Source organism: Chelonia mydas, chromosome 1 (genome assembly GCF_015237465.2).
Source record: "Chelonia mydas isolate rCheMyd1 chromosome 1, rCheMyd1.pri.v2, whole genome shotgun sequence".
In the NCBI taxonomy this organism is placed as follows: Eukaryota; Metazoa; Chordata; order Testudines; family Cheloniidae; genus Chelonia; species Chelonia mydas.
The window spans coordinates 291,005,358-291,077,446 of record NC_057849.1 but is presented as its reverse complement, the minus strand read 5'-3'; the positions used below and the strand labels follow the sequence as shown (position 1 = coordinate 291,077,446).

The window sequence follows — 72,089 nt, the reverse complement described above, 5'->3', positions numbered from 1 at the left end:
ATTGCCATCTTGCCCTAGGGGGTTCCAGTCCCATGCCTGTCTTATGATGTTCGGGTCCTTCCCCCCTGTATATCCTAACCATCTCCATTTTTGTTCCATGATGTCCTGTTTCACCCTCCTCCAGAGTTCTTTGTTCTTTGTTTTTTCTGGCTATCTGATATTGCAGAATTGTCTGAGGCACCTGTTTAGGAAAGTGTGGAGTTTATTGACGTCTTAATAAATCCCCACATTTCAGCACCATATAGTAAGACTGATTTTACAATGGTGTTAAATAGGCAAAGTTTCATTTGAAGGGCAAAATTTCTGTTTCTCCAGATTGGCTTTAGAGTTATGAAGGTACGCTTGGCTTTTGCTATTCTGACTTTAATGTCTTTGTCTGTTCCACCTGTCATACTTACAATGCTGCCAAAATATGTGAAATATCAGACCACTTCTATGTCAGCCCCAGAAAGTGTTATTGGTGGTGTCCTCCAAGTAATTGGAGAAATGAATGCTAAAGTAGGGAGCAACAACACTGGCAGGGAAGTAATTATGGGGAAACAAGGCACAGTGAAATGTTTGCTGATTTTTGTGGAATGATGTGCTGGGAATTGATGTCAGGCTGACCTGCCTCTAGTTACCTGGGTCATCCTGCTTGACCTTTTAGAACATTAGCACTCTTGCCGTCTTCTAGAATGTCCTCAGTATTCCAAGATTTATTGAAACTTAGCATCTTAAGAGAGATCAGGAATGTGGGGAAGGTGAGCTGGTAACAGAAAATGATAGGAAGGCAGAGCTGCTCAATGCCTAGTTTGCTTTAGTCTTCACACAAAAAATAACATGTGACAGGACAACTAATGAAGTTATCATAGACAATAAAGGGGACAGATTAGGATAAGTAAAGAACACATCAGAGATCTTCTGACTAATTTGAATGAATTTAAGTCAATGTGGTCTGATGCCATTCATCCCAGAGTGCTTAAGGAATTAGTTGAAGAAATCTTGGAGCCACTAGCAATAATAATTGCAAACTCATGGATGACAGGAGAGGTTCCACAAGACTAGAGAAGGACTAATGTAGTGCCCATCTTTAAAAAGGGGGGGAAGGAGGAGCTGGGAAACTATAGACCAGTGAGCCTGACCTCGATACCTGGGAAGCTACTGGAGTAATGTATAAAACATTCAATTTGCAAATACCTGGAGGCTGAAGGGGTGATCACTAGCAAGCTGCATGAATTTACTAAGAACAAATCATGCCAAATCAGCTTGATTTCCTTCTTTGTCAAGGTAATTGGTTTGGTGAATAGTGGGAATGTGGTAGACATAATATAGCTGGACTTTAGCAAGGCTTTTGACACAGTGCCACAAAACATTCTGATAAGTAGCGGGAGAAATGTGGGCTTAGTAGAATTATCATTAAGTGGATACATAATTGGTTAAAGAACCGCAAACAAAGAGTAACTATTAATGGAATGATGTCAGATTGGAAGGAGGTCTTAAGTGGGGTTCCACAGGGATCTGTTTGGGGTCCTGTTTAACATCTTTATTAATGACCTGGATATAGGACTAGAGAGCATATTGATCAAATTTGCAGATGACACAAAGCTGGGGATGGAGGATAGAGCTAAAATTCAAAGGGATCTTGATAAATTGGAGAACTGGACTATAGACCACAAAATGAAATTCAACAAAGACAAATGTAAGGTGCCACATTTAGGGGAAAAAAAGCCAAATGCACAAATACAGAATGGGGAATAGATAACTGGCTTGGCAGCAGCACTGCTGAGAAGGATCTTGGAGTTGTGCTGGGTCACAACCACAATATAAGTCAACAATGAGATGCTGTTGCAAAAAAAGCAAATGCAATTTTGTGCTGCATTAACAAAGGCATAACATGCAGATCATGGGAAGTGATAGTACCACTCTATTTGGCACTGGTTAGGCCTCAGCTGGAGTACTGTGTCCAGTTTTGGTCATCACTGTATAGAAAGTATGTAGAGAAACTGGAAAGGATTCAGAGGTGAGTGACAAAGATGATCAAAGGGATGGAATGCAAGTCATATGAGCAAAGGCTGAAGGACCTGGGTATGTTTAGTTTGGAAAGGAGGTGATTAAGGGGGGGCATGATAGTGGTCTTCAAATACTTGAAAGGCTGCCATAAAAAAGTTGCAGAAAAATTGTTCTCTCTTGCCACACAGGCAGGACAAGAGGCATTGGGTTCAAACTACAGCATAGCAGATTTAGATTAAATCAAAGGAAAACTTCCTAAATGTGAGAACAGTAGGATAATGGAACAAACTGCTTAGGGAAGTTGTGAAGCTCCTTCACTGGACATTTTGAAAAAGAGGCTGGATAGCCATCTGTCTTGGATGGTTTAGACACAATAAATCCTGCATCTTGACAGGATGACCCTTGCCGTCCCTTCTAACCCATGATTCTATGATCAGTGAGACAGAGATCTCCTCAGTCGGCTCTTTTAGGACTCTTTGGTGCAAGAAATCTGGGTCTGCTGATTTTAAAATGTTTATCCCAAGTAAACATTATTTAACAACCTCCTTGGTTATTAAAGGACTGGAAAGTACTTCATCACCTTCATATGCTATGAGTACATCATCCTGCTTCCTTCCAAATACGGAACAGAAACATTTATTGAACACTTCTGCCTTTTCTGCATCAGTATTAACATTTTTACCATCTCCGTCTACTAATGGTCCTGTACCATTGCTGAGATTTCTTTGGTTCCTAATATACTTAAACTCCTCATTGTCCTTAGTCCTGCCAGACATGGATTTTTCCCTGATGACTAGCTTCCATTATCAATCTGCTGCGCTTCAGAACTTACAATTTCTAAAGTAAGACACTTTCTTTGCCCCAAGGAATTTACATCATAAGAAGCACCAAGCCAGGACAGAACTTCAGGTGAGGGAGAGTATGTGGTCACTGGTCAGGAGAACAAGCCTGGGAAAATTTCTGCATGAAGTGTGAGGGAGGAATTTGAAAGAGGATGATGCCAGAAGACTTAAAAGGGAGAGTGTCATAAACATACAGCTAAGGGTAGCCTAGAATTCCTCCTTACCAGTAAGGGGTTAAGAAGCTCAAATAGCTTGGTTGGCACCTGACCAACAGGACCAATGAAGAAAGAAGATACTTTCAAATCTTGGGAAGGGGGAAGGTTTTGTTTGTGCTCTTTGTTTTGTGTGGGGGTTCTCTCCTGGGACTGAGAGAGGCCAGACGGAAATCCATCTTTTCCAACCCATCCCAATCCAATATTACAACCAGTACAGGTAAACCAGGCAAGGTGGATTAGTTTATCTTTTGCTTTTCTTGTGCATTTTCCCTGTGCTAAGAGGGAGGTTTATTCCTGTTTTCTGTAACTTTAAGGTTTTGCCCAGAGGGGAATTCTCTGTGTTTTGAATCTGAATACCCTGTAAAGTATTTTCCATCCTGATTTTACAGAGATGATTTTTACCATTTTTTTAAAAATAAAATCCTTCTTTTAAGAATCTGACTGATTTTTCCATTGTTGCAAGACCCAGGGGTTTGGGTCTTTGATCATTTTGTAACCAATTGGTTAGGATATTATTCTCAAGCCTCCCCAGGAGAGGGGTTGTAAGGGCTTGGGGGGATTGCTGGGGGAAGAGGAACTCCAAGTGGTCCTTTTCCCTGGTTCTTTGTTAAATCACTTGGTGGTGGCAACGTTACTTAAACCAAAGGTACAAGGGAGAATTTGTGCCTGGGGAGTTTTTAACCTAAGCTGGTAGAAATAAACTTTGGGGGGTCTTTCATGTGGGTCCCCACGTCTGTACCCTAGAGTTCAGGGTGGGGAGAAAACCCTGACAGAGAGGATTTTTCATATGGCTTTAATCACACGTGTTTTCTTTTCATTGAATTGAAACTCAATATTTGCTTTACCTAAGTGGCAGATCACAGTGGGCTACTTATTTTTCTTATGTGTATAACTATTTATGGCCCTAATCCATGGGTACTCTACATGCCAGAAAGAGGCCCAAAAAGCTGTGAGTAGTTTCAGTTGTGTATGGCACCAGAGATGTGGAGCTCTGTACTGTGTGTGGAGGATTAGGGGCGATCTGAAGATGAGGAGAATTGATGTTTGCACTAGGTGAGTCCACTGTGGGTTTTTGTTTGTTTGTTTGTTTGTTTGTTTTGACAAGCAGACTGGTGTCCAGATAAAACCTTTATTGTGAACAGGAACTATGTATAGAAATGAGGTAACAGAACTTTCTACTATTCTGTGTAGCTACACCCTCCAATTGCCCTGTCCTGGACTTTATTTTTTCCTACTTCAAGCAGGAAGTGTCACAGGAAACCAAAGAGTGCATAAACAGTATACAGGAAATGTGGCATCTCCATGCTTTCTAGAGGACTTACTTGATAGCATATCTTTTCTGTTTAAGATCCCTTTACTGCATTAAAAAACTATTAAATTAAAGTAATACAAACATTAACAAATAGACTAGAATAACTGAATTACCAGCCCTCCAGGTTGCTTTAACACAACTTTGAATGTGTCTCCATCAGTCTCTTAGGGCATTCCGAAACTGCTTTATTGCAGACCCCCATGAGAAAAGTCCTTGTTGTGACAGACTCTTCAGTCTCATGGTTAATAACAGGTTCAGTTTGTGAATTGTTTTCACCTTGTAAGTCTGCTTTCATTTCACTTATGTTGGCCAAGTTGCCAGGTATCTAGAGCAGATGCCTTTGATTTCTTCATAAGATTTTTGCCTTTGTCTGTGATAACCTAGTATGAGCAAAGAGATTCTTCTTTGATCACTGTAGCTTTGATGGGCCAGTTCCCATCTTGCCAAATTCTCAGTCTGCTTTTAAGTGCAAAAGAGGTCTTGCTCCCTTCTTATGATGTAAGCAGGATCTGAATGAATTCCTCCCTGACAGATAGCTGGGAGGTGGAGAGACTTTAGGTGTTTTCATGTAAATACAGTTTGCTCCTGCTGTGCTTAGAGTGACGTTTTGCTCAAAGTAATCAACTTTGGCTGGTGTTGGGTTACAAATCATTTTAGTACTGAATGCAGGGGTAGTGAAATGCTGTTACCAATGTTGTAATTATGGTATGAATAAAAGGGAGCAGAACTGTGCTTAACCTGTCCCAAATGAGGGAGTCACCCTCAGCTGAAAGGACCTCTTTAAGCCAGGGGCTCGAATGCCAGAGTCCTGTGAAAGTAAGAGGGGTGGGGACAGGTGTCCCAGCCAGGAGATGTGTGGACCCTCCCCAGGCTGGTTTAACCAGTTCCTCCCCACTGTTCAAAGAAAGAGCTAAGTAGGCTTCATTAGGAGCCTCTTTGTTACTTTAAATGTTCAATCAGAACTGAAATCAGTTGTCGTGGGGTAGTGTTTCTGCCCTTCCTGCTAAGAGGTAAAAATCACTGAGAACTGAAATCACTTGAGATGGGGGCAGTGTTTCTGTCCAGCCTGCAAAGAGCTGAAAATTACTAAGAGGCTGATGTGCAGAGGTCACGACAGAGAGGCAGGTGGCAGCAGAATGTGACTGACAGTCAGCTGGTGAACGAGTGGCTGGTGAGGCGGTGAGCAGAATGAGCAGCTGGCGAGGCAGCGAGGAGCCGTGGCTGGTGGGACAGCCAGCGGAGAGGAGCAGCAGCTGGTGGGGTGGCCAGGTGGCGAGGAGCAGCGGCGGGTGGGGCGGCCAGCCAAAGCTAGTGCTCAGATGCTGGAGCAAGCAAGGTGCCTTCTTCCCTCGGTGGGAGGTGAACTCACAGAGATGCGCCTCTGAACCCTGGGTCCTCGCTGACCAAGGACAATCACTGTGAGTGGGATATGGTGAGGGAGTAGAGAGGGGCACAGAAAAGGAATTTTAGGTTGTAGAACTTAAGAACATGAGGTGGATAACACTGCCTCACACACTCTGGGGTGGGCGTCCTGCTCACCGTTTTATGATTATGAATCCCGCTTGTGGCATTTTCCTTAATTAATCAGCCTCAAGTGTCCATTCCTTCCTCCACAAGGAAACCCCACTGAAATGGCTCAGATTGTTCCCACACCCCCAAATCCTCTTTCATCTCTTTATAACTGTTTTATAAAATGGTGAGGCCTAGATATTCCTGTGGTGGCCTGTGAAAACTGGGTGCAAAATGCCCCCCCTACAAGCAAAGTTAAGATGACCTATAATAGATTGCAGCTCATGAAATGTAACTTTCTCGGCCTTTACACAGCTGCTAATCAAGCCCAGTAGCTCTGAAGGCTTATCCTGAGGGAGTTAAGATATACTCATTAGTGTGTCTAGCTGAATGCCCAGGTAGGTCAGCTTATAGGACGGCCCCTCTGTCTTTTCCCCTGCTAGAGGTATGCCCAATTTATCCAACAAAGACTGGAAGGAGTCCATCAGTCTCTCGCGCTCGTCCGAATCCACCCTGCCTGTGAACAAAAACTAATCTAAATAGTGCATTAGCTGCCATAAACCAGATTCCCAAACCACTGCCCAGTGTAGCACTGAACAGAATTTTTTAAATGCTGAATAAGCTATTGAACATCCCCTGGGCTTACAGTTATCGCAATAATGCAGTCCTTAAAAAGAAACCCAAAAGGTTAAAGTCAAAAAGGTGCATCGGCAGCAATCAAAAAGCAGACTTGATATCACATTTCACCAGCGGAACTCTGGGCCACAAGATCAAACCATGTGCACAGCCTCATCAAAGGAGGAATAGCAAATGGAACACAGTGATGGAAAAGACCCAGCTTTAACTGAGCTGCCCCATGGTAATTGTAGGTGGTCCATCAATACTTGCCTGGGACTGCCTTAGGACCCAAGCCTAGGGGTGAACCCCAAGTTCTCTATAAATACATGATTAGGGCACTACCAATTTCACGGCTGTGAAAAACATGTCATGGACCATGAAATAAGCCCTTCCCCATGAAATCTGATATCTCCGAAATCAGCCAGCTGGGGAGGGACCACCTCACTTCTGCTGTGCAACAGCCCCAGAGCTGGGCTCTGGGCTTCTGCCCCCTCCCCCACAGGTCTTTTTTGGGGCTCGGGGGTCCCAGGCTGGGGGCTGCCACCTCCCCCACCCTCACAGCTCCTGCCAGTGCTTGGGGCACCAGGCTCAGGGCACCTGGGCTGGGGCCTGCTTCTGCCACCTGCAGCTCCTGCCGCGGCTCAGTGCTGCTGCTCTCCCCACCCCACCCATGGCTCCTGCCAGGCCTAGGGGCCACCCAGGCAACAGGCAGGGCTTGGGGCTTCCAACCCCTGCGGCTCCTACCCAGGCTGAGAGACCTGGGTTGGGGGCTGCCACACCCCATAGCTCCAGCCCCTGCAGCTCTTTGGGGCTGCCCCCTCCGGTGACTCCTGCCTGGGCTGCCCTAGCTCCGGGGTTGCCACCGTTGCCCCCACTCCCTTCCTCCACCACCCACTGCTCCTGCAGCTCCTGCTGCTGCTGCCCCACACCAGCGGCTCCTGCTCGAGCTGGGGGAACCTGGGCTCCAGCCAGGACTCAGGGCTTCCACCCGCTGCAGCTCCTGCCTGGGCTCAGGGGCCTGGGCTGGCGTTTGTCAACCCCCACAGCTCCAGCCCCTGCAGCTCCTGCCAGGCTCAGGGCTTCCCCCACCCCTGCCGTGGCTCCTGCCCAGATCTGGGGACCTGGGCTGCGGGTTGCCACCCCCTGTGGCTCCACCAAGGACTCTGGGCTTTCGCCCCCCACAGCTCCTGTCTGCGCTCCAGGCTTCTGCCTCCACTCCCCACGGCTCCTGCCCAGGCTCAGGGCTGCTGCCCCCCTTCCTGGCACCTGCTCAGACTTGGGGCTTCAGCCCCAGCAGCTCCTGCTGGGGCTCAGGGTGCCCAAGCTCGGGGCTTCAGCCACTGCAGTGCCTGTTGGGACTCAGGGCTTCCACCCCTTGGCTCCTGCCAGGGCTGGGGCACCCATTTTTTCAAATTGTCCAGGGCTCCTGGGCACAGACCCCATGTATTAATCCACCACTGGCCCTGACTAGCAGCTAGGAGCCCCTGGTTGGGGCACTCCCAGCAGCACTGCGGAGATTGGACCCACCTCCACCTCTGGGAGCCTCCTCTAGCTGCAGGAAACTTCTGAAGGCAGCACAGAAGTGAGTATGGCAATCCTGCAACCCCTCTACAACAGCTCTGAGACCCCCCCCTACAATCCCCTTTTTAGATTAGAACTGTCACCGTTACAACACTGTGAAATTTCAGATGTAAATGTCTGAAATTGTGAAATTGACCCATTTTAAGACCCCATAGCTGTGAAATCGACCAAAGTGAACCCCCTGGATTTGATAGGGCCCTATACATGACTGAACGGTTCTGATATTCTACTAGCCTTTCCCCTTCATTCCGTGTTCTCACCCTGCACATCTCTCATAAAAAAACATATTTTCCCCTAGGGACACACTGTTCTGCAAACTTTGATTATTTCTGCAAAGCTTTCCTCTCTCTCCCCACCGCCATCTGCACGGAATGCACTGTGTACATCGAGGGCTTCTGTGCCCAACATTGTTAGGAGCAGAGCAATCTTTTGCTCATCCCCCAATTTATTTGCCCCAGCATCGTTCATATACAGCTCGAATTGGAGAACTCACTCTACAGCACACACTGCAGCACAACGACAGGAAGTTGGGGAAGCGGGGAGCTGTGCCTGCTATTCCTTGCTAGCGCTGCATTAAAAGGCTGACTACATAAACATTTTGCTTGGTTGAGTCTGAAGATTTGGTGCGTCTGTCCCAATTTGTATGGAGAAACATATTTTGGGCTATGTTCTTCTTCAGACAAACATGCATGGTCAAAAAGAAAAGGCTAGCAGCAAATTACATTTTAAAACTCCATCTCTAACTTAAAAGGTTTTAAACAGAACATTACTATCTGCTATCCACTCCCAATAGCTACTGTATTTAGGATATCCCAGTAAATGTCCTGGATGACTCTACCATCGAATGCACAACACATGTCATATACATGCATATAGCCACACAGCCTATTCTAGGTGCTAACTTCTCTTTGCAGTGTAGAAACTGCACAGATCTATGAACAGATGCAAAAGTGGGGACTGTGAAGAAGCTATTTAATGAAGGAGGTGGCACTGTTTGCTGCCTTTATGGTTTGTAATCTGTGGAGATATAAATCTCCCGGGAGAGGGCTGAATTTTTAAAGTTTTAGTGATGCTCCAATGTGCAAATCCTTCTGAGCACCAGAGTTTGTAATGCATGCTGGGAAATACTGCAGATATGGAAGCAAGCCTGGCTGATTTTTGTCCGCTAGAGTAATCTTTATTTAATATGAACTTTTAAAAACGTCTTTTATTCAAGCCTTGATTATCTGAATTTAGATGCTCTGTAAGCTTCATTTTATTCAAAAAGAAGCAATATCACTCAATGTTATTAATCACATGAAATCATCTGTCTATTTGAATAAGCGGCAAAGAGTCCTGTGGCACCTTATAGACTAACAGACGTATTGGAGCATGAGCTTTCGTGGGCAAATACCCACTTTGTCGGATGCATGTAGTGGAAATTTCCAGAGGCAGGTATAAATATGCAAGCAAGAATCAGGCTAGGGATAACGAGGTTAGTTCAATCAGGGAGGATGAGGCCCTCTTCTAGCAGTGGAGGTGTGAACACCAAGGGAGGAGAAACCGCTTTTGTAGTTGGCTAGCCATTCACAGTCTCTGTTTAATCCTAAACTGATGGTGTCAAATTTGCAAATGAACTGAAGCTCAGCAGTTTCTCTTTGAAGTCTGGTCCTGAAGTTTTTTTGCTGCAGGATGGCTACCTTTAAATCTGCTGTTGTGTGTCCAGCGAGGTTGAAGTGTTCTCCTACAGGTTTTTGTATATTGCCATTCCTAATATCGGATTTGTGTCCATTTATCCTTTTACATAGGGACAGTTCAGTTTGGCCGATGTACATAGCAGGGGGCCATTGCTGGCACATGATGGTGTATATTACTTTAGTGGACATGCAGGTGAATGAACCGGGGATGGTGTGGCCGATCTGGTTAGGTCCTGTGATACTGTCGCTGGTGTAGATATGTGGGCAGAATTGGCATCGAGATTTGTTGCATGGATTGGTTCCTGGGTTAGAGTTACTATGGTGCGGTGTGTAGTTGCTGGTGAGAATATGCTCAGGTTGGCAGTGCGTGAGGACTGGCCTGCCTTCCAAGGCCTGTGAAAGTGAGGGATTGTTGTCCAGGATGGGTTGTCCGGGATGATGCGTTGGAGAGGTTTTAGCTGAGGACTGTATGTGATGGCCAGTGGAGTTCTGTCGGTTTCTTTCTTGGGCTTGTCTTGTAGCAGGAGGCTTCTGGGTACACGTCTGGCTCTGTGGATCTGTTTCTTTATTTCCTCATGTGGGTATCGTAGTTTTGAGAAAGGTTGGTGAAGATCTTGTAGGTGTTGGTCTCTGTCCGAAGGGTTGGAGCAAATGCGGTTGTACCTCAGCGCTTGGCTGTAGACAATGGATCGTGTGACCAGACTTCAAAGAGAAACTGCTGAGCTTCAGTTCATTTGCAAATTTGACACCATTAGCTCAGGATTAAACAGAGACTGTGAATGGCTAGACAACTACAAAAGCAGTTTCTCCTCCCTTGGTGTTCACACCTCAACTGCTAGAAGAGGGCCTCATCCTCCCTGATTGAACTAACCTCGTTATTCCTAGCCTGATTCTTGCTTGCAAATTTATACCTGCCTCTGGAAATTTCCACTACATGCATCCGACAAAGTGGGTATTTGCCCACGAAAGCTCATGCTCCAATATGTCTGTTAGTCTATAAGGTGCCACAGGACTCTTTGCTGCTTTTACAGATCCAGACTAACACGGCTGCCCCTCTGATGCTATTTGAATAAGTTCAGCATTCCTGATTCCATCTGGATAATCAAAGTCTGACTTTTATTTTTGAGCTCTGTGAGCACTTAAGAGAGATGGCTAAATAAAGCTTGCACAAGAAGCAAAATCAGCAGTCAGAGCAATTTCCCTGGGGTGGCTCAGTGGTGAAGGTAGACAACATCTATAGCTGAGTGACACATACTCCCACCTTGATATTAATGTATAATGACAGAGTGATCCACTAGGCAAGGCAGTAATATTCTCTATGGGGGATGCAGAGGAAGGAAAGGGCAGTAGCAGCCAGAGTGCTGCAAACAGGTAGAAGGCAGAATTTTCCCAAAGCCTGATATAAAATAAGACGAATACAGGCTTTTAATGTGAGTAGGGTATTTTAATTATTATTTATTATTGGATAACAGCTTGAGCTGGTAGTTCAAGGAAAAATTATTTAGTTTCAGTCTCCATACGTTCCACAAGGGGACAAGTCACGGTAGGCAGCATGGTTATGCTACTGCAGTGGATGTTCAGTCACACAATCCATTGGGTTAACTAAGCAGAGAAAGTAAATACATGATCAACCTTGTATGTGCATCCCAAAGGCCAATAAAGTCATAAATATTTTTGTATACTATTAGCGGCACAAAGATTAGGTTAAACATATGCCCAAGATTTTAAAAAATGTTTAGTGATTTGGGGTACCCAACGTGAGACACGTGAAAGAAGCCTCATTTTCAGAAAGTGTTAAGCTCCCCCAAATCAGGCCCCTTTAAGGAATCTCAATTGGGCACCCAAAATCATTAGTCAAAAACACGAGTCTTTTTTGAAAAGCATGGCCTGTGACTTTGATAAACTAATACTGTACACTTATATGGTGCCTTTCATCCAAATATCTCAAAGCACTTACCAACAGTTGCTAAGTATTATCCTTATTTTACATATGGAGGAAACTGATAAATAGAGACGTTAAATGACTTCCCCAAGGTCACCTGGCAGCACAGTGGAAGAATTAGGAATAGAACCCAAGTTTCCTGACTTCCAGGCTGCTGCTCTAACCACTAGACAGTGCTGCTTCTAGCCTCATTTAAAAAAAACCAAACCAGATCATACCAACTTAAAAACAAAGTCAGCAGGCTTTTTGAAAAGTTAATTTATTATGCATCAGTATACATTTTTGTAATAAAAATCCTCCCAAGGCCTAAATATTACAAAATGGACAAGAAAATTCAACTTCAGCCATCCCCAAGAGGTGCTAAATAAATTAGTGTATAATACTATGCCTATCCCACAATATGTGTGGCAGCTAATTCTGCATATAGTGGGAATATGCTGTAGCTTTAATGTTTGACATTTTATCATGAATTTGAAAACTGTTTCTGAACACAGTTATGGCAGGTTCAAGTTAACCACTCATTTTTCATGTGAAACCAAATACTGTCATGCAGTGAAAAGGCAGTAGATTGCACTATTTCCCTATAGTTTTTCTGGTTGTATCTTTACTGCAGTTCTATTTTAGGAGAGTTAGATTAAATACTTATCAAATATCTGAATGTATTTCCAAGTCCTCGATTAGCAGCCCCTCCAAAACCAAACCACAATTATAATTCAATGCTGCAGTCCTTTTACATGCACGATTTTGACTGATGTCAATGGGAATTTTGTGTGTGTGAAAGGATTACAGCATCAGACACTGATGTTAAAGATGTTCTGTATCAGTACAATCACTGCCTTGTTTGTGTTAATCCCCTTAAAGATCCTAACCAAAATAATATTGCAGTTTTTTCTTAATAATGAATACATACATAGAAATGTGCTCCAGGATACCAAGGTTACAGTACTTTTATACAAGAATAAAATAGTACACAGAAAGATATAACTCAATTGGGACCATTTCTTTGAGACATTAAAGCTCTGTCTGTGTGTACACACACACACACACAGACACAGTCAATTCTATATCAAACTAAACAGATTAGTCAGACAAACCATAACTCTGCATGGCTTTACTAATTAATACACGGCTGAATACACCAAAGTTTTTAATTTTCAAATTTAAACAGTTGGCTGAATTTTACCTTGATTCTTCACTCAGTCACATTTTGTGTAGAGCTAATCTGATTCCATTGACTTTTGATTTACACTGGTGAGAATGGAGAGCGCGTGTGGTCTAAATTAGGTCAGAATTTACCCCACATGTCATAAAGTAAACAGCCAGAGCCCCTAGGATAGTGAGTGCTAACTAACCACCCACGTAATACATAACCTCTCTTTGTTTTGCTCAACTGCCTAGAATGATAAACTTGCTCTTGAATTAATCTTTTCCTTTGTATTAAATTATATAGCTTAATTGTATATGCTGACTTAATGCTAATGCATACATATGCAAGCTAAAATATATTAACAGAAGCTACCTAGTTTTGTAATCTAGGGCAAAAATACAGAATTGTACAGCATATATTGACAATTCTTAGGAGAAGAGGGGCCTGTATTGTTGCCATTTTTTTATAAGATGATATTGTAGTAAACATCAGAGTTTCTTGTTACACAGGTAACAGCTTGGGCTTTCACAAGTATTTGTCAAGCACTGATACATAAAAATGAACTTTTTACAGACCCAACAACCCAATCTGTTTTCTTCAAAATAGTATAAAGTTTGTGGCTATAAAAACAAAGAACTACCCATATAAAAAATCAAAAATAATGTACCATACATTAACATTCTGATAGTTAGAGAAAAAGAATATATACATAAATATATATATAGTAAATCACAGTTTCCTGCACTGAACACATCAAATAAAAATGTATCAAACAATACTGGGTGGTGTGCTTTCACATGCCTTGTGGTCTCCTTAAATCTCTGAGTTATAATGGAAGACGAGTTTATAGACAGATTACAAGTTGTTCAGTCACCTAAATTCACACATGTTTACAAGAATTAAAAAAAAACAACCAAACCCCACACCAGAACCACCTGCTGCTCCCAGCACAGATATATATAATAACAGAACAATAGTTATGTAGAAGTCTTATTTAAATATAGGCCCCAGCCCTGCAACTTGATCCAGGCAGGTGGAACCCTGCTTCATATGGCAGTCACATCCATGCAGGAGTCCACTCACTCAGATCTGACTGTAGGACTGGGGCCCATGTTAGAATGTTTTCTTGTTTTATTTTGAATGAGGGTTTAACAGCTCTAACACACCTGATGACTGACAGTACAGGTAACAACAAATTTAACATTCAGCTTTGTTGACTGGTTGGTCAAAGTTGTCATCTTCCTGACTTGAAAGATCAATGATACTTAGATTTCAGACCACCTAGGTAGCTCCTGCCTTTTCTCTTACATTCTGCCCTGCTTTTAAGCCATGTCCATGTATTTCAGTTATAAAAAGGCACTAGCTGATCTTTTGGACACTGCATTGTTTTCCTAGGAACTGCAGTTATCAAAATAATGGGGAAAAATGGATTTTTGAAGACTATATGGACAGTTACCCTTATTGTGCTTTTGGGAAAAAATTCGCAACACACATTTTATTATAACCCAGCTAGAAAAGTTCAGCACAGGTTTTTAATGTATAAATAACTATCCCTTGTAAGAAGGATGATTTAGTATTCCATAGGGTTCTAGTGGCATTACTAGTCACAGTCTTTGGAATCTTGCAATTATTAGCTAGGAATAACACTCCCATCTAGGTGTCAAGAGTCTTTTGGAGCATGTATATCCAAGCATTTTCTGTCTGAGACATACTTTCACGACTGCACAGGTTAGTGATGTTTGGAACTTGAAGAGTGGTAAATCCAGTCCAGTGCAATTAGAGTCATGCTTCCGAGCATAAAGATTATGCCAACTATGAGAAATATCAGCGCCTGCAATTGGGGAAAAGACCATATTAATATTGAAAATATGTTAGGTGACAGAATAATTCTACTGGAATCACATTCTATATCTGTCATCTACTAGGGGCCTGAACCTATGAAGTTCCACTTGCATGAGCAATCTTTGATAGTCCCTCAGTGAACCTATCTGGGTGAAAGTTACTCCTGTGCAGAGGGCCAGCATGAAGCCAGTTCACAATTTAAGTGCCTCTGCACAGGGGTGAATGTCACCACATGTGAGCAAGGCTTTGCCGAATGGGCCCTAAGCAACCACTTGGTAGTATTTACTTGCTTCATTAATATGAACACTAATATGATTTATGTATCTTCTGGTTTTGTTTTACCTTTAAATATGGCCAAACATGGTCTGATAGCAAGAACAGCTTCTAGTATTAAGCCCTTATGCCTTGACTAAGGAAAGCACTTACGAATGTGCTTCAGTCCATCCCTCTTCAGGACAGCACTTAAGTACCTGCTTACATTTAATTATGTGGTTAAGTCCCAGTGACTTCAATGGGACTTTCATTCTCAGATTCTGAACTGGGACCTTTAATGAGCATGATCTTAGGACATTCCGACTCCTGCCACAAAAATGAACGTATTCAATCTCAGTGCAGGATGATAAATTCTGAATGTTTCAGTCGCAAAGAGAAACACCAGTGAATAGACACCAACTGTGCTCCAAAAATTTGCAAAAATATATCTTACGTAGTAATGTAGTTATTGAAAAGTTTATTCTTTTTATCTCTTTATTATGTATAAATGAAACTTTTTCCATGTTAAATATTTCAAATAATTATATTTATGTATATATTTTATCAAAATCTTTTCTGGTTAATTTTCAATCTATACTTTCCCAAAAGATATTTGCTTAAAGAAATTATAGATCTTAGTGTTCAGGAAAAGAAGATATTAATATCACTCGCTAGAGCCTAGCATGATATGGATGCATGCTGTGGATATGTGATATGCCTCCTGTATGTTTACTAACCTACCTCAATCAGGATCTTAAATACCTCTATTAATCAGTGTTACAATATCCCTGTTAACTGTGATGTGCAATCTCCCTCCTAATCCACTGCTGACTACTTCTGTGAGAGACAGCCACTTGTTCTAAAGTTATGTGGCAGTTGTGTGTTATGTCTAGATGTTAACTAGGGACTGCTTTGAAATGAGTAAATGCCTTTTACATGTGGTTTAAAACAAATGTTAATTCAGCCACGCATTGCCATTTAGCCCATCACAAAACGATTGTCCATTTATTGTTTCTCAAACAGGTACCTGTACCAGGTAACTTCCACTATGCCATGAACTGACAGATGCAGCTTTAACACAAGTAGCATTGGTACAGGGTCCCATGTACTGTCCTACCAATCCTCCTTATGCCTACACTGATCATTTCTTCTAGCATAAAAGAACAGAGACAGACTCATGCATAAACAGATTATAATCTAGTCAAGTTTGTGTGCTTAATTATTGGCCACTCTGGAGCAGATGCTGTAGTGACAAATCTTGTTCTGTTCTAATTTTATGATGCTCATCTAAAGCCAAACTAAAGTAATGTCATTTATAATTGCTAGTTCTACCCTGTCCCAGCCAGGATTCCAGCAGCCAAAGGCTGCTTCTTCACTAACCATGTTTCAGGTATTTGCATTGCAATGTGGGTAACATTGTGGGCTGCACATTGCCTTCAGCCTGTGCATTAGACTCTCAAAAATATGAATAGAAGCACTATGCCCAGATTGGGAGAAATACATGAGCCCTCTATTTTTAAAATAATACAGGGTAGGCAAACACTGCAAAAAAAAAAGTGTTTTTAACTAAGGTTAAAATAGCAGTGATGACAAGACAACTTGGCTTTTAACTCGGATTCGCAGCTCGAGGTAAAGCCTCTAGAGAAGCCTGGAGTTGCTAACCTGAGCTAAAAGTTGCCATGTTTTCACTGCCATTTTAACCCAAGTTAAGACTACATCTTTTTTTTTTTCCCTGCAATGTAGGCATACCTTAAGGGTGAAATCTCAGCCCCATTGAAGTCAATGGGAATTTTGCCATTGACTTTGGTAGGGTTAGGATTTCATCTTTTGTTCATATATTTTGTACATTCTCCTGAGATTTTCTGTATTGTGTTTTGTGTGTGTGTATGGTGAAACTGATGTTTACTGGCATTTACCAATTAAGAATCTAATCCTTCCAAGCCTAGCTATAATGAAGTGTGTCTTGTGTACACAAGCATTTTCAAACTGGATTAATTTTTCTTAATCTGGTTTAACCCCCCCTGTGTAGCCAAGCCCAGCATTTCTCAAGAGCACTAATGTACTGAACACAACTAGTCAAGGACCATAGGATTCTACTGCTCTTTTGAGGGACTTTAGAACCATCTACTGGTCAGCTCCGTCCCTTGTGTAAGACCCAGTGTTGCAGCTCATATATAGGGCAAAATCCCACAGACCGTATACAGGTTATTAATTCTAATGAAGCCAGTTTGAGCTCATAATTGTAACATCCAATGTGAAACAACAGCTAATTGTACCTAATTTGTACATAATTGTAACAAAATAAAACAAAAAACCCTCCTCTTGTAATTCCCCCTACTTTACTCACCCCAATCTTCTGGGGTGACCTCAAAGGTTCTTTCTTAACAAGCCGTAGATAGAAGGCAGCAGGAAGAATGAAAATCAACATTGTGGCAGCCGATGCACCTGGAACAGAAACCATAATTGAGTTCTGGTTAATATGTAAATATACAGCATTTTACAGAAAAGAAAGTATACCTGGAGTGGTAGCTACAGTTCAGGTTGTGCAAGGGTTTTCATTATAACATCGTGTTTTCAGTTAGTCATAACTTTTTTACATGTTCACCCTTCAGACTGAAAAAAGTATCTCTCATTGGGAGCAAAGGCTAAGGTATACCAGTGTTGTTATTTCCTTGGAAGGCATAATCTGCTTTTTTCCTATAACTATCTGACTTCAAAAATGAGCTGCATATCAGAGAGAGGCCAGTCACTTTGGACTGTCATGTTTTCCTCCTTTGTTTTTTAGAACAACTAAAAGACACTCTCTTTATCCTAATGAATTATCAACAATATGGCAGTTTTGTGGTATTTCCCTAAGTCTACATATTTCTGCCTTTATAACTTTTTGTAATTTTCAATCTTTTAAAAAGGTTACAGTAAACTGTGGGCTTGTGCTATGAATTCCATCTGATAGTTCAATTCAGATTATTTTAGTGAGCAACAGTTCCCATACTCTGGACAGGAAAGCTGTTCTTTTAATCACTGGCAAGGTTCTGTCCACTGTGGTTTAACTTACTATACAATTATTCATATTTATTTTCATAGTAAGATTCATTCAGAGTAGAAAGTTTTCTAACCAATAATATAATGAAAAAGAGACTACAAACTATATTGGCAATTCTGCTGAGTGACATAGACCTTCTTTACAGACCAGGAGTGGGTAAAAAACATAAAAAATGAAAAGGAGGCCAGTACTATAAATGCAGAGGAAACTTCCTCCAGGAGTATTTGGATCTCCTGATTCCTGAATCAACACTTTCAAACTGACAGAAAACAAGTGTGTGTGTGTTGGGGGATCAGGGGAAGAAATCTTTTTCATGATTCTTTTTTTTAATCCAATTTTGGAAATTCAATACATCTTGACCAGTTCTATAGATGGTGGAGTTTCTTAACTCTCAAAATTTGAAAAGAAACTTATTGACATTTTTTTGTTCTCTGTGACTTATATAGGCTGCCAACTAAAGTCTGGTACCATTTAGCTTGGATGAGTCATTTTCAGTCTCTTTTTTTTTTTTCTTTTAACCCTTACAGTGCAAAATCAGGAATAAGTGCACTGAAGCTACTGCATTGTAAATGAGACAAAATTCACTTCCAATATATGAACGTAAGGCATTCTGTTTTGATACAGATTAACATAATAAACTGAAAATATTCATGAAACCTACCAATGAATCCAAAGATGTCTTTAATAGCAGGCACAAAAATTACAAGTGTGTTAGTAAATGCAAGAATTACTGCTGCGATCAGGAAATGCCTTATCCAACTGAATGGCCTTTTGGGAAACAACAATGCGGTGACTGATGAGCGGATCTGTAACAGGAAAAATAAAAGCAGAAGATAGTGGATTTTGGAACTCCTTGTTCCTTTAAGATCTGTGCTAGTATTCCAGTGAGAAATTTTAAACAAAGAAATATATTTTAATTCATTTTCTTCCCTTAATGCAAACTCTTTTACCACCTGGATGTAGTTTTGAGGCTTGGGTTCACAGTTTATTGCAGAAGCCCAAATATTTACTGGGTAGAAGACAAGTAAATAGGGTGTAAAAATCAGGGAGAAAAAAGTCTCTTCCACTAAAAGGTGCTGCTATCAGGAAATTTCAAAGAACCCCGTAACTAATACTAACTAGCAGAGGAAAAATGTATGTATCTATGAAATATAATCAGATGAGTTATTTGAGACCTGAACCTGATTCCACTGAAGTCTGTGGGAGCTTTACCACTTACTTCAGTGGTAGCAAGATCAAGCTGTAATTTATTTCCATTTTAAAATATGTAACAAAATAAAAAATAAACAGATATGAAGATTATAATATTCAAAATTGTATTTATAAGACGTATAGAGAGCGGATTCTCTTTGCTCATTGTGACTTCATCACAGATTTGAACATAGTTTCTTTGCTTTTATACAAGCAGAGATAAGTAGGTAAAAGGTCAACAGCAAATCCATTTGGCAGCAGCAGATAGTGTTACACTGCACTATTGCACAGCGGAGAAGAGATCCTCAGGGTGGAAGTAGAACAGTATTCTGTTCATATACTTTTAAAAAACATATGCTCCAAATCATTCCCATCTTTTAAAATAATAGCTGATTCTGAACTAGTTGGGTAATTCAATAGGAGTATGAATTTCTGTCAAAGTTGGGAGTCTTTACATTTTAAAAAATATTGAGAGATCTGCATTTTAGAGTTTCAGGTCAGGTCTTGTGAAGAGATGAGTGGATTTAAAATAATAGATTTTGAATTTAATATTGAACAGCTTTAAAAATTCTAGGCCAGGCCCTCATGCTGATTTATACCAGCTAACGCACTAATCTCTTTCTCTCTACTCAGTTATGTGACACTTTCAGTATGTTATATCTGGCATGTGGTTCCACTTGAAATTAAACCCGTATTTAAGTTTCATTGGTGATTAATGCCATACAAAGGTAAATTTAAAAACTCTGATAGGCGAAGTATATTTTTTTGTAAAAGAATAAAAATGCCGAATACTTCAAATAATTAAAGGTCATCATACAGCAGTAGCCTGAGAAACCCAGAACTGCTGACAGGATCAGTCAGTTGCACGGGAGCTGCTGGAGCATGTGATGCAGATAGTTGAAGCTCTATCAATAACAGGATTTGGATTTGGTTCTGTACGGCTGGCTGCGCTTATGTCCCAGAAGCTAGTACATCCATTACTTCAAATATGAGCATAAAGAGCAGGGCTGTCAATTAATCGCAGTTAACTCGAGGAATTAACTAAAAAAAAATTAACTCGATTAAAAAAATGAATTGTGATCACTCACACTTTTAATTGCACTGTTAAACACTTATAGAATACTAATTTAAATTTATTATAAATATTTTTGGATTTTTTTCTATGTTTTCAAATATATTTATTTCAATTACAACACAGAATAAAAAGTCTACAGTGCTCACTTTATATTGTTATTTTTTATTACGAATATTTGTCCCAAGAAGGTGTTCAGGATCACTAACACTCCAGCCTAATTTTGCTAATCTTGTTAAATACAGTACACAGGAGCCCACAGATACACTTGGCAATAATCCTTTGGCTTTGATATGCTTCAGTTTTTAAATGTTCAGTATTCCGAGTTACCCAAAAGTGCAGCTGTTTGTCTCAGGTGAAATATAAATGAGAAAACAGAAAATGTCATAAAATCCCAGAACTTAGTTCTCTTAAATGTTAAAGTATGACAAAATTAATGTAAAGATAGATAATTACAGTCCATGTGTATACGCTGCTCAGATTTAATCTTCAGAAGCTGTATTTACTTACAGGGAAAAGGACTATGGGCACAGTTAAGGTGACAGCCACAAGCACTGCCAGGCGAACCAGCAGAAGAGGGGTGTCGAAGGTGTACACTTTGGTGTATGTATGAAGTAATTCATCTTCAACTTCTCCTACAAAAGAAAACGAAAACAGGCTAAGCTCATTCAGGCACGATCTATACTTTCAAAACTAAGATTTTATAACGTAGCAAGATGAAAGAGGGTGTGTCCCTGCAGTTGTCGTCAGACAGATGCTACTGATTAGATACAAGTTTTCCTCAACATCAGTCCCTCTGTGGTAGAAATGTTGGTGGTAATAACATTCAGCATTTATATAATGTGCCTCATCCAAGGATCTCAAATTACTTTATAAAATGTGCTATATAAGCCTCAGATGGGGAAACTGAGGCACGGAGAGGCAAACTGACTTCTCCAAAGTATGTAGAACTCCTGGCTTTCAGTCTGGCATCCTAACCACTGGACTAAACTGCTTCTCTAAAAGGGACAGTGGACACTTGTTTTGAAAATATTCCACATGCAGTTATTATGTGCAGCACTAACTGTTCTGTGCCATATGCTTCCATGTCATAATGGAGGAATTAATAAAGTAAAAAGCAGTGCAAGTTTAAGCTGAGGGCAGCAGCAGTAACATATGGTCTACTATGTCTACAGACTAAGTTATACCAGGTAATCCGTCCCTATGGCCTTTTGTACACTAGGATGTATTGCACGTGTTTTCAGGAAAGGTGAAGCTGTAACAGTGGTGTAGCAGTGGTGTAACAGCTAGAGATAGAAGTGCTCCATTGTATTGCAAAAACCTGCTGAGTATCGCCAGCTTTGCTTCCTTTGGCCATGTGGAAAGTGTGACATCTTGTTCTCTGAATTCATGCAGTCATGACCCACACAGCTGTTCATTCTCACCACTACTGATAACCTCTAAAAGAAGAGAGAAACCTCTACAGAGAATATGGCTCTGACTCACCGTAGAAGGTAAGATAACCAAAGAGAGCAGCAAGCAGATACATGATCAGCATTCCAGCAATGGAGATGTTTGAAACATTCTGCATCCTCTTTCGTGACCGGCTGGGTAGGAAGGGAAGAATAACAGTGTAAATAGTTTATAAAGTCTATATTTGTACATACCTTCTAGTGAACTAAGAGTCCAAGCTGTATTCTGCTAACATTGTCACTAGTTAGTGAATTCAATGCAACTAACCCTAAATCAATGTTATAACAAACTCAAGTGAGTTTTAAAGCCCTTTGTTTCAAACTCCAGCGTCACACCGTACAGAAAAGCTCAGAATGATTTGTATATATAAAAGTTTTACATTGCTAACCTGATAGTGTTAAAATTAACTATTTACATATTTATAGAACATCAACTTCAGACTGAAGTTTAAGTAAAAATGTAGGTGCTGAAATCTAAAAGCATTGTTTCTAACTCTAGGCCCCAATCCTACCATCCGATTTGCATGAATGCACACTTGTATCAGTGCAGAGCTTCACTGAGGATCAGGGACCGACAGAAGAATAGGTAAGATCAATTCTTCTTTAACGTATACATTGGTTAAATATTTTTACAAGAAAGTCCTGAATTAGGATTGGCTGGATATGGGCATTAAGCATCCGTAAGTTTACTTCCTCAGAGCTCAAAAATGCTAAGATATAGAGTAATGTAAACTGGCTAGTGTGGATGTGTGTGATAAATTACCTCACCTGATTGGCTGTAGCATAAATTTGGAAGAAATAATTACTGACTAATGAGAATTCAATCAGACTGCATGAGAAAATCTTTGCTACATGATACAGTCCTTATTCCTGCAGCGCAGATCTTTGCACCCACCTAGAGTCAATGGGACTCTGGGAGATGTAAACGTGAGCACTGACAGATACAGGTGCAGGACTGGAGTCTCACTCATCAAAATATTTTTGGTGTTGTGCAACGCTTGAATTCATGACCATAACAGAAATGTTTCCAAATATTTCTGGTAATTGATATTTCATAAAATTTCAGTTCATTTCAAGGAATACCAAGATTTATTGTCTCTTATGAGGTAAACCTCAGGTCAGTAATCTGATGTATGTTTTAGCATCAATATCTGCTTATTATGGAATGCAACAAACCATTAGTGGGAGAATTTGTACATCATTGATTAAAGCTGGACACTAAAAAGTGATCTGATAATTGCTACCGGGTTAACTATGGAAGTGTGTGACAATTGTTTTTAAAAGTAAAGTTAAGAGCCTTACTCTTTAAGTTCACTGTATATTGGTAGCACCTCAGGGTGGCATACGAATGCAAATGCCAGGATGGGTATTGTATAGGCAGTCTGAAAAACAAAGGTGTTTAATATGAGTATTCACTACTGAATCATCTGAATGTACTGTGTTTGGCAGCAGTTTAGGTGTGGAGTTAATGGCTATAGATAGATTCTGCGGAATCTCCCTTACCTGAGAGTTAAACACAAAATATTTGGGTTGGCACATGTCATCACTATCACTGTGGGCTTCATATTCCACTCCACTTGTGTGTAGGGTGTCTTTTGCCTCCTCAAAACCTGTGGTGTGCCCAGGTGTATTGTCCATCATGAAATTCACTTTAGAATTAACAGACTCATTTGGTAACATCACTAAGTGCATCGGAACTGAGTTGTTGTTGTAGGTCCAGTTTCCAACACTGTTTTCCAGGACAGGGAGAGGGCAAGGTATTTGGGATTTCTTGTAGATTACCTACAATAAGAATAGAAAATGTCAACACAAGTCTATAGTTTTGAAAAGGTGGCTTCTATTTACACCCTTGACTGAAAACATCAGTAGCTGAACATTTAATGTTTTAAGGTAGCAAATTATGATTATTGCCCCTGCTTGGCTAGGAATTGAGCATATCCTATTAGTTTTGTTACTCTGCCTCCACCTTGCTTTTTGTCTCATCTCCCTGTTATGTTTTGCTTTTTAGATTGTAAGCTCTTTGGGATAGCGACTGTCATGTACAGTGCCTAGCACTATAGGGTCTTGACCAGGCTAGCCTCTAAACGCTAGTAATAATAAATAAGTACAGAGAAGACAGCTAAAGTTTCTTAATTATTTAAAGATTCTGTATTTCCTACTTTTGGTTATAGCTAGTGATATATTTCATATAGTCACATACCACAGTGAGAAAGAAAACCATGCAGGTAAGTGAAAATCCACTCGTATAACCAAGGTAACCTTCAAAGAAAGAATAAAAAAAAACACATGCAGTTAAACCACACATAAATTCAGATGACTAATCAAGATAAGAAACAAAATAATATATTTTAAGTGAGGAAATAGTTTTACCTAAATTTTTTAGAAGGGAAAGTGGAAGAATAATTCCAACTGACACAAATATAACGAGGTAGTTACCATTCAGGTACCATTCTCTAAAGAGGAAAAGAACCAAATCAAACCAATATTAATCATTTCTGCCAAGGTTAACTAGAATATTTTCACTGAAGTCATAGGTCGTGCAAAACAAACATACCCAGAATTCTCTTCAAGATGCAGAAATGCTCGGATTACTTCAGGAAGTTCATATTTAATAATAAAGAGGTAGCTTGACATTGCTGAAAAAACAAACACATCAGCTAAGTAAAGTAGAATAATATGGTTCCAATGCAGGTATGCATTTTTTAAAGAATGCTCATTACTGTCAGCATTCTTTAAAAAAAAAAAAAGAGAAATGATAAACTACGTATTATTTTGAAAATGCAATATATACATTGATTTTAGTCAAACTTGCTTAATATATGAACATGTAGATGAAATGAACTACATCGTCCAGTTTTTAGAATTAGGTATCTAAGTTATGGTACCTAGACAGTTCTGTATTTTGGTGCTCAAATCACCATTTACGTACCATAATTGGCAGTGTGAATAAACAGATGATAACTTGACCGTGCTCCCTATTAATAAGGTAAGAGCCATATTCTGAACTAAAAGTAACTTTCCGTCTTTGAATATGATATAGTTATTATTGAATTAACAGAGCACTCGAGTTGTTGTTATGCTGAAACACACATTTTTACCCCGTCTCTTGGCTTTGCTATTGCAAATCCTGCTGCTCTAATGGACTGTTTTCCTCAGAACTGTCCATCCATTACTCATAATAAACTTGGCTGCCTCAACTTCTGACCCCTCTTCCCAAACTGTCAACCTATTTAACCTTTGTTTTCCCTGTGTTATATTCCTTTCTCATCAACTAAGTATAATTCCTTGCCTAGTTAAACTGTATTTGATATCTGGGCTTCAGTAAGGAAGGACAGAAGCTGAGACACGCATGTTTGTTACGCACTCATAGATGGGGTCTTTGAAAAGTCATAGTAGCCAATCAAAAGAGAAGGCCTGATTGTGAAACTCTCTCTATTGCGAATGGCTACTATTTTAGTATAGTTATTATGAAATTGCTATACGATTGACAAGTTTCTTTTGCTCTGGATGGCTGATTGTGTTTGGCAGCCAGATAATAGAGATTTCCAAACAGTACCAAGTTTTAAAACACTGAGCCCATACACATTTCCATTTCATTTCCAGTGAGCTAAGACCCAATCCTGCAACTTTTACTTATGTGGGAAATAACTTAGGACTGGTATGCATGTAATGGGGATGTCTCATGTGAGTAAAGTCTACTTGTGTGAATGATGGTGGCAGGATCAAGCTCTTGGGGAATGGGAGCCGAGGGTGCTCAACATCTCACAGGATCAGGCCCAAAATAAAATATGGTGTCAAGAGATAACTGATCTGGCAAATCAGTTGCTGAGCACCTTTCTCCAGTTTTCTCCTGTTACTGTGAAAAGCAGTGTGTCTGCCTTTTTTTGCTATGCACATCACTGGGGACCATTTACCCCACTGTGCTCAGTCCGTGATGGCATCCACATCAGCCTGAGGACATGTGCTACCAAGGGAGACCAGTGTTTATTTTTAAAATATTTGTTTAGAAGAACATTTTGCCCTTACCACCAATATTCTGCATTATAATCGAAACAAAAGCACCATATTTTCCAGGCCATCCAAATGCCTTTTCACCTAGTTTTTCATATATTAGGGAGCCTAGAGGCAAAAAGAAAACATGGTGGGCTGTAAAAAGGCACATTATTAAACATATTTAAAGGAGAAATATGTGCATGCAACATGAACATTCAGTTAACCAAGAGTGTCCTCATACCTCCTTCTTTTGAGGTCTTCAGTAAAAGGTGAACTGAATAGAGTGATAATATTGCTATGCTGAGCAGTAGGATTCTGTAAGGAATAACAGAAATTAGAATCTTGAAGCTGACAATAGAGATAATAAATTGACTTAACAGAACATATATTGAGTTGCTCTCCATCACTTTAACATGTACATTGTCCCAAAACCAGTTTGAGTACTGGCGTCATTGGCCAAAAGGCAGAGGTAAGCTTTGGCTGTAATTTATTTATACATCCTCTGGCAACCTGAACATGCATGTTACACCATCTTAGTTTGCCTCTAGAGACTTACTTAGACTCACTGAGGCACTAATTCTGCACTGTCCTGCAAAGGCAGATTCCTGCACCCACGCAGAGGCCCAGTGAAGTCAACTGGATTCCACATGAGTGGGCCTTCCAGGATCCGGGGCCTTAGACTCCCACCCATTTACTGACATTGTAACTTAACCCTCTCTCCTTACCTAGCACCTCTGAACCACCTGAAAACCATAACAACTTCAATGGGAGCTGTTGGCTACCCCCTATGTTTGAAAATCAGAGCATTTGGCTGCCTATGAACTGTGGAGCCTGAGCTTAGGAGCTCATTTTTGACACTATGGATATATAGAGAGATCTCATGTAATGATCAGGGATAGCAAAGAGCACTGTATGACACTGGAAATCTTGCTTTCTGAAAGCATACAGCACTAGCTTCTAATCCTGGCTGGCAGGCTGTGAGATACTGATTCTTGAATTCATATAATTCTGACTACCCTCAAGCTTCCTCCACATACTATTTCAATTCTACATGATTTCAATGGCTGGTATTTTGAGAACTACTGATGCAAGAAACTAATGCTTTATGTGACTTTTTCAGGGCAAACATCTACCAGCAAATATTTCCAACAGCTGGTGATGGGACACTAGATGGGGAGGGCTCTGAGTTACTACAGAGAATTCCTTTTCAGGTATCTGCCTGGTGGGTCTTGCCCACATGCTCAGGGTCTAACTGATCACCATATTTGGGGTCTGGAAGGAATTTCCCCTGGGTCTGATTGGAGGAGATCCTGGGGTTTTTCATTTTCCTCTGCACTATGGGGCACAGGTCACTTGCAGGTTTAAACTAGTGTAAATGGTGGATTCTCTTGAAATGATTATTTGAGAACTTCAGTAACTCAGCCAAGGTTATGGGTCTATTACGGGAGTGGGTGGGTGAGTTGGTAGCCTGCAATGTGCAGGAGGTCAGACTAGATGATCATGATGGTCCCTTCTGGCCTTAAAGTCTATGAGTCACTATATTCTGGGCAGCATACTGCTCACCACCTTGCCTTCAGCCTGTGAAAAGCTCCTATAAACACTGCATGACTGAGTTGTACATAGTTTGGGGAGATATTCTGGGGTGCTCTATGTAGCCTACTCCCTTATTAACCAGAAGATTTGTGTGAAAAATCCACATGGGAGTTAATGCTGATCATTCTACCCCATTAAGAAAGGTACGTAAGGAATCGAACGGTAGCAATGCTCCTGAATTAGCTATAGTACAAGAGGAAAGAGGAACTGGGGTCGGTGTAAAGGTGCTGGTCCACCATGCAGATCCTTAGGATCCGTGTGGGGTTGGGACCTGAGTTCCTTGTGGATTTTGTAGAGCTGTGGAATTTCAAAGCCACATCCCCTGTCCCCTCCAAGCAGCTGCAAACCATTCCCCCATGTGGGGAGAATGCAGGGAGGGTGCTACAGGATTAAACTTTCTGAACTTTAGAAACCTTTCTCCCCTCCTGTGTAAAATCTCACTGAAAGGGAGCATTCGGGCCATCTCTGAACAATACATTAATGACCGTAAATATAACCTGAATTAGGATTAGTACAGTAGTTTTCATTTGGCAAATGGAATTTTTCAATCCTTTTGAAAGCTAAAGTCAGAATCTATAAGTACAGGATTATGTATAGCAAGTATATGTCTGACACTGAAGTAATGATATCCTCCACAAACTTGTCTGCTTTTAAATTAGACTCTCCACCACAAGAAGGGAGATTGTTCTCATTCCCAAAGTATGAAACTATGATAGGACAGAAAGTGAGCTGCTGGGTGGAGAAAGGGGTTTGTTTGTTTTTTATTAGATGGCACTATTTAAACATTATCCCAGTCTAAAGGTGACAATTTTTACTTCTGCCAAAGTTAACATGACTAGGCTCATGATAGTGTTTATGTTAAATTTAAGATTTGTTAGGGTTCCGCACGTTGAAAACTGTGGCTAACAGTTAGGATTTAGAAGATGTAGTAGAATTTTTTTAGCCAGTGCTAATATACAATGGAATAGAGATACTTCATAGCTGGGTTGGTTATTATTGAACACCCTGAGGAAGAAGAGTTTTTGAACTCTAAAGAGTTTTTTAAAAAGCCTTTCAAAGTTTCTTCGCTCTAGAGCACTCCCTTTTAAAACCAGTTTCCATTTCTGTGAGAGCAAATGCTCCCACTAAGACATTTAACTACCTGATTTGCAGGTGCTGTCAGCTAGTTAGCCATCCAAGTGGTAGCATCTGCACTCATAATTAATTTCAGGCAAAAACTCTGCATCCAAAAATAGGAGATGCCATTCTCTCTTGGGATCTAAGTATACAGTTTCAGAACCTGCTGCAGAGTTTTTGTTACACAACTTCCAAAAGTCAAGAGGAATCACACAGAGAAAACTCTGCAAGCTGATCTGAAGGTTTACTATTTTTCCTGTAATGTAAAGCAATCACCCACACTGCATTCTAGGCTTCCTACTAAACAAAGGAGGATTAACATTAAGGCCCACATAAACAACCAGATTATAAAACTAAAGCCACTTACTGAAGTGGGACAACTTTTAAATGTTCTCTCTCAACCTGATAGGGGTAGCCAGGGATGTCTGCACATAGATGTCTGTTGGTGTCCATCAAAGCATATGCTGTGTACATACTGTATGTCAGTGACATGCCATTTCTGTCTTCAGTGGTACAGACAGACTTTAGAGAGAGTGGCTGACATTAAATATTGGTAAATCTGTAGCTATATTTGCATTCAGCCCCTACTTTCTGTTTTCAGGGCTAGAGTTATATGGGCATGAAGTATTTTTCCTCGGTCTCGACAAAGTTATAATTATAAACATATAAATAAATATACTTTACTGCTTGTGTGGAATTGCCTGTGCTGAAATAGTGGGAATGCTGTTGTTATTTTAGGAGAAAGAAGTACACTGTCCTTCCAATTTTGGTTTTTGACTGGACAATATAAATTCCCAGCAATGAATCTAATACAAAACACAGCTGAAATTAGGGTGGTTTATCATCATTAGACAGAGTCTTACAATGCTGTTAAAATGTTTTCATTACTGGAGACCTTAAAAATCTCTTTATCTATAAAATGTGGTTCTTCACGTAAGCATTTTTCTCTAATCACAGAAACACTGATAGCTCGCTAATTATATTCTCCCCACTTTTCTGAGCCACTTTTTGAATACTTACACAAAAAGTATAATTCCTGTGTTGGCCATGGCATATGACAGCCCTAAGATGCCACTCCCCATGATGGCATTGCTCAGGTTAAACGCTGACATTCCAAAGGAAGTAGTTCCTGGATGCTATAGAAAATAACAAAAATGGTAGGTAAGTTGTGCCTTAATGAGTGCAGTGTAAAACTGTGCTTTTTCAAGTTGCTGGCTTTCCCTTCCTCTGTTCTGTTGAGTACTATGGATGTTGTCTTACCACGCTGCCTGATCTTACCAACATTTTTTACTACAGAACTAGTACTTACCATTTAATACTTGGTTTCAGAGTAGCAGCCACGTTAGTCTGTATCTGCAAAAAGAAAAGGAGGACTTGTGGCACCTTAGAGACTAACAAATTTATTTGAGCATAAGCTTTCGTGAACTACAGCTCACTTCATCAGATGCTTATGCTCAAATAAATTTGTTAGTCTCTAAGGTGCCACAAGTACTCCTGTTCTTTTTTCATTTAATACTTCTATTACCAGAGTGCCTAGGAGCCCCAGCTACCTCAGAGGGCTTACAATCTAAGTATAGTACTATTATGAGAACTCCCTTCACTTCAAGTACTGTCACGGTAGTATGTGTTTGCAGCATCAACACCATAGCTTTTCTTTTGTCCAAATGGGATGTAGAGTTATGTCCATACTAACAGCCCTTCAAAATGCAACTGCCAGCAATGACTACAGTTACCCAGCGTCACTAAGAACCATAAATGTCATCTTTTTTGGTCATAACAGGCCTGAATAAAGAAAAACACCAATATATAAAAATGAAAAAACCTAGCTCTTTGGGCTGTATTCTCATTTACACCAGTAGAGTAACTTCACTGTGCAGTGAATGACTTGGAATTTTTATTAAATATTTATACTATAGTAGGGTTCAGGTTGTTTTATAGACCACAAACCCACACGAAGAAACAATCCTCCCTCAAAAAGTTTACAATATAAGGTCCTGATCCTGTAAAAACTTAGACCTAGATTCACAAAAGTATTTATGTGGCTAAACCGCAGATTTAGGCACCTAAGTCTGGGTTTAGCCACCTAAAAGCCAGTTTTAGGCTCCACAGTGATTCACAAAGCTCCTGCTGAACTCCCTTGGCACCCATGTTGCTCCAGTAAAAGTTCCTGAGTCACCTGTGTTTCTGTCTTTGGGCATTTGCACTGCTGCCTCCCTCTAGGTGTCTAGTGCCTGTCTCCCAGAATGATCCACAAAGCAGGGGAAGGATAAGCATTGCCTGGATAAGTCATGTTCAGAGATTGATCTGGATCAGGCCCCTCAAATGAGTTCACACAAGCAGCTGGGACCTTCCTCTCATAGCTTTTAGACCAGTAATTAGGGTATTCACCTAGGATGTGGGAGACTCCAGAGGGGGAGAAGGGATTTGCCACCTTTCAGGTGAGTGCTCTAACCACTGGGCTGTAGGATGCCCTGATGTAGGGCTCCCTCAGTCTCTCCTGTTGAATCTGTTCCACTCTGAATAAATGATTAGAGTCAGTGGAGCAGGGGACTGGATCCAGGGTCTCTCACATCATGGGTGAGTACTCTGCCCACCAGGCTACAGAGTCATTCTCACTCACTTGCTGTCTCTCTGCTCTGCCTCCACCCCAATGACTCTTTAATTTTTGATCCACAATGGAACAGGTTCAACAGGAGAGACTGAGGGTCTCCCACATCAGGATAGCCTGATGAGAGTGCTCCATCCTCCGCCCTCTAGCTTCTTACAAAAACAGCACGGGCACCTGACTCCAAAGCGGGTTCCCCAGCTCTGAATCACTAGCAGAGGGGGCCTCCCTGCAGTCTGGATTTAGGCACCTATCTCTGAGAGAGAGGCAGGACTTAGCGCACACCTTTCCGTTCAGCATCTCCCATTGGCTAGCTTAGACGGCTTCCTGTCTAGCATGCTGGCTTTTGTGAATCACAGTCAAAGAGCCTAACTCAGGCTTTCTGGATTGCAGTGTGTTCCTGTGATTTTCTAAATGCCTAAAATATAGGTGCTGTGTTGTTCAGCATCCCAATGCTTAATTCCCTTTGTGCATCCAGGCCTTAGACACATTCCTAACTTTGCCCATGGGAGAAGTCCTTTAGAGTTCAGTGGGACTACTTGTGTGTAAAGCTAAGCAGGTATACACTTGCATGATTGGGGCCTAAGACTGGTGTAAATAAGACCACATCTGGCCCCACTGTTTTAAACTGATCACATTAAAGTCTGGCTGTAAACTGAAATGTGACTAAAACTGGAACTGCTGGGTGCGTGTTTATTTGCTCCATTTACAGGTTACAAGATTTCTTTCTAATTACCTGAAAGCTTGAACATGAGATTTAAAATTCAAGCTTCTCTATCGTTAGCAGTAATAGATATTCTGTGGGCCAAACATTACCCTCAGTAACACCTGTGTAAGTCAATTTAAAGCTAATAGTTGTTACTGGACCTTCTGGGCCAATGGGCTGGCACAGAGTTATTGAGGGCAGCATTTAGTCAAAGGAACCTTTACTATTGGGGTTGGCAGGGAAGAAAGAAAGACCCCAGCTCAATTATCAGATGCTAGAGTGAGTTTTCAGGGCTGTTAGTTGGAAAGAAAATGCCTGTGTACATGTAAACAGAGCATATTTTATCTAGAAATCACTGAGACACAATCCATGTAGAAGCTTGTGATGCCATGTTTATAGGCAGAGTAGAGCCACGATTTAATACTTTAAACGATCCAGGCAGCCAAATCGTAACCACTCGACTAAGGCAGAAATAAACAGAATATGCTGGTAAGATTCTTTGGTGAGCTTTGCAGTAATGCTGTTTACATTTGCAAAGAGACTCATGTAGATTGTCCCTACTTTCCTATATTCCTGTTTCTATTACTTAAAAACTAATAATAAACTTACATATTCCTCCTGATAGTCTGCCAATTTCTTTTTGCCCAGAAATCCATTTGGAAGGAACTTCTGACTTTCTGCATCATTGTTAGCAAATTGACTGAACACAAAAAAAGAGCAAAATAAGAAAACAATAAAGTAAGTTTACTACGCACAAGAGACTAAGGGTCCAATTCAGTGCTCACTGGAATCAATGGAAAGACTCCAACTGCAGCAGTCAGGCCCTGTATTCAAAAGTCCTTACTCAGTTTTATTCAGTGTTTCCTCTAGCAAAACTCCCACAGATGTCAATGGGAGTTTTATTGAAGGAAGCACTGAATTAAAACTGAACGAGACACTCAGGATTGGGCCTACGAACTTTGTTTAGTTTTAAAAGAGTCTAAACCACACAGGGCAGATTCGTAGCTTTGAATGCACTTCCCAACTTCTGTCAACAGTGCTGTCTTCCTTAGCAGCATTTTCCTTCCCAATATCATATGTCCTGTTCATTTTATTTACATTCTTACGGGCTACCCTTTATCTCAGAAGCCCTGTATAGCCAAGTATCCACCTCTCCATGTCTAATCCCTCCTCAAAACACATTTCTGTGAACCCTATTACTGTTAACCCCGCCCTGGAAGAATTGCTATTATTTACTGATATAAAACAAAACCACTTCCCACCAACAAAATGTATGTACCATATCTAAACTCTTATGTATTATTTGTCTTTAGATCTCGATCCTATACTCAGATCTGCTAGCATAGAACCCCTAGAACATTCTAGAGGTGCAGGGATCAGCACTAGCAGATTTAATTGCAAGACCAGGGCCTTAAAATAGAAGATACTGATATGAACCTAAATGGAACTACAGGATCCAAACACACCTGGGGAATATTTGAGTGGACTTTCCAGGTAAACCTTATCTTTACAGAGGATCAGTGTGAAATCCTAGATCTCCCCTATTTGCCAAAGTTTGGATCCAGACTTGAACTTTGGCTCATGGCTGTGTTTAGGGGCAATGAAGAAATATCATATTATTTAAGAGTTAAATTGAATTCTGGAGCTGTGTGTGTCATCTAAGAACAATGGCCAGGATTTTCAAATGTGGGTTCCCAAAGTTATGCTCCTACCTCCCTATTAGAGCGGCCGCGTGGCCTAATGGATAAGGCGTCTGACTTCGGATCAGAAGACTGCAGGTTCGAGTCCTGCCGCGGTCGCAGGAATTGGCTTGAAAAAGTAGCTTTTGGGGGGGAGGGATAGCTCAGTGGTTTGAGCATTGGCCTGCTAAACCCAGGGTTGTGAGTTCAATCCTTGAGGGGGCCATTTAGGGATCTGGGGCAAACATTGGGGATTGGTCCTGCTTTGAGCAGGGGGTTGGACTAGATGACCTCCTGAGGTCCCTTCCAACTATGATATTCTATGGTTCTATGATTTAGGCACTTAATGATGCGACCTGATTTTCAGTGTTGCTCAGAACCCTCCTGTTCCTACTGATTTTTACTGACGTTTTGCCTCAGTAAAGCAGGACTTAAAATTGTGATGTTTCTTAACACTCAATATTAACTTTAGCTCAGAGAATCATTGGATTTCTATTTGATTTCTTGGTCTTAACGGAGATATTCTCCAGAAATTTTTCTATTAATAAGGAGTAAAGTAAAAGAAGAAATAAACTGCTTCTCTGTGTAAAACTTTCACATTGAAATTGCATATTTAATAGGCCATTGCTTTGTCTTGAAATTAGTTTGAAGACTACCTGTTTTAAAACTAAGAGACCTCTGATCATATAAATTGCAAACAAACAATTTTGAGTGAAAACAATGTGCTAAAACTCAGTAATTATATGAATCTAGGTGTCAAAGAACCCTGTAATTGCCTTTATAAATATACAGGTATTATGAGAACTGAGTGTTTATGATATTGGACAGCTTGTGTTCAGAGTCATGAACTGGACAGTCAGTGTTGGCAAATCTCAGCACAGATTTTTACCAACGCATCTCACTATTGACCTTGAATATCTCAGCTATTCTACCCACAACGATAATCATGTCAAAGAGTACAGTGATTTTGTGATTTGGGGAATAGCCACTAAACAATCAAACCAGTTTTAATTTGTGACCTAATCTGAATTTAATTTCAGGATGCCATAAGTGAAATCCTGGTGCATCGCATGTGTTAGTCTTTGATTACCCCTTTTTAGTCTGAACAGAAACCCCTTTTTATTGAAGTACATACCTGCTAATAGTAGCTTTTTCTGGATCTATTATATCCGTGTAGCTGTCTTCAATGCTTTCTCCGCTATTGCTCTCCTCATCAAGTTTGATGTTGACATTTTGCAGTTCCATGCGATCCATTTGAGTGGTCAGCGCTTTCTAGCTTCTACAGTGTAAACAATACTGTACCTTCTGCTTACAGGTTCTCTCCACCATGTGTTAACTTTCAGAACACTCTGTTCTGCAAACAGATCACAAAATAACTCATTAGAATTTTCCTCAAATTAGATAAATGAGTGTGATTCCCTCTGTTTGTGTTTGTTCTTTGTAATAACATTAAGGGAGGCAACTGCTGCAGCTTGGGAAAATTCTGGATAAATACAAGCAAAATATTCTTTTCTTCTTTTTTTTTTTATACAGCATCTTTCCACTCGGTCTTTCTCAAAATGTAAGACGACAGACCTACACAATAGGTTTCCAACCTCTCCTAGAATAATAATAAAACACAGGTATATATAGTCTATCTATAAAAAAACTATCACTGTAAACAGATTTAATGTAAAATCTGGGAAAATTATTTTGTTTTTTAATTGATATTGTGGATAATCATTAAGATGCACCCTTAACCTGAGATTAACTATATCAGGGTTGGGTTGTTGATAGGGAAATGCTATATATAAACTTTACTGACCATCGTATGAAGACATTACAGTCAAATTATTTTTCTGAAGGAAACACTTGGTGTCTTGAAACATATATTGCTAGATAAGTATGGCTACATGTTAAAAATAATCAAGCTGCTGCTGGCTGCACAATGCACTTCACCCTATCACATCTCAGTTTAATACTTGTCCATCAAAACTTTTAGATAGTTTTAAATTATATAAACTATCTCTCAAACAGAATTATTACATATTTACACAATTTAATATGCCTTTAGTCTCATGAGAGGGTCTGGATAAATAATAATAATCATCTGGATAAATAATCATCTTTTTATATGGCCCAATATAAACCATATATTCTATAATATAAATAGTATGATGATTTGTCTTTGGCATTAACATGAGTTTATACTTACAATCTCAGTTTACAGATACACTTTTACAGTTGTTTATTCATTCCCAAGTTTCATAATATACACTAATATTATCCAGTTGTACAGCATTTTTTTTCTTCTGAAAGTGCTTTACCAAAATGACTTAATAATAGTATCCCCATTTCACAGATGGGGAAACAAAGGCATAGAGAGATGAAGGGACTGGCCGCAAGTCATATAGCTGGTTACTGAACTATGGACCCCTGACTCTTTATCCTTGTGCCTCCCAGTATAACACATTAAAAGAATCCACCATATATTTCCTGAGTTGTGTATCAGAAAATAAAATACTGTATTCTTAATGCTATAACTAAATGCCTAGAAACACTACAGAATACAAATTAGTATTAAAAAACCCAGCACAAGCAGCATTCTATTTTTGCTTTACTCTAGCCCTAAGCATGCAATTACTTATTAAAAATTCTCCAGTTTTTGCATTCATGGATGTTTAGTTCCTCACTTAATTACCAAACCTTCACTAGTCTATATAGCCATTAATATGCCATTCCTAACATCTGCAGTCTCAAACTTATTTTTAGCAGCACAACATTAAAATGTGTGTGTAAAATGTAAATGTAAACTTTAAACACCAACACTGAGCTAAAATTGACCTTGTGTCAAAAACTACAATAAATTACCTTACTCTAGTAACATTTATTTTTATCTAATAATTGAAAAGCAAAAGAATATCAAGGTGTTTTTGCCAATTTCCTACCAGAGATAGCTGCTCTGTTTATTCCTTTCTGCTGCCACTCCAGCACTTAGACTGAGACTGATTACTGAATCTGGCATTAGGTCAGAGATAGCTAGGCATGCTTACATTCCAAGGGTCTGATTTTGCCCACTGAGGACATGAATAACTCCAGCTGAAGTAAAGAAAAGAACTGGGTCCTTGCTGAGACAATGGTAAACTCATTCATAACAGTACCTCTAAAACCAAACTTTTTTGCGTTCCAAGAAGCAGATTCATATAGTATCCAGATGCTTATTTTAAATCTATATCTAAGAAAATCAGGCAATCGAACACAACCTGCCAGTGATGAAGAAAATCTCTGTTGTGAACACTAACAAATGCTCGCTTTAGCAATATTCTTCCAATTGTATCACCCCTGCTATACTGACTATTTTAGTGTTGAGGAACAAAGAGAACAGTGTAGCAGAAACATTACCATGGATTAATTAACACAGAGATTAGGTTAAGAGAGAAATTCTGTATTGCACAGTCTGTACTATATTTGGAAAGGAAAGAAGAATATGACAGAAAATATGTATTAGGGTGTAGGTTCTATTTTAAAGGCTGATCCTTCAAACACTTACTTAAGTGAGTCATTTTACTTATTGTCTCAAAGGACTATAAAATTACTTATGTTTTCAGGCGCTTGGTACTGAATCATCATCAATTTTAGGTCCCAATCCTGTAAACACTTACTAATGAGTGTAGTGCTTATTACCACAAGTAGTTCCCTTAATCTTCATCAGTGTTTGGGGGATTGGGCCCTTAATTTGTTGAAATCCTTCTCTCCAGGTCACCAGTCTTGCAAACTCTTGCGTACACACGAGTAACTTTGGGCATGTGAGTAGTTCCAGACTCCATGGGAATACGCACATGCCCAGAGCTACTCTCATGCATAAGGGCTTGCACGATCAGGCCTAATTGAAGACTAGCACATTGCTACACCTCAATTCCATGGGCATTTATTTTGAAAAATTTTAATCGGTCACTCTGTCAAGATAGCGTTCCTTACTCTGAACACTTCTCATACCTAATGAAATCTTAAATTGTAGTTTGCAGTACTGTTGTAGCTGTGTTGGACCTGGGATAGGAGAGAGACAAGGCGTGTGAGGTAATATCTTTTATTGGACCAGCTTCTGTGGATGGAAGAGACAAGCTTTACAGCTGAACAGAGCTGAAGAAGAGTTTTGTGTAGCTTGACAACTTGTCTCTTTCCCCAACAGAAGTTGGTCTAATAAAATATATTACCTCACCCAACTTTTCTCTCTGAAATTGTATACATCTTTATTTAATTAAAAAGACTACTAATTAATACGTGTATATATATTTTGTTGCTACCATGTATGTTGCAGATTACAGACTTTTTACAGTCCAATCCTTAGGTCCCAGTCCTGCAAATATGTATATGTAACTTTTTACTCATATGAGAAATTTTGTTGAAATCACTGGGACTACTCATGTAAGTAAACTTGGGCACTTGCATAAGTATTTGCAGAATCTAAGTTATTTATTCACATAATTGGAAGGTCAATTTTTTTCAGAAATTTATAAATATTTCCAAGGCATGTTTTATGCAAGGCAGTGAATGCATTGAAATGTTAGTTAATCTTACCCAAATCTGTGTGGAATCAGTTATTTATTGTGCAAACTTCAGAAATATGATCACCTCAGACAAGTAACTACAGGCAAACCTATTTTTAACTTGTATCTAGGGTGGAAAAAAATCCTGCATGTTCAAAATCTCTGATGCACTTCACTTCAAAAGAATCTATTCACATAAAATCCACTGTTCACATAAAATCCCAATCTTCCAATAGCTGGCCTATATGTCAAAGATGTAAACCAGATTTCACATACTCGGCTGCCAGCCACCACTGTATATTGCTGTTGCTACCTTAAGAAGTACAAGCTACAATGTTTAGAAACAATGTCTTTTCCCCCACAAAGCACTTCTAAAGGCACAGGCATAAGAAAAGGGAAGAACTGCAAATGCTACGCTAAGCGGCAGTATTATACACCAGCTCTTTTTCTATTTTAGACCACTACTATTTTTTTCCCTTAGGTATAGATGTCAGAAAAGTCTACTAGCTTAACTATGTTCCTTAAATCCAGCTATAACATGCCTAGGCTTTTGCTGCTTCTTGTGGAACAAGAAGGCAGACTGAAACAAAAGGATGATTTTTTTCTTTTAAGGTATTACATTAAAATGAAAATATTGGACGCACAAAGCATTACCCCTCTAAAGCAATGTTTCTCTCAAAACCTCGTGTCAAGTTCATCTGCTTTGCTTTAGAATAGAACATAATTTTTAAAAGGTATTCAGAAAATGTGTTCAAATTGCTTTTTAATATGTAATGAAACAATTAAGAAAAACATGAACTTGTTTTTCCATTTTATTTCATAGCAATTTTGATTTACTTTCTGTGTTGCATCTAGGATTCTGAATAAGTTGAGGTTTATCAATTAGGTTTATCTGTGACCTTGCCTTATTTGCCTAACAATTGCATTTTCAAGCATTTTGCAATGGCTAGTACTTTTATGTCCTATCACTGTATATGAATCAGTGGATTTTCCTGACTCTTAGTCTCAACGACAATGCATTTAAAGAACTAATGTTGTTTCTAAAGCAATTTGAAGAAGAAAAGTGCCATAATTGCTACCTTAAAGTAAACACACAATTAAAATGAACAATTTATTTTCCTATTCATTTACTTACTTGAATATTAGCCAGGTAAACCAAGAGTCTTGATAAAAATTCTCAGTAGTTAACCAGAGGCCCTAAAAGAACACGAGCATATCATTCCTAATTAACTGGTCAACTTTAGAAACCTCCTGCTGTTTCATTTCTTTCTTAGATTTGATTTTCTGTCCAAAAAAGGGGACTGAATTTCATGCCTGATGTAAAAACAAATACACCTGCTAATGCCAATTACAACTACAGTATAGCAAATCTTAACTGCCAGTTCTTCACTCTTCATTTAAATTTACAAATGAATTACATTTGCACAAAGTTTTCGCAAATTCTTCAGCTTAAAATGTGTTAAGTGGAAGAAGTATACAATAAAATGAATAGACATTGTAAAGGTACATTTTTAGGTTTACCTCCAAATCAAATACGTTATCTTGCTTGCTTGCTTGCTTGCTTTCTAAGCAAGTGATATCTTAACTTGCACCTGTAATAGAAAGTTGGCTCATCTGAGTCCTTGTGCAGCTGGACAATCATTTAAAGACAAATGGGAGTGTATCAGATGAACCAATCAGCAACAACGATACCCCAACACCTCCCATTGTCAAACTTGCGTCAGCTCTTTTAAAAAAAAAAAAAAGGTAAATCAATTTACTGGTGCAATCTGGTGCAATCAGTCATCAGAGGTATTTGCTCTCTGAGCTTGGCATTCTAACAAAACGCATATCTGCAGAAAGTTTTACCTAGACTTGTGTCATAGTCAGGATGATGTAGATTACCTTGTTATTTTAGTCTGCTAATCTCGATGCTCAAGGAAGAGATACAATATTTTTAAACTAATTTTTCATCAGCATCAAAGTTACAGTAACACAATTTAGTTATGAAAGTGAGTGACAGTATGGTTTAGGACCTATAGCCAGGGCGTCTGCGTTCTCATTCCCAGTCTACCACTGAATTAGGTCCAGATCCTTAACTGAGTTCTCCCTAGGCAGGATTGGGGCTATAGGGTGTGGTCTTTGACATATTGTTTGGCCTGTGTTTGTGGTAGTTTCCCCATCTGGAAAATGGTGACTATTTACTGTAATTATTTACCTCCTAGGGCTGCTGCAAGGATTCATTCTAATATATGTAGTGCACTATATATGGGAAGTATTTAATATTATTTATTTATTTGAAACACATACTTGAGGAGAAGCTACGTTTCAATATATCAATTACACAGTTTAGGATTTGTGCTCCATTATCTAACTGAATAATAATTATAATAATTCTTAATAAACTATATGGGCATAGTGATCAAACCACTGATTGTATGTTAGAGAAGATGCAAGTTGGGATGGTTTTTCATTATTTTAATTTTATGGAAAGGATTACACTCACTCGATTAAAATTGGCTTTGTAAATACACACACAGACTCTCTCTTAGTCATTTTTTAATGGGGGAGAGCTAAGTCATACAAATAAAAAACATTATTGAAAACCTGTCCAAAAGAGCTTGTGTCATTTAAAAATTTAATAGGCCTCAGTCAACTTAAAAATCACAGTTCTGCCCCAAAATGCTGTAACTACTGTTGTTACAAGTAAACCCTAATATTACTGTAACTGAAAGAGATTAGAGGAAAAAAGTATTGATTTTCAGTTTGTTTACTTTGTAAACTGGGTGTAGTCAGTTTTACCATTTCCCCCTATTGTTTATATGGTGTTTTGTGCAGCAACAGGGGAGAGAAAAACATTTCTTTAAACAAATGAAAATGTGATTGCAAACCACAAAACCTGGCAGGGGAATTCAGCAATAAATGTAGTATCAACTCAGGAGCAGCTGTAAAAATTACTTTTAATTATTTTTTGACCTAATGGAAAAAAATATATATCAAGATTAGCTTTCATTTATTTTTTAAATACCAAGAACATGAGTTCTACCATTTAGTAATTTGCCATGACCTTCTATTTATAGCCAAGTTAGGAGGACTCAAAAGAGTGACTTTCTTTTCTTTCTCCCACAATCATAGCGATGCTAGCCTGCCCTTATTAATGGTGCATTACCATTGGATGGAGCCCCTAGGACAGCATCTGGTCACTTAACTCCAGGACCAACTCCCAGACCTACCCCTGAAAAGATGAGACAAGGTGGGTGAGGTAATACCCTTTATTGGACCAACTTCTGCTGGTGAGAGAGACAAGCTTTCGAACTTACACAGAGCTCTTCTTCAGGTTTGTCTCTCTAATATCCTGGGACCAACACAGCTACAACAACACTGCATACAACCCTGAAAAGATGTCCTTTCAGAGAAAGCTTGTCTGGTGGTCCTCGCATCAACAGTCCAAATATCCATTACAGCTCTTATCTGTTCAGGAGGTTTGAAGTGGGCCCTCAAACATAGAAAGGCTAGAAGATGGAGGCATCAGCTCAACTATCTTCTGTACTTGCAAGGTTTTGTATGCGGAAGAGCTCTGTTTCTCTGTTTGAAAACCGAGTTAGTGCTAGTGGTGGTAACCAGTGCCAGTTCGTAAGCCTTAACACTTGACAGCATGTACAGTCTTCAGCTGGGTGAAGGATCAGGTGGGTCCTCTCAGCCGATATTAGCAGTAGTTGAAATGAGGAATGGCCTGCAAGTGCAAACAAAATGCCTCCCACACATTCACAACTACCAGGACTTTCAGTTTATGTAGGCCAAACCTCATTAAAGGACCTCACAACAAAACCTAACAGCCATGTTTAATAAGATAAGAATTTGTGCCATCATTTGAATGAACCATTGGCCAATCAAAACTTGCTTTGATGACAGATGATGATATATAATATTGATGGGATAAACCACATTATAGTTTGAGCTTGTGGGGGTCCTAATGGTGCAGGAGATGTTTTCACCAAAATACAAACAGTTTGTCCTTGTTTCCAGAACGTTGCATTTTGTTAAATGTTTTAACTATTATTTCATTAGCATTTTCACAGGACAATCCACTCTCACCTGTAATTTCTTTTTCTTTTTAAATTCAGTTACAATATGCCCATTTTGGGCCAATGTTGCACTTTTGACTCGCATGAGTAGTCCCATTGCTAAACAGCACTGCTTGTGTGTGCAAGGCAAGCAGCATTTGACCCAGAATGAAAATGAGTCATTAGTTACTTTAAGTAAGGTACCATTTTGATAAAGACTTGGGTCCCAAGTCTGTGGTTCTTTGCACTAGCAATATTCCCACTGAAGTCACCAGGAGGTTTCACTGGCCAACAGAATTGGGCCACCACTTTCTAACAACTGTCATCACACAAATGACCAAAATAAAACTTTAAAGAAAAAGCAAACTTTAATTTTGTATAATAATTGGTCCTGTTCATTAGTGAACTATAAGCCTATCTGGATATTAGTACAGATGTCATAAAAGGATCTCTCTCTCTCACACACACCCCAATCCACATTTTAAAAGGATTAGAATACATTCTCTCTAGAGGGTGTTTCAGTCCTAGATAAATCCCATTCTATACTTTATTTCAAGCAATATATAAAGAAAGGGCCAAATCATGTATTCCTTATTGAGGAATTCAATAGTCCATTGATTTCAGTGGGAGTTTTGCCTGAGAAAGAATCACAGGACACAACAGATTTTCTGATCTTGGTCTATACAGTTATGTACCCACACAGTGAGAGGGAAATACACATTTATTTAAATGAACCCCTGTTAATACTTACAATTTTGAGGAACAAAATCAAGAATACTTGACAAGGTTCACTAGCTTTTCTGTCACAGAATGACCTTCAAATATTCTGAGGGAAGCAGCAACATTGAATTTCTCACATCGAAAAAGTGAGAGACTTTGGTGGAACTCGGAGTCTCCTGTAGAATATTAGTCTTTTCATCACCAAGTTTGCACCAGTCCCTTTATAACAGGTTTCACAAAGCAAATTAAAAGAAGAAATATCCAGGAATATTCCAAAGTTCATTGAGGAATGTCCACAACAGATAATATAAAATTTGGGTGATTCACTTTTACTTAAGAAAGCTGGTTCCTCATATTCAGCACTAATTTCTGAATTGTGCTATTATAGTTATATTTCATATATATTAATGTGTTTGCCAATAGACCTTTGGCAGTTAGCTTTCCATTTTAAGTGCGATATAGATGGCCTACAATATTTGTTTATGACATTACAATGTCTCTGCATTGTAATGAGCCATGATGTCACCAATTATAAAGATTTATTGTTGCTAGATTCTTCAAGCAGAAGTTAAAAGCAGATAGTGAGGACATACATTAATAAATGCAAAATATTTAAAAGCATATTCAAAAAATAAATTGTGACTGAATGCAAAACATGTTCTTGTTTGAATGCTTCCAGTAACAGACATAAATGTACTCTCTAGGTTTTCACCCCAGGGCTTCTTGTTGTTCCATCTCCTAAAATAATAAAGACTACTTCAGTGAAGCCAATTTTTCAGATAACTTGTTACAAAAATATATTCTTTTTGCAACACACTCAAGAACATCCTACATTGTTAGGATGATTACTGTTGGCCCTGATCCTGCACTGAGAACTGCACAGATGCAGGGGGTCCTCCCAGGGGATTCTCATTGCAAGCTTCTGGCTATTATTTGTATTCTATAAGTGTCCATGATGTATTAGGTGCTTTACAAAAAAGAAAGAAAGCAGTCCCCATTCTACAAAAAACAGACATAGCTGTAAGGTATAGGAACAATCAACAAGTAGCATAGCTGGGTGGTAATTGGGCAGTATTTCTGTAATTATTTTATTTATAAAGGTATGTAAATAAAATAATTACAGAAATACTGGGATATGATGTATAGGGAACCCCAAATTACCCTACAGCCATGACTTGATAGTTACTTGCAGATATTACAGGCCTTTTACATCTGTCTATTTTGAATTGATACTCTAGCTCCCCATTCACCAAATCACTTCACACTACACCATGTATTTGTTCCAGAGAGCTCCCTTTTGTGGTAACAAGAGAACAAACACCTACGTTTTTCCCTTAACCCCTTTCCCAAACTCATGCAATAGTTATGGCTGAAAGCTAACTTGAAGTAATGATTTCAGCAGTTGAAGGGAAAGGACTATTAGCGGAGGAAGCGCGTCCCGAGCTTCAGAGACATCCAAGTTAAAATCCTGGATGAGCCCCCTCTTGTAACACTGACAGACCCTGGTTGTCGGAGGGAGGAATCAAACCTGGGACCTCGGGAGCTTAGTGCATGAGCCTTTACTGTGTGAGCTAAAAGTCAACTGGCTGTTAGCTAAGACTGTAGAGCAGACTCATTAATTGCTTTCTCTCTCTCTAAATCAGGGGTGAGCAAACTATGGCCCGGAGGCCAGATCCAGCCCTTCAGATGTTTTAATCTGGCCCTCGAGCTCACGCCGGGGAGCGGGGTCCAGGGCTCCGCGTGGCTCCCAGAAGCAGAGGCATGTTGCTCCTCCGGCTCCTAGGCATAGGTGCAGCCAGGGGACTCCGCACGCTGCCCCCACCCCAAGTGCTGCCCCTGCAACTCCCATTGGCCAGAAACCTCATTTCTGGCCCCACCCCAGAGCTCTCACCCCACCCCCCAATTTTGTGAGCATTAATGGCCCACCATACAATTTCCATACCCAGATGTGGTCCTCGGGCCAAAAAGTTTGCCCACCCCTGCTCTAAATGGTCTCGGTGCCACTACAGGGGACAGAACACCACACCCAGGAGGTGTGTGGCTTACACAAGCCCAGTGTCTTTGGAAGCAGAAGGGAAATTGCTGCTATGCCTTTCGAAAGGGTGTAGCTTGGATTCCTGTCCATGTGGGGCAAAGTCTGCTGGCTGGTAGAGAAGTGACAAGATCGTCGCTGAATATTTTCTCTTCCATCATAGACTCACCAAGCTTTAATGTCATAAGGGACCATCATGATCATCTAGTCTGACCTCCTGCACATTGCAGGCCACAGAACCTCACCTACCCAATTTATAAGGGCTAATAACAAAATTTTGTGGCAGACTATTACCCTGAGCAGTGCTTGTGCCTCTCTGAATGCAAGGACTGTAGTTATGCCTACATGTCATCCTCTATCCCATGTATGTGCAGGCTATCCACAAATTGGCCTTTTCTTTTTCAGTTCTACTGTGAATCAGATAATTTTTTGCAACTTACTATAACAGATAACTGTTAGTCTGACCATTCTTCTTGAAGACACTGACCTACCTTTTCTATTTAGGACTCTTTACCTTTTCTATTTAAGATGAAACGAGATCTAAATCAGTCAATGGAAACAATCTGAATTCCTTATTGTTAGCAAAATCTGCAGTAGAGTAATACCACTGTTTATACTGATTTAGCATTTTGAAAGTGTAATATATTGTAGCACTTAAGATATAGACATACATTATAATTATTAGAACATAAGAATGGCCGTATTGGGGCAGACCAATGGTCCATCTAACCCAGTATCCTGTTTTCCAACAGCAGCCAATGTCAGATGCTTGAAAGGGAATGAACAGAACAGGGCGATTATTGAGTGATCCATCCCCCTGTCTTCTAGTCCCAGCATCTGGCAGTTAGCAGCTTAGGGACAGTCAGCATCTTAGGGACCGTCTTGGCCAATAGCCATTGATGGACCTATCCTTCATGAACTTATCTAATTCTTTCTTGAACCCAGTTATAGTTTTGGCCTTCACAGCATCCTCTGTCAACCATTTCCATAGGCTGACTGTGCCTTGTGTAAAGAAGTACTTCCTTTTGTTTTAAACCTGCTGACTATTAATTTTGAGTGCCCTCTATTTCTTGTGTTACATGAATGCGTAAAAAATGCTTCCTTATTTACTTTCTCCACACCATTCATGAATTTATAGACCTCTATCATATCCTCCTCTCCTCCCTCTGTTGTCTCATTTCTAAGCTGAATGGTCCCAAGCTTTTTAATCTCTCCTCATATGGAAGCTGTTCCATACCCCTAATTATTTTCATTGCCCCTCTCTGTGCCTTTTCCAATTTTAATGCATCTTTTTTGAGACAGGATGACCAGAACTTCAGACAGTATTCAAGGTGTTGGTGTATCATGGATTTGTATAGTGGCATTATGATATTTACTGTCTTATTATCTATCCCTTTTCTAATGATTCCTAACATTTTGTTAATTTTTTTTATTACTGCTGCACAGTGAGTGGATGTTTTCAGAGAACTATCCACGATGATTCCAAGATCTCTTTCTTGAATTGTAGGCAACAGCTAATTTAGACCGATTCATTTGGTATATATCGTTGGAATTATGTCTTCCAATATGCATTACTTTGCATTTATCAACATTGAATTTCATCTGCCATTTTGTTGCCCAGTCACCCAGTTTTGTGAGATCTCTTTGTAACTCTTTGCAGTCTGCTTTGGACTTACTATCCTGAGCAATTTTGTATCATCTGCAAATTTTGCCACCTCACTGCTTACCCCTTTTTCCAAATCATTTATGAATATGTTGAACAGCACTGGTGCCAGTATAGACCCTTGGGGGAGACCACTATTTACCTCTCTCCATTCTGAAAACTGACCATTTATTCCTACCCTTCTCCCGCCCCACCCCATCTTTTAACCAGTTACTGATCCATGAGAGGATCTTATCCCAGGATTCCTTACTTTGCTCAAGAGCCTTTGGTGAGGGACCTTGTCAAAGGCTTTCTGAAAGTCCAAGTACACTGTATCTACTGGATCACCCTTGTCCACGTTTGTTGAACCCCTCAAAAAAATTGAATAGATTGCTGAGGCATGATTTCCCTTTACAAAAGCTGTGTTGACTCTTCCCCAACAAATCATGTTCATATGTGTATCTGATAATTCTGTTATTTACTATAGTTTCAATCAATTTGCCTGGTACTGAAGTTAGGCTTACCAGCCTGTAATTGCCAGGATCACCTTTGGAGCCTTTTTTAAAAATTGGAGTTACATTAGCTATTCTCCAGTATCTGGTACAGAGGCTGATTTAAATGATAGGTTACATACCACAGTCAGTAGTTCTGCAATTTCAGATTTGAGTTCCTTCAGAACTCTTGGATGATTTAATCTGGTCCTGGTGACATATTACTATTTAATTTATCAATTTGTTCCAAAACCTCCTCTATCAACAACTTATTGTGGGACAGTTCCTCAGATTTGTCACTTAAAAAGAATGGCTCAGCTGTGGAAATCTCCTCTGCAGTGAAGGCAGATGCAAAGAATTCATTAGCTTTCTGCAACAGCCTTGTCTTCCCTGAGTTCTCTTTTAGTACCTCAATCATCCAGTGGCCCCACTAATGGTTTCCCACTTTTCCTGTCTCTGATGTACTTAGATTTTTTTTTTTTTTGCTGTTAGTTTTTGTGTCTTTTCCTAGTTACTCTTCAAATTCTTTTTTGGCCTGCCTAATTATACTTTTACACTTGATTTGCCAGAGTTTATACTCCTTTCTATTTTCCTCAGTAGAATTTGACTTCCAATTTTTAAAGTATGCCTTTTTGCCTCTAACCACCTCTTTTTATGCTGTTTAGCCACATTGGCATATTTTGGGGTCCTCTTGCTATTTTTTTAAATTTGGGGTACACGTTTAATTTGAGCCTCCATTATGGTTTTTTAAAAAGTTTCCATGAGGCCTGCAGGCATTTCATTCTTGTGACTGTTCCTTTTAATTTCCATTTAACTAGCTTCTTCATTTTTGTCTAGTTCCCTTCTTTGAAGTTAAATGCTACAGTGGAGGGCTTCTCCCCACCCAAGAAGGATGATATATTTAATTACATATGGTCACTACTACTGAGCAATTCAGCTATATTCACTTCTTGCACCAGATCCTGTGCTCCACTTAGGACTTAATCAGGAATTGCCTCTCCCCTTGTGGGTTTCATGAGTAGCTGCTTCAGAATGCAGTTATTAATGGTGTTTAGAGATTTTATCTCTGCATCGTGTCCTGAGCTGACATGTACCCAGCCAACATAGGGACAGATGACTGGGTACATAGACAGTGATAGTGCTTCAGCTCTGTATCAGGCACGAGGGCTTAGACGCTTACAATCTAAAATAAAGACAAGGGGAAAAAAAAAAGAATTGCCTGGGAGACCTGTGGATTGTGGCAATTTACAAGGTTTCCTTGTTTACTTAAATTAATAATTAGAGAGGTGAAAGTGGGGCTTGATTCTCATTTACGGTACAACTCCTTTACACTGTTTTGGCAGTTCAAAGGGGCCTTAGTGCAAAAGAGATTCACACTGTTGATCTTTAAGCTCTGGGAAGGATAGCCCAGTGGTTAGGGCACTAACAGAGGACTTGGGAGACCTAGGTTCAATTCCCTGCTTAGCTACAGACTTCTAGAGTGACCTTGGGCAAGTCACTTAGCCTCTCGGTGCTTCAGTTCCCCATCTGTAAAATGGAGATAATCCTACCTCACAGGGATGTTGTGAGGATAAATACATTAAAATTGTAAGGTGGTCAGATACTATGGTGATGGAAGCATATATGTACTGAAGATAGATTGGTTATTAATTAATAGAAATAATGATAAAATTTAAAGTCTTGTAAAAATACAATGGGGAAAAAAACTACCCCAGAAAACGTAGTCTAATGTGAAAATATTCTATTATGTTTCTTGTTTAAACTTTTAAAATTTCAGTTCTGGAAAGAGTATTTTTCCCTGTCAGTTCCATGTATTTGTATTATCCAACAATCTCTAACTCCCATGGTTAGTTGCTTTATGTAATGCTTCATCAGCTTTTACAGCAATAACAGAGAACCATATGGCTTATAACAAAATATTATTCATATTATTGTTATTGCTCATTATTATTATTGTCATAGGAGACTATGCCTGGATGTGCATTTTTTCCCTTTAAAAAGAGAAATCTGGCTCAGCTCTTTAGACTCTAAATCACATTTAGTATACTAACGTGTTTTTTGTATTCTTTTTCTTAACCTGTGAAAACATGTTTTTGCTCTGATCAAACTGAACGTACTATGAGGTTTGCCATTCCTCATCCAACTATTGATCCATCAACTTCAGTCACCTACCTTGACGTTGGCCAGTGTCTGATGTTTTAGAAGAAGCAATCTTGCTCTTAAGATCTAGTAGTTCCTCTAATTCTGAGAGGTTCGGCATGGGGGCAAGTTCCTTCCTGACTCCTAGACCTAAAACATCACATCTTATTCCACTGAGTTTCTCCGTTCCTTTTATACTATAGGTCCTTAAAACTCTTTGAGGCAGGGACTCTCATGTACTGTATGTTTGTACAGTAACTATCGCAGAGGTGGGCAAACTACGGCCGGTGGGCAAACTACAGCCTGCAGGCCACATCCGGCCTCTGGGACCATCCTGCCCAGCCCTTGAGCTCCCGGGCAGGGAGGCTAGCCCCCGGCCCCTCCCCTGCTGTTCCTGCTCCCCCACAGCATGGTAAGGAGGCAGGGAGCGGGGGGGACTATAAAAAGTTTATGTGGCTTTGTGGTAAAATGATTAACTATTTATTGATGTTGTCACAGACACACAAGATTTCATAGATTCCAAGACCATTGTGAGTCTGACCTCCTGTACAACACAGGTCATAGATCTTCCCCAAAAGAATTCCTAGAGTATATCTTTTAGAAAAAACATCTAATCTTGATTTTAAAATTGACAGTGATAGAGAATCTACCTTCTAAATTGCTGCAGTAGTTAATTACTCTCAATTTATACCTTATTTCCAGCCTAAATTTGTCTAGCTTCAACTTCAACTTGCAGAAGCAGTTGACTTATTGCACATGTGGTTAATATACTGAGTCAATTGGTTTAAGTTTTTTAAAACATTACTGTATCTGCATTGGATATTGGAGTCTCTGCCCCATCTGAGCTCTGCTTGGATACAGTGTAGTGTCAGCCAGAAGCAGCTCTAACTTACACCACCTCAGTGACCTTATCCCAGGAGGACAGAAGTAGGCAGCATTGCAGCTGGCTCTACTACCTTCTCCAGCTTTGCACTACTGGGTACTTTCCCAGCACTGCGGGGATTTTCTGCTGGCTATTTATGACCAGTCTGAGTCCACTTTCAACAGTACAACGTGGATTTAGTGACTGGCGGATCTAGCTCATTACATCTGGATTAGGTAAATAGGATCAAACTAATTTTCAAATGCCTTTGTGTCTGAGATAGAGAAAATGCTAATGTGAGAGTTTAAACCCATCTATGTATTGCTAAAGTGCACTTAATTCATAACATATTTTATCTTATACATGATTATATTCAAAATTATGTAGCAGTAATTCCTAATGAAACATGATCCAGCCGAACTGTTCTTTTAAGTCAAACAGTTGTCTCAACCTGTTTTAACATTAAAATCACTTGTCTCATAAAAGTTTTAAAGTTTCAGGAAATTATATTAAGAATAATGATCAGTATAACAGCATTATATAAAACAACGACATCAGTTCGTTCAATAAAATTCTTCAACTTAACTGCAATATTTTGGCACAGTGACTGAGATGATTGTTTTTCTAATTAATTAAAGACAGGTTCATTTAAGCAATTACATTCTTTGTCCACAACAAGCACATTTTTAATTAGTGAGCCCCTACTGCTATCTAAAGGCCTTCATTATTTGTTTTTCATTCTCTCTCTAATCCTAAAATAACAAAGTCCCTGCTCACCAGAACTCTTGAGAGAAAGTTGATTTTGGAATTTTGTTAATGCTGTGACTTCCTGGAGATCTGCAAATCTTTTCTTATCCAAAAAGTAACATCACTAGCTATTAGGGAATAATCTAAATTAGACCTGTAATGTTTTAGCTTTTCCATCTATATTATTTTTCTCTTCAATGGCCTCTCTAGTCTCTTGCAATCTAGGAATAACATGGACTGGTGGGCCTTTTAAAAAATGTAACTAGCTGTCAGATAGGCAGTGATGAGGGAGCACATATTTATTTTAATGTTGGGGTATCACCTTGAAAGGTATTTTCTTTTGCCTTATCAAATGTTTCTGTTCAGTTCTTGTTCTTTGTCATAGCTTTAAAAATGTACAGTTTTGTTTGCATGTCAAGCCGTAGTTCTTTTAGTAACAAAAACCAGGGTGGTTATTGCTCCTGACACTTGTGACAGTGTCTTTAGCTGGTGGCTTTCATCCACTGGGAAGGCAATTTACATGGGGATTTTGGTTTGGCATGGATGCTCTGTCTAGTAAGTCGAATTTCCAGTCAGACCACATATTTTCTCTTCCATTGATCCCACTAACAACGCTAAAGGCAAGGCAAGGCAAAAGTGATCCTTTATCGCAAAATGCTCAAGAGAAGCCTAAAGAATTTTTGATTGCCCAACTATCAGGCTTCTTTCAAGGTGAGAGATGTTGTCTGTCAAGGTCTAATCATACCTCACAATTTGACTGCCAGATGCTGGGACTGTATGACAGGGGATGGATCACCTGATAATTTCCCTGTTTTGTTCATTCCCTTTGAAGCATCTGGCATTGGCCATTCTTGAAAGACAGGATACTGGGATAGATGGACCATTGGTCTGACCCAGTATGGCCATTCTTATGGTCCTATGTTCTTAACATAGACCAGCCACTTAAAAAATGGGTCAAATAAAGACACACATTTCACTGAGATTTGGAGCACGCTACTGCAAATCACGAAGTGTACTGTATGCTAATGATGATTCAGTCTGAAAGGCCTTTCTGGACAAAAAGGTTAGAAAAATATTCACAAACACAGAAAAGAAATACAGATCCTAATGGTCTGAATTTTTAATCTGTCTGAAATTGATTATTTAAAAAAAAATTCATACTGGTAGAAACGGCACCTAATGAGAAAACCTGTTAACCTTTTTGTCAGTATTAATAAAATACAAGTTAGTAACTTTTAATATGCAGTTAGTGTATATTTTTTATCAAATCCCATTAGTAATCATAGTTCCTGAGTCAAGTGGCTGTGTTGACATTCTAGAGAACACAGCAGGTGCATCACATCAAACATTAGGGCCTCAATCCTGCAAACACTCGTGCATCTGAGTGACTTCACACAGGCGAGTAGTAGTTCTACGGCGTGTTTAATAACTGAATATACCTCAGTATTTTTGTTTAATAACTGTCCTTTCATCTGACTGTGCAAAATGTCCTCATTAATTTAAAATGCCTATTTTCTTACAGCCAGCTATAATTTATTCAATATAATATAAATGTTGTTACTTCTTCAATTTGATTGTACAGTTTAAATGTAAAATCAGGAAGCCAACAATTTCAGCAGTAAATGAACTCTCACTTTTTTGCACCACATGCTTTTATGTTATGTTTTCATTATAATATTGTGTAGTTTTGTAAAAATGTTGATTAGCAATTTCGCAAATCTGAAAAACACAATTCACAGGTTACGACCATGACCCTTGAAAAAATGTGAGAGAACAACCTCATTACGAGATATACCTTGCAATAGATATTTGTTTAACTTGAACTCTGCAAGAGCAGTTGCCCAGTGCAACTGTACATATTTGCTCCTGAATCCTTTCTGAAAGGCACTATTTAAACATGTTGATGCACTGCATTGAGATTTTTTTTTGTATCCATTCCAGCAGGGTTGACAAAACAAGAAGACTCAGAAGATAAATCTGTTTTTTTATTGCAAGAAGCACTACAAGGTAAGTGAACTACGTTTTACATTATATATTCCCATTTAAATAAAACATGGAAGGAATGCAAGCTCTTGTGGAGGTGCATGGTATGGTGGTATTGCTCAGTCAGATTTCTATTTTCAATTGTATTAATGTATTTGGACTCTAGTTGTCAATCTTTGGTTTAATGGCAATGAGTTTGTTAGTGTAGATTCATTGATCTGTTAGGAGGGAAGGAGAAATTTGTGTGTATGGAGAAATTTGTGGTCCCCTCAATCTAACCCATGCCCAGAACCCGGGACATATTTCTTGTCTCTGATCCCCTGTGGCTTGGGTTTAGATGAGTCTGCAAACAGGTGTCTACAATGACATGGAATTTTATGATGTAGGCACTTGGATTAGCCATCAAATCATTTCACATAAGCTACTGAACAGCCACCAGGTGGTAACAGTGACTTTCAGTCACTACTGCGCTGGGCTAGGTTCACTGCAGTGACCTATAGGTGAAAGTTTCTGTCTCCTGAACCAGTCACGCTTTACATGTCCCTTCTGAGCTCTGTTTTAGCCATTCTCCAGCCAATGTCAGGATGGGACACCTTTGAATCTGCCAATACTATCCTTAATTAGCTGGAGAAGTTAATCCTAAGCAACCCAAAGCACTCCTCATCTCCTTAGGATAAATTTACGCCTTCTGCAGCAATTCCATCTCTGAAAGCCGGAAACCATGAAAGTTCATGTTAATACTAACAGAACATAGCACCTATGATGTGCTTTCACAGGAGCTGTAGCATTAGTCTTCTTTTTCTTAATTCTCTTTGTTTGCTAGATAAAGACATAACTACAAGCTAATATGCAGATCCTACAAGCCCTTAGTCATGCAAGTAGCATTTATGCATATGAGTAACTCCACTAAGGCCCTAGTTCAATGCTACTAAATGCCCCAACAACAAAACACTCTGCACACATGAAATGGTGTTTTCAAATATAAACTAAAAACAGAAAATGATCTAGCACTGGAGAGAAAAGGCATTTCTGTGTCACTCTACTGAAAATCAAGTAGTAATTATTTCATTATCTCCTTTGCTTTGTTTCTCGATGCCTGTATCAATGTACATAAGGCATGGAAGTTGCTCGTGTACCAGAAGAATGGAGTAAATGCTACAGGCTATATCCTCATCTCTTGAACATCTGCACATGGAACACAAACCAGTCTGCAAATCATTGTGGCCCAGCAAAATTGAAAGAGAATCTTCTTCTTCCAGCTAATTGAAGGTAGCAGGTGTGGCTGTGGAATGGCTTTCAAGATCTACATTCTATTGATGTAATAGAGGAGCAGGTATTTCTAGAACCAATTTATAAAGTATCTATAAAAAAAAAAGAGAAAACTAACTGCAACTCTTCCAAAGTAACAACTATATTTATGGAATGCCAAGTCTTTCACAAAATGAAGAACAAGGAAATTTGTAGTTAAGACCGTCTTAAACTCAGTCCATTGTTCCTCAAAATGTAATATATGCCCATGACATCAGATATTGAAAAACACAGGTACTGCTAGGCAAATTATGGGTTGAATTTCAGCTATAAAGATAACCTGCAATGTATATTTTAAAAAAGTAGTTAACTGTAAAGATATATGTGTTGAACGCACCAAATACCAAAGGTAGGTGAGGCCTTCAGCAGGTAAGTGAATTTAAAATTACAATTTTTTATGTTTTAGGTGCCATGCAGTTTGGCTGACACATGGAGCTAGCCTAGAGAAGATCAGGTAAATGGTTACTTTTCCCAGTATACGGCACCACTTTGCAAAGTCTTATTATTTTGATTGGTGCATAGAAACATATATTTTTTTAAATGGCAAAATCACTTTCTCAGCTAAAAAGAATAGTGCTTACCTCACTTCCCTCCCTGCCCATGTATAGGTGAGCTCTTTGATCTGGTAGGGGCATAAATTGTTGTATTGTAGAATAGTGCATGCTGGGAAAAATCACATTTAAAGCTCTAACTATGGGAATGTTAAAGCACACACAAAACCCAACAGACTTGGTAGGTTTTGTTTGTCTATTAAATGAATGTCCCTCTGACCTTTGCTGTAAGAATTCAGCACATAGGAATGAGAGAACCTAGATAATTGTGTTGAGTGATTGCTCTTCCTCCCTGCAGGTTCTCACATGTGCAGTCTCACAAGGTTGCATTCTTGCTAAACCCCCGTTGAATGTACTTGTATGAATTTAGTGGTGTACCTGCTGTCTTGTGCCTAATGAGGTAGAGAAATGCATCAGTATAAAGTAGCTAAAACTAAAGCTGGATAATATGAAAACAATGTTTGCTGGTGAGAAAAGCATTAAACAGAGTGGGTGAAGGCTGCACCTGTTTGAGGTGTGTGTCCACTCTTTGGTAATATGGTCTGCAGCCAATGAGTCATACTCAGTTGTACATACAGCCAGACTCCCTGACAGAGGCCATGACTTGTTGTTATATGTTCTGTAGGCCTGCCAGAGAGATCCATGCCTTTGTCACTTCAAAGGGAAGGCACTCTAGTTGGGGTTGCCCTTAAGGAAAACAGGGAGGCTTCAGCTGTTGCAATATGTAACTGCTTGCCTCCTAAAGCAGAAGTGGTGGGGTTGCTGTGAGCACATTACCCTGATGTTTCATACTCTGCACTTTTGTCTGCCTGTTTCTGAGTACTTATTACCTGTAAAGACTTCAATGTTCTAGGATCCACTTACATGAGGAATTATCTATGCCCTGTCACAGCGATCAAGACTTGCTGTGTTGCCCTGCTGATGCTACTTGGGATTTCTCTCTCTAGAACTGCCAAAATAGTCAGTAGAAGACCCTTGCATAATGGAACTCAATCTGTCTGACAGTTGGCCAGACCCCAACCCCTCATATGGCAACCTTTAGAGCAGAGTGCATAGAACATATCTTTGATTAACCATTCCGGAATGTCTGAAGGTTATGGGCAAAATCCTGGTCCAACTACCGTAAATTGCAAAACTCCCATTGATTTCAATTCCAGAATTTCATGCTATTAAGTCAGACCAATTTTCTTGAATGGAGACTCTTTTATTTTGTTCAAAGTTGTCACAGAACTCAGATGCTAATGCCACAGAGCTGCACAATTATTATATATGAGTGAGAGAAAGAGAGAGACAAATTGTCCTGTTTTAGAATGATATTGTTGAATGTTACTGAGCATACAAATAACCCTAAAACTGACTCCTGATGAAAATGTAAATATAGAGACTGTTAGGCAAAAAAAGGTTAATTACCCATACCTTCACTGTGATGTCCTTTTTGAAGAGTCTGCTGGGTAAAAATCGCTCTTCGTTGATGGATCAGTGGCACTACAAAACATAGAATCCATTCTTTTCTATATTTTATACCTATTTATTTATTTAGGAAGTATATTCTATTATTTCTATATGGCTGCAGCTCTTGGTCCCTGAATGCTGAATTCTCAAACTGCACTGCATTTGAAAACAGTATGAAAGAATCCCATTGCCATAAAGCATGGAGCTGCAGTGCACATTCTACTCCTGAGAGCATTATGCACCAAAAAAATAAAAATTCTGTGCACAATATTTTAAAATTCTGCAAGTTTTATTTGTCAATAAGTAAATATAGAGGCTTCAGCATGGCAGTGGGTAGCACAGGCTACTGACTGCATGAAGGTGGGAGATCATCCTACAGCCTCCCCACCCCCATCCCCAGGACATGGACTCAGTGGTGAGGCTGCATCTGATCCTGACACAGAACAAGGCCTGCCCCAGAAACACTCTGGGGCCATGCCCCTCTGTGCCAGGTGCATCAGGTGTGGGGCAGGCAGGCTCAACTACACAGGATCCAAGTGTGGAGGGGCTCAGAGTGGGAGAATCCAGGTGTGGTGTGAGAGGATTCTGTGTGGGATAATCTGGGTGCCGGCAGCTCAGTGGGGGGTCTAGGTGAGGGAGCATGTGGATGCACAAAGGCTTGTTGGGGGGGTTCCAGGAGCTGGGGCAGGTGAAAATGGTTGGGGCTCAGCAGAGGAGTCTGGGTGTGGGGGTCTGGGTGCAGCTAATTGGGATAAGTGGCATGGGAGTTTGGATGTGGGGGCTTAGGATGGTGCTGGGGGTGGGAGTTTGAGTGCAGGGAGCTCAGTGGAGGGGGTGGTCTGGGTGCAGGAGTGGGGGTCAGAAGGCCTGAGTGCAGGGGGCCCCAGATGCAGGGCTGAGGTTCAATGAGGTGGGGTTTGGGTATGGAGGGCTAGGGGGGTTCTGGGTGTATGGGGTGAGGCTTGGTGGGGGTGTCTAGGTATGGGAGGTCCAGATGCACGGGGGTTGGGCAGATGGGGGAGCAGCTCCCTGTACAGTGACCCCTCACCCTGCAGCTAAGGAGCGATGAGGGCAGAAAGCAGGGGAGGATGCTGAGCTTCCTGCAGCTGGGAGAGGTTTCTGGGGGTGGGTCTGACACAGCCCCAGCCAATCCTTGCAGGGGAAGAGGAAGTCCCATCCTCTCCTGCCTTCAGCCGAGCCGGGACTAGCATCTGACCCTGGCTCAGGATAGGAGCTACTGGCTGGAGTCTCCCCAGCCCTGCGTTGATTTACCTCTCCACTGGCTGCTCCGCGTGCCTGAAATGATGTATCTGTGCAGCTAGCGAGTGGTGTGTGACTGCTCTTGCAGCTTCCCTTTGCTTCCCGGTCAGAAAGTCATTTTTCTGCGGGGAAGCAAAGAAATCTGCGGGGGACATGAATTCTGCGCATGTGCAGTGGCGCAGAACTCCCCCAGGAGCAACATTCTATTTAATACATTCTCTCTGTCATCTTTCTACAGCCCAATGATGTTTAACCTTGTAGCATGGGACATCTATTACATCAAATGGCATTCCAGAGACTGATCAAATAATGGAGGAATGATGTCCTGATATTATAACATATCAAAACAAACATTGCAATGCCAGGATATCACAACAATTTTTCTGGACGCTTCCAACAATTCCATTTTTCATCATGGGCCCTGATTTATACCTTAAGCAAACCTAACATATGTGGCATATGGCATAAGACAGGGCCGAATCTGATGCCTTATTTCCTCTCTTTCTGGCTGTGGCACTGAATAGCCAGAAAAATAGCTTTTCCCCTTCTTTGCCAGTTAATGAAGTACAGACAGTTTGAAGGTATTTATTTATATCTCCCTCCCCTTTTCTCCTGGCTGCTGGGAAGGATGTGTTTGCTCAACCTCACATGTTCAGGCAGGAGAAACAATCTGGTCCTGAGAACTCCATTCACTCTAACTGATAGGAGCAGGAATAGTACCAATCAAACGTATGGACTCTACAAGTGCTACACGTTAGCTCATATGCAAGTCTCAGTATTACACATACAAGAATAAGGTACAATTAGGTCTTACAAAAAGAGCCGGTGGAAAATAGCAGGTGAGAGGTTTTCCATGGAAAATGTTGACTTTTACTCAAAAACCCCCAAAACTTGAAAGATGAAGATTTTAAGCTGAAAATCAATTGTTGAGGCTTTTTGGTGGTTTTGTTTAATTATTATTATGTTTTGTTGTTGCAGTTTCTGGCTTAACATTTCTGATTGTCCAATGGGGGATTTTTTTTGAGGAAAAGACACTTCCTGCAATAATTTTCAGTTAGTTGAAAACCTAATTTTCTGTCCCCCGCAAAAAAGTTGATGGAAAAATTTCAATCAGCTCTACTTACAAACTAATGTGTGAACACTGATAGAGACATACCAAACACAATGTGAGATCTCACCAAGTGCTAAGGGTAGAAAGTTATTTACTTTTTTCCAGAGCTAAAGATTAAAAAAATAAATAGATTTATAAAAGATTTACTCTTATCAATGCCCTGCTGTATTATATGTTATGTTATCCTGGAATACAGATCAAATAATTGTTCTAAAACAATGGACTGTCATGTCTGTAAGTTAAATTCTAGTGCCATTTAGCTAAACTGAGTCATTATGTAGTTGAAAGTCTGATTCTCATTTACACAAATGTCCCTTTAGCTTATCTGGCAGTACAAAGAGGCTGTAAATTGAGTATGATGTAATTTACACCCGTTTGAGGGGGCTTCTTATGCTGCCAGCGCAGTGTAAAGGGGCCTTAGTATAAATGAAAACTGAGCCTCAAATAATAAAAGTTTTCCTAAATACAAAACATTATAACCAACATCTTGTATTAATAGCCTACACATTTCAGTAAAGTAAACAAACAAAAAAAGAAGCCATTTTGGAGTGAGAGGATTTAGAAAAGTAGGATTGACACAATAAACTTCTAATCTTTTTTAAAAAACAAAAAATCTCTCACTAATATTTCTTCACTTTATGTCGACACATACATCCATATTATACATATAAAACACATGCATTCAAAAAAAGTACGAAATCTGTTGGTCTGGTTTTGAAAAGCCTTCTTTTTTCTCCTTTAGCTTAGGCCTTTTAGGCTAAGTTTCAGCATGAAAACAAGTATTTATGAGAAAAATGCTGACATTGCCTTACTAATAGCAGCATTAACAGAGATTGTTACAATGTCTATTTACTCTGGTACAGTATTAAATAAGATATGTGAACTCACCATAGCAACCCCTGCATCACATAGCAGATATGCTGCTTCTAAGATACAGTGGAACCTTTCTGAAGAAATACATTCAGACAAACATCTATCAATTTCAAATTGTGTTTTTAAAATATATTGCTATAAAGTACAACACAACACAACTTGTTGCTATTTATCTGTTCTTGCACCTTTGCTTTTGATTGACAGTGCTTCATCTTTATTGTCAGGAAAAAAGTAGACTTGGTTATCTACCCAATATCCTCTGAGGTAAAAACTGCTGCAAATAAATTATTTAGCATCTCAGAAATGTCATATCCTTAATGGCTTCCTTTGCTCCCTGACAGTCCAGAAGACCCACTATTTCTCTTGCAATCTTCCTCCTTCTGGATATCCCAAGATTCTGCAAAGACTTACATATGTGAGCAGTCAGATTAACTTCCATGAGGGAAAATGACTTCAGTGGAACTATTCTTAGGAGTAAAGTTAAGCACGTTATGTTTTTCCAGAACTGGGGTTATCAGAATGTATGGTTTACTTTTAAGTCTTTGGCTATGTCTACACTATGGACCTTAGAGCAGCATAGCTGTATAGCTACATCTGTGCTGCTGTAAGGTCTCCCGTGTAGCCGCTCTTCGCTGGTGGGAGAGAGCTCTCCTGCCGGCATAATTAAACCATCCCCAACGAGCAGCGTTAGCTGTATCGGCAGGAGAGCCTCTCCCGCCGACATAGCACTGTCCACACCAGCACTTTTGTTGGTGAAACTTATGTCAGTAAGGGTTGTGTTTTTTCACACCCTTGACCAACAAAAGTATTGTTGACAAAAGTGCTAGTGTAGACAAAGCCTTTGACTACTTGCTGTTCATTTTCCCTTACTGCTACTAATTTTCATCATGCATTTTACCTGCCATACTGTATGCTCCTTTTAATTGTCTTGATTGGGCTGGGTTTCCATTTTTGTGTAAATGAAAAATCTCTTATACCCTGCCCTTTAACCAGGCAGTGGGTTTCTTCCTTTTTGTTTAGGGGTATGCATACTTTCTCTCAATCTACTAGGCTTAAGTAGCTTCCCAGGTGAATCTAATTTCCTCACTTTCATCTGTGAGGTCCAAACCTTATCATACCATAGGCACAATCTTGTATGTCAAAAAATCCAAAATCCTTGGCAAACTGCTCGTTCATAGACATGAAATCATTCATGCTGCTGCTTTCCAGTTATGCCTAATCATTATTCTTGATCTTGTTCCTGGTTTGGCTAAACTGGTACCCAAGCCTCATCCAACCAAACTACATCCTTGCTGCCAAACCGTCAACATACCTTCAGCCCAAATAGCTCCATGGAGGAATTTTCTGTAGGCTTGAGAAGGAAGCCCTCAGTTTGTTTTGGTCCAACCATGGAAGTGGGGTGGCCATGTATAATATGGATGTATGTGAACACATAAAGTGAAGAAGTATCAGTGAGAGATTTTTTTGTTTGTTAAAAAACATGTCAGTCCAATCATAGTCTGATCTTTCCTGGGAAATGGGTAGCCCTACATGCTCTCATATTGCTAGATAAGACTGCCAAAGGAAATGCTGACACTGCATATTGGTACATACCTTCCACTTTGAACCTTCTTGCACTGATTACCTAAGCAATTATTTGAATTGCCATTGGCAATTGCATTTTTTTTTAATCTCTGCTGTATTTAAAGAAGGGTGAAAGATTATACTGGTCAGTCTTCTTCAAAATACTAGTTCTACATTTAGCTGTGTACAGGATATGCTACTCACTGGGGTTCACTGGAGTAGGACTGCCAGTTTACTTTCTATAGAAATATAAAGCAACAAGGGTGATGTCATGGTGGGCATCTGCTATAGACCACCAGACCAGGAGGATGAGGTAGACGAGGCTTTCTTTGGACAACTAACAGAAGTTTCCAGATCACATGCGCTGGTTCTCATGGGGGACTTCAATCACCAGGACATCTGCTGGGAGAGCAATACAGAAGTGTACAGGCAATCCAGGAAGTTTTTGGAGAGTGTTGGGGACAACTTCCTAGTGCAAGTGCTGGAGGAACCAGCTAGGGGCCGTGCACCTCTTGATCTGCAGCTCACGAACAGGGAAGAATTGGTAGGGGAAGTAGAAGTGGGTGGCAACCTGGGCAGCAGTGACCATGAGATGGTTGGGTTCAGGATCCTGACAAAAAGAAGAAAGGAGAGCAGCAGAATACGGACCCTGGACTTCAGAAAAGCAGACTTTGACTCCCTTAGGGAACTGATGGGCAGGATCCCTTGGGGGGGCTAATATGAGGGGGAAAGGAGTCCAGGAGAGCTGGCTGTATTTTAAAGAAGCCTTATTGAGGGTGCAGGAACAAACCAGCCTGATGTGCAGAAAGAATAGCAAATATGGCAGGCGACCTGCTTGGCTTAACAGAGAAATCTTCAGTGAGCTTAAACACTAAAAGGAAGCTTACAAGAAGTCGAAACTTGGACAGATGACAAGGGAGGAGTATAAAAATATTGCTCGAGCATACAGGGGTACAATCAGGAAGGCCAAAGCACAATTGGAGTTGCAGCTAGCAAGGGATGTGAAGGGTAACAAGGGTTTCTACAGGTATGTTAGTGACAAGAAGGAGGTCAGGGAAAGTGTGGGACCCTGTGATAGTGAATGGGGGAGGCAACCTAGTGACTGATGATGTGGAAAAAACTGAAGTACTCAATGCTTTTTTTGCCTCGGTCTTCACAGACAAGGTCAGCTCCCAGACTGCTGCACTGGGCAGCACAGTATGGGGAGGAGGTCAGGAGCCCTCAGTGGTGAAAGAACAGGTTAAGGATTATTTAGAAAAGCTGGACGTGCACAAGTCCATGGGTCCGGATCTAATGCACCCTAGGGTGCTGAGGGAGTTGACTGATGTGATTGCAGAACCATTGGCCATTATCTTTGAAAACTCGTGGCAATTGAGGGAGGTCTTGGACAACTGGAAAAAGGCAAATATAGCGCCCATCAGTAAAAATGGGAAGAAAGAGAATCTGGGAAACTACAGTCCGGTCAGCCTCACCTCAGTCCCTGGAAAAACCATGGAGCAGGTCCTCAAGGAATCCATTTTGAAGCACTTGGAGGAGAGGAAGGTGATCAGGAACAGTAAACATGGATTCACCATGCCTGACCAACCTGCTTGCCTTCTATGATGACATAACTGGCACTGTGGATATGGGGAAAGTGGTGGATGTGATATATCTTGACTTTTGCAAAGCTTTTGATACGGTCTCCCACCATATTCTTCCCAGCAAGTTAAAAAAGTATGAATTGGATGAATAGACTATAAGGTGGATAGAAGGCTGGTGAGATCGTTGGACTCAACGGGTAGTGATCAACGGCTCAATGGCAGCTGGTATCAAGCGGAGTGCCCCAGGTGTCTGTCTTGGGGCTGGTTTTGTTCAACATTTTCATTAATGATCTGGATGATGGGATGGATTGCACCCTCAGCAAGTTTGCAGATGACACTAAGCTGGGGGGAGAGGTAGATATGTTGGAGGGTAGAGATAGGGTCCAGAGTGACTTACACAAATCGGAGAATTGGGCCAAAAGAACTCTGATGAGGTTCAACAAGGACAAGTGCAGAGTCCTGCACTTAGGATGGAAGAATCCCATGCACTGCTACAGGCTGGGGACCAACTGGCTAAGCGGCAGTTCTGCAGAAAAAGACCTGGGGATTACAGTGGACGAGAAACTGGATATGAGTCAACAGTGTGGCCTTGTTGCTAAGAAGGCTAACGGCATATTGGGCTGAATTAGTAGGAGGATTGCCAGCAGAACGAGGGAAACGATTATTCCCTTCTATTGGGCACTGGTGAGGCCACATCTGGAATACTGCGTCCAGTTTTGGGCCCCCACTACAGAAAGGATGTGGACAAATTGGAGACAGTTCAGCAGAGGGCAACGGAAATGATTAGGGGGCTGGGGCATATGACTTATGAAGAGAGGCTGAGGGAACTGGATTTATTTAGTCTGCAGAAGAGAAGAGTGAGGGGGGATTTGATAGCAGCCTTCAATTACCTGAAGGGGGGTTTCAAAGAGGATGGTGCTAGGCTGTTCTCAGTGGTGGCAGATGACAGAACAAGGAGCAATGGTCTGACATTGCAGTGGGGGAGGTCTAGGTTGGATATTAGGAAAAACTATTTCACGAGGAGGGTGGTGAAGCACTGAAATGGATTACCTAGGGAGGTGATGGAATCTCCATCCTCAGAAGTTTTTAGGGCCTGGCTTGACAAAGTCTTGGCTGGGATGATTTAGTTGGGGTTGGTCCTTCTTTGAGCAGGGGGTGTACTAGATGACCTCCTGAGGTCTCTTCCAACCCTAATATTCTATGTTTTCTAAATTTGAACAAATATCCTTTGCAGAATTACCACAACCCACTCAAATCTTAGCATCCCCATTACATGTCAGCCACAGAATCACATCCCTGCTAGAGCTCTAAAATATCTAAAAAGCATAATCACAACTATTCATTATTAGTTAAGCTCCAGCAGTAAGTGCAGTGGTCTACATGGAACATCAACAATAATACTTGATAATAGTTTTACACCTCACTAGTGCCTTTCATGCAAGACTCTTACAATGCTTTTACAGACATGAATTAATTAAGCCGCTCATGTGAAGCTGATAGTTTTATAACTTATTTTACAGATGGGTATGCTAAATGCTCCTCATGGACATTGAGGAGTTAGATGAACTGGCCATGGTCAAAGATGGAGACAGTGACGAAGACCAAAGAAATAGATCCTCTACCCTCAAGAGCAAAATAAACCCTAACTTCTAATTTATGGAGATGTGCTAACTACAACAAAGGTGGTACCTCTGCCCATTCCATTACCAATAGCAGACCAATAATGAGATCCATCTATATGACTAGAGTGACACATCCCCTACAATAAGCCAGTGGTGTGAGATGGTAGCCATTAAATCTTGAGCCAGCCCAGAAGAGCTATTGTACACAAAAATGTTAAAGTAATCTAGAATAAGCACGGGCAACCCCAGTGTCACAGGTGGATGGGAACTCTGATGAGGCAGAGTTTACACTATAAGTATTCTCATCTTAAACCTATCCCCAAACTCCCAAAACAGGATAGAATATGTTACATGAAGAATGTAACCCCCTAAAATTTAGAAACAAAATAAAGATAAAAATAGATACATAATGGAGTGAATTAATGAAACATTCTTCAGTACAACAAGTAAAGAAACAAAGAGTTTCACCTGGTAAAAAATATTGAGGTGTCTTCAATATTTGAAATTTCTCTTAAATGTTTGTTTCTAGCAAATATCCAACAGATTTACATTGCTGAAGTGTTCCAGGTTGACCCACTTAATTTTAATATTCCAAATGATGTGCTGTAATTATTACATAAAATAAATATCTTTCTCATGCGTGAATAGAGAAAAATCCTGTGATATATTACAAAAACAGTTACATCAGCAAAAATATAAATTTAAAATTATGGGCATATTTCTGTTCTTTCCTGAGAAGAAACATAAAAATCAGGCAGCTTCACATCAAAGCTACAGAAATGCCTAGGAAACACCATAAAACTGCATACAAATAAATAAATATGACAAACCGTATACTTGCAGGTAAAACAAGTGTTCAGAGAGCTGTGTAATAATAATTAACAAACTGATCCTTATTAACCTGGAATTTCTGGTAATCCTCAAAGGCTGTGAATATACTTAGATGAAACAGGATCTTCCTCATTAGGCTTGATAGGTAGACTTGTTTGAAATAGACTCAGTCAAAATAAATTACTGCTTAGGAACTCTGCCTTTGTTAGTGCTGAGGGAAGTAAAATAACAGTCACAATAATAAAAAATATTCTCAGTTGCCTCTATCCTTAAAAACCCTGTTCTTATTGAGATGTACATGTTAACTGAGATCGTTTAAGCTCAAAATGACACTGTTGTCAAATGGCTGAAATATAGTTTGTACGCAGGTCTTTGTACATACATCTTCTCTTTCATTGTCACAGAAAGGAGATGGCATTTCTCCTCCAGTGCAAAGCCAAATTCTGCTTGTCTCCATATAAATTCATAAACAGTTAAATCTTATTTTCATCTTATTGATGTTGTCATTTGTCCTTTGATAAATATTTGTTACTGACTCTACAGGTATGAATTTTTTTAACATGCAAGGACAAAGTGAAATTCTAGTAAAGGAAATATCTTTTTCTTTTTAAAGAAATGCTTCTTTTTCAAGTTTGCTCCAGTGCAAGAATTCTTCTTTAACACCAAATGCAATGTTAATGGTTTCTGACCAAGGCCTCGATCCTGCAAAAACTTGTACGCATGTGAATAGTCCCACTGACCTCAGTGTAATTAATTAAATTAACTTTATAGGACCCATGCATAAGTCTTTACAGGAGTGAAGCTAAACTATGTCCAGGAAGAACTTGAATAATGCTAGTATCTTTCTCAAAAGCACAATCAAATTGCCTTATGGGCTGTTCAACACACTGATTCACTTAGGGCCCAATTCTGCCACCCTTGAATAGTCTCTCAGACTCGAAACCTATTCAGTCTATAACTACCTTAAATCATTTAATAATGGGTTTTCATCTAATTGGTTTTAAAATAGGTTTAGCTGAACTGATTTTAAAACCAATGTATAGGCCGTAAAGGCCCGTCGAAACTACAAAAGGTTATCACGTCCAAACATGATTGTGGAAAGTTGAATCAATTAACGTGATGCTGACCAGTAAAGACCAGTCAATCAGGCCAGGGCAACTCATATTCAGCATTCTGTTAGCTAGTCAGGATTAAATTCCACTGCTACTATACTCCCCACCCCAGCATTTTGGGGCAAGGATCATGTAGGTCTTAACTGATTATTCAGCAGAATAAGGCCTAATCTAGATTGGGGCCTCTGTAGTACAAATAAGAATGCTAATGACCTAAACTAGTAGTAAAATATATATACATATATGTACACTGTGGATGAATTAATGTTACTATGGAAACATTAACTTTTCATGCTCTAACTTTTCAATTGTACCCTCCTCCTCAATAGTGAATGAAGAAGTTTTTTCTTTCTTTTCTAAGTGACTACAGTCATACCATTCACAGGTTAGTGTTATTCCACTTATTTTTAAAGCAATACCAATTAATGGTCACCTGCATTCAGCAGTACACCTTACTCCCAATTTTCTGAAACCCTATTATCCAAACCTCTACATCAGAGGTGGGCAAAGTACGGCCCGCAGGACTGTCCTGCCCGGCCCCTGAGCTCCTGGCCGGGGAGGCTAGCCCCCAGCCCCTCCCCTATTGTCCTCCCTTCCCCGCAGTCATGCTGCCGCATGGGCAGCACAGCTGGCTCCCTCTGGGCAGCGGGGCTGCGAGCTCATGCTGCTCTGAGCGGCACGGTAACGGGCAGGGAGGGCGGCGGATCGGGGGTCCCGGGGAGCAGGCAGGGGGCGGTTGGTTGGGGCAGAGGTTCTGGGGGGGGGGGAGGGGGGGTCAGGGAATGGGGGGGTTGGATAGGTGTGGGAGTCCGAGGGGCCTATCGGGGCGGGGATGTGGATCGGGGTCAGGGCAGTCTGGGGACAGGGAGCAGGGGGGTTGGATAGGGGGTGGGGTCCCGGGGGGCCTGTCAGGGGGTGGAGGTGTGGATAGGGGTCGGGGGAGCAGTCCGGGGACAGGGAGAAGGGGGGTTGGATAGGTGTGGGAGACCCAGGGGGCCTGTCAGGGGGCAGGGGTGTGGACAGGGGTCAGGGCAGTCAGGGGACGGGGGGGATTAGATAGGGGTGGGATCCCGGGGGGTGCAGTTAGGGGTGGTGGGTGCTGGGAGGGAGTGGTCAGGGGACAAGGAGCGAGTGGGGGGGGGTTGGATGGGTTGGGAGTTCTGAGGGGGGAAGTCAGGGGGTGGGAAGTGGGTGGGAGCAGATAGGGGGCAGGGGCCAGGATGTGTGGGGGTCACAGCCTTCCCTCCCTGGCCCTCCATACAGTTTCGCACACCGATGTGGCCTCAGGCCAAAAAGTTTGCCCACCCCCTGCTCTACATTATCCAAATCCTTTTCTTGTCCCCCAACATGGATTCATACAATGCAGAGGTTTGGATAATAGAGCAGAGACTCCCAGCCAAGCGGGAGGCCACCTTGCTGTTGAATGGCTCCTGCAGCAGAGCAGAGTCTTGGCTCCCTAAGCTGCTGCAGGTGCAACGTGCAGGGATGTCTGAGACCCTGGTGGAGCAGAGAGCAAAGTCCTGGCTGAGGGTCTCTGCTCTACCTTGCCAGGACTGCAGCCTTCCCCTCCACTTACAGTAATCGAGAGGGCAGGAGCACTGTGAAGGAGGTCGCTGCAGCCCTACTGTCAGAGGAGTGAGTGAGTGGGGCCATGACAGCAGAGCTGCCATGCGTGTCCCTGAGCTCCCACTCCTGCCGTCTTAATTATCTGAACTCCTGAATAACTGAATAAAACCCATGTCCCCCCATGCTATTTGGATAGTTGGGAGAATAGTGTATATATCATCACCCTAAAATGCCCTGTCATGTCTCAGGAGGACTTTTATAAATCCTGAATCATGAGGTCCAGGGAGCGCTTATCAATACACTACAGCGTTGTCAAAATGTTCAGCCAAGTAAGCTGAGTTTTGATGACTGAGGCACAGATTCAATGTCCTAGCAATTTTAACAGAGAAAGAAAAGGATTGACCTTCAGTTTCTCCTTTATTATCAGATGACACCTTTCTTCCCCAAAGAATTTTACAAATTATACACAGAAATCACTTGATTAAGACACATGGTCTAGCTAGTACATGCATCTCAATTATCACGTTTCAGTTGCACTGCTATCTTCCTTCCTACAAATTTGGTGTGTTCTGACTTTTCTTGTTGAACACTATTTACTTTTGAAATAAAGAATCACGACAGTGAAGCTGACTAAAAGAAGGAATCCTACAGCATTTTAAGTTTCTTGCACAAATAATTCTTTTATGTCCCTCACTTTGGGCCTTTGTCATGTTGCTTCCCACATTTTGCTCCTCCATTATAATCCCAATTTGCTGTTCAACCTTGGCTAAATCAGTTAAACTCCTGGTGTCCTGATTGCTTCAGGTGTAAAATGGAGATTAAAACCCCTCTTCACAGCACTGTTGTGAGCACTAGTTAACTAGTTTGGATGCTGCTTTAGAGAAATAAAGTGCCAGATATGTTGTTATATGCAGTGTAGTTGTAGCTGTATTGGTCCCATAATATTAGAGAGACTTTAGAGATTAGGGTGAGGTAATATCTTTGACTGGACCAACTTCTGTTGGAGAGAAAGAGATGCTTTCAAGCTTACACAGAGTTCTTCTTCAGGTCTGGGAAAGGTTTCAGAGTAACAGCCGTGTTAGTCTGTATTCGTAAAAAGAAAAGGAGTACTTGTGGCACCTTAGAGACTAACCAGTTTATTTGAGCATGAGCTTTCGTGAGCTACAGCTCACTTCATCGGATGCATAGCATATCGTGGAAACTGCAGAAGACCCTTAGAGACTAACCAGTTTATTTGAGCATGAGCTTTCGTGAGCTACAGCTCACTTCATCGGATGCATAGCATATTGTGGAAACTGCAGAAGACCTCCTTAGAGACTAACCAGTTTATTTGAGCATGAGCTTTCGTGAGCTACAGCTCACTTCATCGGATGCATAGCATATCGTGGAAACTTCTTCAGGTCTGGGAAAGATACTCAGAGCGCCACAGCTAAATCCATGATGGAACAGATAGTTTAGCATAAGTAGTTTGCACAATTGTAAGGCAGGGATTCTCAACCTTTGTCTTTGAGCCCCTCCCCCACCCCCGCTATAAAAATTCCATGGCCCACCTGTGCCACAAGAACTGTTTTTCAGGAGACTAAAAGACAGGACTGGCATTAGGAAGTAGCAAGCAGAGCAACTGCCCAGAGACCCACACCACAGGGGCCCCCGTGAAGCTAAACTGCTCTGGCTTCAGTTTCAGCTCCAGGCAGGGGGGCTTGGGATTTGGCTTTCTCCCCTGGGCCCCAGTGAATCTTAACGCTGGCCCTGCACTCCAGTTTATTTTGGTGGACGCCTGAAACCTGCTTGCACCTCCTGCCCCAAGGGCCTCGGTCTCCCGGTTGAGAATCACTGTTGTAAGGGACCATTCAAGGTAGAGTGGCCCATTAACACCCCTGCAAGTCATAAGCCAAAAAAAGGTTAGTGGGTTACAGTGTTGTAATAAGCCATAAATCCCCTATCTCGAGTATTTTACGGGCAGGGTGAAACACAAAAGTACAGGGATGGGGCTGAAGGGTCTTTACCACTGGAAACTGCAAGGGTACCAAACTGTCCAGTGCAATTACTCAGCCGGAGATGTGGGCAGACCACCAGGATCGACCCCCCGATGAAACGCCAGGGACTGTGTAAGAGCCACAAGTGCTTAGAGCCGCCAAGGCCCCTCTCCTGCTGGTGTGGCCTGGAGCATCCCTTCAACAGTGACCCCCCCGGCGCCGGGGCTGTCCCTGGACTCCCCCCGGCGAGGCCTGCCCTGCAAGAAGCGCTCCGCGGCGCTCCGAAGCGGCTCGCTCTCCCTCACCGCTCGTGTGGACAACAGCGGCCCGCGCCTCCCGCCTTGTCTCCGCCCAGCTCCCCGCAGCCCCCCGCCGCGCGCCGCCCCGGCCAGGCTGCGCCCGGAGCAGACAATGGAAAGCTCCCCACCCGCCGGGCCAGCGGAGCTTCCGCCCCGCCCCGCCCTCTAGAGCGGCCGCCGAGGGGAGCGGCGCGCAGGCGCTGGGCGGCGAGCCCCGGCGCTGGCCCCGGGAAGCAGGGGGGGTGCCCCGGCTCCCGTTACCGCCCCTGCCCAGCTGCCGCGGCCCCCGCTGGGCCGGTGACAGGTGGCGCTGGCTGCCAGCGAGGCCAGCGCCCGAAGCAGCCCAGCGGCCAGGAGACCCGGCGGCTGCGGCTTGCACGGAGCTCGCCACCGAAGCGCGTGGGTGGGGCAGCAGTGCACGGAGACCCCTGCCGGGGGGTGCGCGGAACAGCCGCCCGCGCCTGGCGCCCCCTAGCTACAGACAGTACCTCCCCCGCATCCACTGCCCCCCGGCTGCGGGAGCAGCGCGGCGCCCCCAGGGCCCACGCCACGGGCCTCGCAAGCGGCGAGTGCCAGGCGCCATCAGAGCCGGGCCAGGATCCTGCGAGGCCAGAGCCGGTGCCCCCGGCTTCAGCCGGGGAGCTGCTCAGCGTGGACACGGTCCACACCTGGTCACAAGCGTCCCCAAGAGCTCGGACAGGCGGGGTCCCTCCCTCCCAGGCACTGGCACAGCAGCTGCCCTAGTGATAGGGGGACGTCTCTGTTTTCGACGCTGAACGTGGCAGGGGTTATCTCTTCTTTTCCAGGCTGCATACACATGAAAACTTCTACACTCCTTCCTTCCTATCTAGCAACTCGTATTCCCCGCCGCCCGCAGCACAGTCTCCTTCCTCCCCTGCCCCCTCTCTCTCGGGCACTGTGAATTACTGCCCCTCCCCAAGTTCACTAACCCCTTGTAACACACAGTCTAGCACGGTCCACTCGCCTCCCCCCCCGCAATCCGATCCTGTGCAACCCTCTCCCAGTGGAAGCCTGCCACCCTTTCGGTGGGGTGCAACCCGCACCCTAATCCCGTATTGCACTCTGCACCCCTCTCCCCCATTCCCCGTCTCCCACATCTCACTTTGCAAAACGCACGCTTAATACATTCTGCCACCCTTCCTAGCAAACCCTCTCCGCCAGCCCCCAGCAGCTGCACGACGCCCTCCGTGCACTCTGCAGCCCTTCCCCACAGAGCCATGAATAACTTCCCTCCCACACTAGTAGAGTGCTTTCGCTATGCACACAACGACAAAGAAGCACAATGAAACCACGAGTAAGACACAACTCGCTGGATTTCGTTTGCACTTCCAAGAACCGGGGTCACCGTTCCAATGCAAACATCCACACATACAATAAAAGCCATCCCCAGTCATCCTCGGTAGTTTGTGCCGTGCTGCATGCCCACAGTTATTACGGTCATTACACTTCAATCCACTCAAAGCGGGCTCATTTGAAATGGTGAAAGCCAATATGTTAAAAACAGCCGCTCTGCCAAGCATAGCCAAGCTCTGCCAAACGTAGGCTGTACTCACACAAGGATGTAAGTAAGAGATACCTGTAGATCCATATGTATAAATAGCTACATTCGTATTTAACAAGCTTTCTCGGTCTTTAGAAATCACGTAGAATTGTATTCAAAGAGCTAGAATTACCCACCTTGCTTTTGGCAAATTCGTTTAGGATGAAGCACATGTGAAAATGGCATGACCCTACGAGGAGTGTTAGAAAGTGTGGATTGAGACCCTCTCTTTCTTTTCTTTTCTTTCCTGCTTTCTAAGGAGTGGAAATTTCCATCATGTGATAGGGGGCAGCATCCCCAGCCTGCAGCCTCTCATTTCATCCGGACCCCTCCCTTTCAGAAAAACCACCAATGGTAGTAAGCTAGCAACCTGAGATGTAAACAAAAAGCATCCTCCCAGGTGGACGTGTTCAGCTGTTCTGCGCGTGAAAGAGACAAGAGGGAGCGAGGCTATGAAACAAAGTGGCACAATTATTTTCTAAACAGAATAGAACTGACTCTATTCCAAGTGATGTTATAATTTAATATACAGTTTTTAGGGAGTTGTGTTTTAATGTATTTTTTTTTTTACATAATGCACTGTGTTGTCTGTACATATTCAGGGCTTACAAAAGAAAGCACATAATGATGTTGAGTAGGGTGTATTTAACCTCATTTTCAATACTTCATCATAATTGTTTGTCCAGTAGAAGTTGGAATAGAAATGTGTAAGATGCAAAGCCTGAGTTGCAATCTATATATATCCAATGGCTGTATCATTTATCATTTTAGACGTTTAAAAGAATCCTTAAAAACTGATCCCATGTACAAATTTTTGACCATCCCTCTGCTGAGTCATAATGCCATTAAACTTACCTGTTTTTGA

General features: G+C 41.0%; 1 protein-coding gene, 1 long non-coding RNA gene and 1 other non-coding gene across 12 annotated transcripts; 2 read left to right on the top strand and 1 right to left on the bottom strand.

Moving 5' to 3' along the window:
• Positions 1–11,906: 11,906 nt before the first annotated feature.
• On the bottom strand, positions 11,907–71,647 carry SLC38A4 (solute carrier family 38 member 4). 8 transcript variants are annotated; one of them, XM_043548766.1, is made up of 17 exons: positions 71,362–71,509; positions 55,835–55,903; positions 34,510–34,728; positions 32,305–32,395; positions 29,405–29,520; positions 25,917–25,990; positions 25,709–25,801; positions 24,237–24,318; positions 24,053–24,135; positions 23,883–23,941; positions 23,186–23,464; positions 22,985–23,064; positions 21,717–21,817; positions 20,742–20,866; positions 18,630–18,774; positions 17,273–17,370; positions 11,907–14,662 (listed from the first exon to the last, which is right to left on the bottom strand). In XM_043548766.1, the coding sequence occupies exons 3-17, from the start codon at positions 34,626–34,628 to the stop codon at positions 14,561–14,563; spliced, it is 1,647 nt and encodes a 548-aa protein (XP_043404701.1). In that variant the 5' UTR covers positions 34,629–34,728; positions 55,835–55,903; positions 71,362–71,509; the 3' UTR covers positions 11,907–14,560. The 8 variants fall into 8 exon arrangements, with proteins under 8 accessions (XP_043404701.1, XP_043404691.1, XP_043404688.1 ...); XM_043548756.1 differs by lacking the exon at positions 55,835–55,903 and adding an exon at positions 42,695–42,839; XM_043548753.1 differs by lacking the exon at positions 55,835–55,903 and adding an exon at positions 39,422–39,626.
• On the top strand, positions 20,861–65,269 carry LOC119564757. Of its 3 annotated transcripts, none has more exons than XR_006291576.1 (8): positions 20,861–21,724; positions 22,182–22,268; positions 41,015–41,132; positions 41,217–41,436; positions 52,521–52,583; positions 53,675–53,892; positions 54,274–54,321; positions 63,778–65,269. It is a non-coding gene; the product is annotated as an uncharacterized LOC119564757 (long non-coding RNA). The 3 variants fall into 3 exon arrangements; XR_005223632.2 differs by having other exon boundaries at positions 52,518–52,583; XR_006291578.1 differs by lacking the exon at positions 41,217–41,436 and having other exon boundaries at positions 52,518–52,583.
• TRNAR-UCG lies at positions 33,422–33,494 on the top strand. The gene has a single exon. It is a non-coding gene; the product is annotated as a tRNA-Arg (tRNA).
• Positions 71,648–72,089: the final 442 nt, after the last annotated feature.

Coding starts and splice junctions, on each gene's coding strand:
- SLC38A4 (XM_027826420.3), bottom strand. CDS start 34,628: ATGGATCGCATGGAACTGCAAAATGTCAACATCAAACTTGATGAGGAG. Junction 25,802..25,916: donor GAAGACCTCAAAAGAAGGAG/GTATGAGGACAC, acceptor TTTTGCCTCTAG/GCTCCCTAATATATGAAAAA. Junction 14,663..17,272: donor GGTCACCCCAGAAGATTGGG/GTGAGTAAAGTA, acceptor CCCCAATTGCAG/GCGCTGATATTTCTCATAGT.